The sequence below is a fragment of the Chinchilla lanigera genome, unplaced genomic scaffold, assembly GCF_000276665.1.
Source record: "Chinchilla lanigera isolate Chin_1 unplaced genomic scaffold, ChiLan1.0 scaffold00034, whole genome shotgun sequence".
Lineage (NCBI taxonomy): Eukaryota > Metazoa > Chordata > Mammalia > Rodentia > Chinchillidae > Chinchilla > Chinchilla lanigera.
In genome coordinates this window covers 13,832,140-13,898,705 of record NW_004955435.1, presented here as the reverse complement: position 1 = coordinate 13,898,705, position 66,566 = coordinate 13,832,140, and the positions used below count along the sequence as shown (strand labels likewise).

At 38.9% G+C, this 66,566-nt stretch overlaps 3 protein-coding genes across 9 annotated transcripts in view; 2 read left to right on the top strand and 1 right to left on the bottom strand.

The window, feature by feature from the left end:
* The window catches only part of Lamtor5 (late endosomal/lysosomal adaptor, MAPK and MTOR activator 5), a 4,423-nt gene extending 2,037 nt beyond the window's left edge, over window positions 1-2,386 (top strand). The window contains exons 3-4 of the mRNA XM_013516568.1: window positions 1,219-1,336; window positions 2,066-2,386. Of these exons, the coding sequence (XP_013372022.1) occupies window positions 1,219-1,336; window positions 2,066-2,126 (179 nt within the window). The 3' untranslated portion in view covers window positions 2,127-2,386. The remainder of the gene's footprint in view (window positions 1-1,218; window positions 1,337-2,065) is intronic.
* Window positions 2,387-6,018: 3,632 nt separating this feature from the next.
* Window positions 6,019-32,750, top strand: Slc16a4 (solute carrier family 16, member 4). 7 transcript variants are annotated; one of them, XM_005388919.2, is made up of 9 exons: window positions 6,019-6,218; window positions 6,903-7,019; window positions 13,043-13,175; window positions 13,973-14,116; window positions 14,281-14,442; window positions 16,234-16,746; window positions 19,344-19,555; window positions 20,575-20,668; window positions 20,865-21,194. In XM_005388919.2, exons 2-9 carry the CDS (start codon window positions 6,933-6,935, stop codon window positions 20,951-20,953), a joined length of 1,434 nt encoding a protein of 477 aa, XP_005388976.1. In that variant the 5' UTR covers window positions 6,019-6,218; window positions 6,903-6,932; the 3' UTR covers window positions 20,954-21,194. The 7 variants fall into 7 exon arrangements, with proteins under 7 accessions (XP_005388976.1, XP_013371970.1, XP_013371967.1 ...); XM_013516513.1 differs by lacking the exon at window positions 20,865-21,194 and adding an exon at window positions 31,230-32,748 and having other exon boundaries at window positions 6,022-6,218; window positions 6,875-7,019; XM_005388918.2 differs by lacking the exon at window positions 20,865-21,194 and adding an exon at window positions 31,230-32,747 and having other exon boundaries at window positions 6,022-6,218.
* Window positions 32,751-44,066: 11,316 nt separating this feature from the next.
* On the bottom strand, window positions 44,067-52,409 carry Rbm15 (RNA binding motif protein 15). Its single transcript, XM_005388923.2, has 2 exons — window positions 48,885-52,409; window positions 44,067-44,964 (listed from the first exon to the last, which is right to left on the bottom strand). Exons 1-2 carry the CDS (start codon window positions 51,742-51,744, stop codon window positions 44,942-44,944), a joined length of 2,883 nt encoding a protein of 960 aa, XP_005388980.1. The 5' UTR covers window positions 51,745-52,409; the 3' UTR covers window positions 44,067-44,941.
* Window positions 52,410-66,566: the final 14,157 nt, after the last annotated feature.

Genomic DNA, 66,566 nt, shown 5'->3' with positions numbered 1-66,566 from the left:
ACATGCTAGTAAATGGCTGAGCATAATTTGTATCTGAAAATGAAATGCGTGTAAACCACACTACTATAAAACACTCCAGGCAAAACTCAGATCATAATGTTTGATAAACGGTATGAATACAGATGAGGAAGTCCAGGAAGGTAAGTAAAGCATTCCCTCCAAGTCAGAACTAGTAATTTCAGAAAGTTTTACTCCTACTGTCTGAGTTTTTAAAGTCTGAATTGTTGCTGGATGGTAATCTGTAGCTCAGTTGTTTTACATACAGGTCAGCCACTTACAGAAAAAGGGGTTAATTTTTTTAAGCCTTTGCCAGGCTCACTAGTGGAAAGACTAAAATTCAAGGAGATCTAGAACTGAGTAAGTTTCTTAAGAAACTGTGTCTGGCCGGTGAATGTTTTATATAACAACAGTGAATCTATACACTTGGCCATAGTGAAATGTCTTATTTAACTTACTTTTAGGCACAGTTCAGCTTTTTGTTGTCTTTATTTACAGAATCTACTATAAACTTATGAAAGTATTTTGTATGTGGGGCCCAAAATTTAGTTATAACTTATAGATTAAAACAAACATTAATAAAAAGACATTTCTGTTAACATTTGAAAACAGCCAGGCTAGGGCTGGGGATTTAGCTCAGCAGCACAGCACCTGCCTGGTAAGCATGAGGTCGTGAGTTCAGTTCCCAGTACCGGAAAAAAAAAAAAAAAGAAAACAGCCAAGCTGCTGCTTGTAGCAGAAATAATTGTTTACAGAATACTCACATATGCTGTCAAGGTACTATTATAGTTGAACTCCTAAGTATACTTTATACTCTTTGAGGTGGAGCTCTGTAAAAGGAAATCAGATTTCCCTTAAGTATTTAATTATGGTCACCAAGTCTCTTGCCCTTATTGACTACTTTTTGTCAATATCACCTCTAAGTTTCTTAGCTTCAGTAAGATTTCTATAAAATGAATTTGTGACTTTCAGATTGACTTGAATGATAGCTTCCTTATAATACTTGAAAAGATGTTCAGGGATGGTGACGGGAATGACTTGGAAAATTGTCATCTATGACTTTATTAAGAACTGTTGCCTGGCTTTCTCATTGATGTAACCAGCTCAGTATCAGGGAAGAGAGACCATGAGCCAACTACCTTTTGGTGAATAATTCAATGGGAGATACTTCTGTAGCTCTGTATTTATTTGGGGGTAATCAAGTGATTTCATCTTTTTCAGGCCGTGGGACTCTATCAGATGAGCATGCTGGGGTGATATCTGTTCTGGCTCAACAAGCAGCTAAACTGACCTCTGACCCCACTGATATTCCTGTGGTGTGTTTAGAATCAGATAATGGGTACGTAAGTAGATGTCAGATCCCTCCCTTTAACTTTTGTTCAGAAAAATCCCTGAAACTTGACTGGGGTCTGTCCTGTACTCATGACTAATTCCTTTGTCAAGTACTTTGGCAGAGATTCTTCATCCTTTGGATCACAGAAGCAGATGGGTTTACCTCTAAAGCTAAACTGTGCTTTCAGGATACAGTGACATATAATGAAGAATAATAGTTGTCATGAACTATCAGTCTACTAAGAAAAAGAACAGTGATAAATAGCACAAAAGACTAGTCAAAGAATAGAAACTTCTGAAATAATAGAAATAATGATACTCAAAGTGAGGGTCTTCAGAACAATACTAAGTAGAAAGGTCAGACTATAAAACTATGTACAGTATGATTACAGTTTTATAAGAAGAGAAAATATATATAGTATAGATAGAGATTAAAAAAAAAAAGAACCAGGAAATAGCATGTGCCAGGACCTGGGTTGGATCACCCACACTGCAAAAGAAAAAAAAAAGAACCAGGGAAAAGTGTTTGTGAATAGTAGGATTAAGGATTACTTTCATTGTTATATTTTATAATTGTACTTACCAGTATTTTCCAAGTATTTCATCATGCTCATATATTGCTTTTATACATAGAAATATATTAATCGTGGTTTAAGCTGGACATCTTTTAATGTTAATTGAAGTCCCACTGGTTATGGTTAACATTTTACTGAGTATTTTTCTCTTTGCCTTTCAGGAACATTATGATCCAGAAACATGATAGCATCACGGTGGCAGTACACAAAATGGCCTCTTAACGTCACCTGTCAGTTCTTCAGCACCCCTTCATTAAGACTCAGTCCTGTCTGTTAATTATCCTATAAAACTATTACAGTTCCATTGGTTAGGCCCATCATCTGATGTGCACTGGGCATTTTTCTGTTTATTTTAGAGTAAGTTGTTTTTTAACCAGCCTATCAGGATATTAGTAGGAAAGGATCATGTTTTGAGGCAGCAGATCCAGGTTACTTTGTATATAGAATTTTACATTCAATAAATCTGCGTAGAGGAAAGCTTATGTCTTTTCTGGATTCTTTATAAACTTCAAATGCTTTTTCTTCCCAGTTATCAAACTATAATTTTTTTCAAAGACATACTTATTCCAAGCTATTTCTCTTTCAGAAGCTTCCTGAAATGCCTGTAGTGTCACAGAAGGGTCCATGGATATTTAAATCAAACGTATTCTTCTACCTCTGTAATAGCTAATATCACTATTTATTATATGCCAGAAAATTACTGTATCATACAGTCAGTACTTTTATTTGCCATATATCATGTATGTAAAACTAAGGCTAACAGTCATTATTTGGACTCAGGACTCCACTTCAGGGCCTGTACTCTTAACATTTAAACCATCAAAGAAATAAGCATGTTTAGCTAGAAAAAAATCTCTTCAGCATTTGAAAATACAGGTCAACATTGCTTTCTGTTCAGCCTTCTGGTTTCAACAACCAAAGGGTATACAGGTGGGCACGAAGGACCTCAGTCTGTTAAATTTGAATACGGTACTTGTTGCACATTAGTAATTTAACATTTCACAATATAAAATTGCTTCAAGTTCAGCCTGGGCTACATAGCAAAACCCTGCCTCAAACCAAACAACAATAATTAAGAGCTTACAGTTCTTTTTGTCTGACTGACTCTGAGATGGCACAATGGTCAGACTCAACTATCCTTGCTGATTTGCGCTTTTTTTAGTCTCTATATGGAATGTGAGGCACTTCCTTATAGTAACTCAATTTTATATCCTCACCCCCTGCTACCAGTTGGTTTTGGCTCTGACCAATACAGTCCCCAAGAACCCAGACAAATATATAGTCCCTTAGGTTTGATGAGTCACTTGGACTCAAAAGGACTAGTGTTTCCTTATACTCATGTAGAGCATCAACAAAGGAGAAGGTAGATTGGGCCAAGTCAAGAAGAAATAAGGCCCAGCCTTGCACGTTCCTCTCAGTGGAGCCACACTGCACTACATTCCCCCAGCAATGAATTGTAACAAAGCACTTTCTGCCTTCAACTTCAAGAAGGAAAGCAACGGTTCTGTGCAAACTATAGTGGTTGCACACATTTAGGCACGGTGACCCACTCATTTAGGGAATGATGGGGATTCTCCTAAGTTCTCAGATGCCAGCCAGAGGCCAACCTTGCAAACAGGTTTCAAAGGATAGGAGTCAACCTAGCTACACAAGGACTGAATGAGAAGAGGGAAGGGTTCCGCCAAAAAAAAAATCGTACACACTAGTATTGTATTAACATAACTCTCAAAAGTTACTCATTTAACTTTCCTGAGGCTAATAGTGGTAACTTAGGAGAGCTTTAGGGCCAAGAGTTAGAAGGTGAGAGAAGCTGAGGGAATTATTTATCTTTATAGGCCTTTTAAGCTTTATTAATTCAATTGGGTCCAGATGTCAAAATGTTAACTAATATCCCCAAAATGGTTTCCCAATTTTTTGCTCTTGCTATTAGGCCTCATCTGATTAACAAGAATAATTTTTAATGAAGTGCCAGCAGCACTGCTGTAAATATGGAGTCACCTTACAATGTACTGGTTTTTTTTCCCGTACCAGGAATTGAACTCACAACCTTGCACTTGCCAGGCAGGCTCTGCCGCTGAGCTAAACCCTCAGCCCTACAATGTACTGTTAATCCTTGAAATAACTTTGCAAAATAGAATTAGCCATATTTTACAGTTTCAGAAAGACTCAAGGTAACTTAAAAAGGGTCTGGAGGCTTAAAAATTGCATAGTTGCAATTCTAACCAAATCTGCAGTTTGCACTATACTGTATTAAAGTTTACTGTTAATATGTGGAAGATAATATTTAGAGATTCAGCCCTGAGGATTTTGCAGCCCTCTTAAGCCTTGCATGATTTTCTGTTCTTGCATGATTTTCTGATCCTGAGCTCAGATCTATCAGTATATAAAGGCTATTCAAATGTCATATTTTTGTTTGTTCATTTACGTTTTTTGTTGTTTGAGACAGGATCTTGCTATGTAGTTCAGGCTGGCCTTGAATTCATTTTGTAGCAGCCAAGCCTGGACTTGTACTCACTATGATCCTGTCTCAGCCTCCTGAGTTCCTGGGATTATAGGCATGCACCACCACATCCAGCTTCACGTGATTAGGGTCTCACACAGCCCTACTTTTAAAAGGAGCAACAAGCCAGGGGTAGAGTTTAAGGCCAGCCTGGGCTATCTAGTGGATTTAAGGACAGCCTGGACTACATAGCAAGACCCTGACTTAAAAATAAGCAAAGCACATGGGGCTGGGGATTTAGCTCAGTGGCACAGCGCCTGCCTGGCAAGTGCAAGGTCATGAGTTCGATTCCCAGTACCGGAGAAAAACAAAAACAAATTAAAAAAGCTAAAAAAAAAAAACCAAAAAAACAAAGCACAATATGTATGCCACCAAAAAATTACAAAGGTCCCATAGATCTTTAATTTAAAAATGTGTAACTAACAAAAGGCTGCCTCAGAAGCCATGGGGGTGCATATCTGTAATTCCAGCATTCCAGAGGCTGAGACAGGAGGATCACAGTTTAAGGCCTGCCTGGGCACATAGTAAAGTTCAAGGCCAACTTGAGCTGCATAGCAAGACCCTGTCTCAAAAACTCAAAAGCCAAACAATCTCAAAGAGCTGTCTGAAAAACATCCCTTTTCTTCGAGTTTTGCCTTCTGCCCAATGTTTATTTGATCCCTAACACCAGCACTACCTAACTGCATAACCTTCTCCTGCTTACCTTTACAGAGCATCCTCCTAAATGACTAAACTGTCCTTCTGTAAGCACTTTAATCAAAAAATATTTGACTAAGATTACAGAGTTTGGCTTTAAGAGGCTGAGAAACCCTTGCTTTGCGCTCTCCCCCCATTTTTAAAAGTTTCTTTCATAAACTTGTGGAGATTTTCCAGATAAAATAAGAAAAACACACTTTGGTGTAAAATACACACTGGTTTAAGATCTAGAATGTCAGTGTGGGGAGATGAAAGACATTCATGTTGACTTTTTATTTTTGTTTATTTTTTTGGTATGCGGAGGGTGGGGCAAAAGAAGGAAATGAGAATACAGAAGTTGAATTATCCCGGTAGTTTTCTAAGAGACTCAACCTTAAATCATTTCCAAAAGCAGTAAGAAAAAAGTTCTATCGAAAGTTACTGATAAATACACGCATCTCTTGTGGGAGGTGTTTGAAATTAAGGTAAGGAGGCATCAAAAAAGCAATTAAAATAAAGCTGGAAGCTCCACATTAGTAACCAAAATCTTCAGTCGATGAAAAAAAGCACACAAACAGGCTTAACTTATGGAAAACGGCGGCGTGGGGGTGCGGGCGCATAGTGGATCAGACCTAGGGCGAAACACAAGGAAGGCAGAGCGCTATCGCGGAGGTACGCCCCCGGTTCGCTCCATTACCTGCGTGGCCTCGAAAATATATATTTCTTCTACAAATAAGCCTGTCTTGAGAATCTCTTGAGGAACATGAGACACGTGTACTGGAATTCTGGGTCCCATCCCCCAGCCTTGAGCACACTCACCGAAAGGACTTTCCCCTTGGTTTACTCAACAATTACTTTTGACCCTACAGTGAAAAAGTCTACCTTTTAGTAAGAGTGGGTGGGGGCGGGCCTGAAGTGCTCTCAAGTTTCAGCCTTCCTCTTCCCCTCCGGAAAGTCAAGTCCGCAGCAGGAGCGCCTAAACTGGCTCCTGCCTCGGCTGTACAGGGCTCACTCGTCTTCAAGCGGCAGAGGAATGAAACGCCCTAGAAAAGAACATTCTAACAAATAATATCACTTATTTTTGCCTCTAAATTGCCTTGACGGTACGTGAGAATCCTTTGCTGAAAGCCACATCAAAGGTAAGGTAGAAAAGGGAGGGCGTGTTGGGTTTGTTTTTTCCGAGGTCTGGCACGATCCCCATCCCTGCTTCCAGCCTGCTCTGAGGACAGCCATTGCACGCTGGCTGATACTTCCCTTTCCAGAAAAAAACAGCCTGACTTCAAGCTGACAGTGGGAAATAGTAGTGCTGCACCCCTTTCTCAGAAATTTAATTTTCATATATATGTATTAGATTTATCCTCATTACAGCACATTCTATTACATAGTTGATATACTGGTTTCCCCAAATGTCCTTCCCATCTTTTCTAATCAGAGTCTACTTAAGGGACAGGTATTGCCATGTTATTGTCTATTTAGTTCCTTAGAACAGCTACAAGTTAGCAAGTCCTTTGTAAAGGGCTAAACTCAAGGCTTTCCTTATTTCTCTACACTCCAGAGCTGGCCCAGACATAGCTTTCCCTAGAGCTGGCCTGCAGCTCTGGGGATTTGAGAAGGAAAGAATCCTAAATAGTGGTGTGGCCATTGCGCAAACGTCCCTGCAGTTAACTAAGTCTTCAGGTGCTTCAGGGGGATGTCACTATAATTAGCCGGGTGGGGGACAAGTTGTAGTATAAGTGGGTTTATATGACAAGAGAAAATGGAGGTTTAAAAGTTCAGATCAGTTTCTTGACAACAGATTCAACTATGCCTTGGATCCATCACAGGGATCTTCCGTGGTTAAAACAGGAAACATCATGCAGAAGAGAGTAGGCAAGGCCCAAACTTATAATCAAGCCCTGGATGGAGGATGGGGATGGATGATTGTGCTTCACTTTTTCCTGGTAAGTATTTCCCCTTCCAACTCCCTGGGCTCTAGAGAAAGGCTCAGAGCAGCCTAGCAACGTCACTTAGGAAACCCTTAGTATTTGAGTGAGCAGGGGCCAGGAACCACCCATGACTGCTGAAGTCAAAGGCCCATGTTGAGCCCAGGAGAAAGCTGAAATGTCCCCTTGATTGAAAACAAAAATGTTCCAATGCACTACTCTTCTTCAAACCTTACTATCTCTTAAATCTGGTGAATGCTCTTACCCCACTTTATTGCTACATATTCAGTATCTCTGCTCTGCTGCATGGCAATTTACAATTTAAAAACAGTCATCCTTTTAACCATCTACTTGACAGTGCTAAAAAGTGTCCAACTCAGATACACTTTCTTACAAGTCACAGCTGCCCCTTTACTGACATGCTGTGGGCAGTTTCCCTCTCAGGCTAGACTCTTAGAGATCCTCCTGTCTCAGCCTCTGAGTACTGGGATTACAGGCATGTGTTTCCATGCCCAACTTGCAACTGTCTTTTAAGTTAACTTCATTCTTCTTTTAAGTTTCCCTCATCCTTCTGGACCCTCTTGGGGTTGATGTGTGAGACAGTGGTGACATGTATCATTCGCATGCCTATTCTAGAATACTGGTGGATCCTATCACTGCTGTGTCCCCAACCAACCAGGCACCAAGTGGTACTAGCTCCACAGCTTTTAAGCATTCCAGATGTGCTCTTTTAACTTTGAGATGCACTCAGGAAAACAGCCTTTTCCTTCTGACGCTCTTCCTCAGTCAGCCCGCAGTGAGTAGCCTACAGTGGTAAGATCACAGGTCCTGATGATACTGCTATAGTACAGCTCTATAAACTCAAAGGTGGGAAAATAGTCTCTTCTTCCCTAGAGACAGAAGGGGAAGGTAGGGGAGAAGTCCCAGCCAGGATTTATGTAATAGAGCGCTACTCACTAAACATCAGCTTCATTACCAATGAATGTAGAACCCTCCCCTCCCTCCACCACCACCACTGCCACTGCCCTAAGCAATGTTACTAGGAGGGAAATAATGACGCCTTAAGTCTAAGGGCCCTTCCTCCCTGGGCCACCTCCCAAATCATGCTTTGCAGAGGTGAAGTTATTAGCAAGGGTCTCTAGTTCTCCTATCTCCCTAGGAATCACTCTTTCCTCTCTGTGAATAAGAAGTTATTGATCAATTTAGTTGCTGATAAGGAAAACTCTCTAGTGATCAGATTAATAAATAATGTCCCATTTTCAGAGTGTGATGTCTTTTATTAAAGCATACAAAAAAATCAAGATCTTAACAGTGAACTCAGGGCAACTGCTTGCAGTGGTAATGTTTCTTAGAGGACTATGCTTTTATTTCTGTGTAAGTCATGAATATTTTTTCCAATACCTCAACTTCTAAAAAAAGTGAGAAATAACCAGAGGTGCTTTGGGAGCTTCCTACTTGAGAAGGTAGGGTTACCTTTCTAACTTACCCCACTTTATAGCTACACTTTATTGCTGCATATTAAAATAACTTTTCTGAGTTCAGTCTCATTAGACTGAATGTTCCTTAAGGCAAAGACCACATCTGCATTGCCTACCAGTGCACCCTCACCCCTCCCAGCCCTAATGTCAGCCTGGAACATAGGCACTCAGTAACTGCTTGTTAGTGGATGGAGAAATGATAGGCACATTTATGAATAAATAAGGACAAGTCAAGGGCCTTGTAAGACATGCTAAGAACATGTAAGACATCTTGAGACGCTGAGGTGTCAGTAAGAGAAACTAAGCAGGGGAGTGACAGGATCCGATATGCATTTCAGAAACAGTTCTGGCTGCTGGGTAGATAATGGATTAGTGAGCGTTATGTCTTGAAGCAGGGACCTCCATTGGAAGGATGCTGTAGTAATCCAGGTGAGACAACAATAAGGCCTTTAACTAAGGCAGTAACAACAGTAGAAAGAAAGTTGAGATCTGAACATATCGAAGAGACAGACCTATAAGACATACAGACAAATTAGTTATCAGGGAAAAGGAGTGCTGGGGGTTTTGGATTGACCAACTTGGTGGATGACAAGTACTATTTACTGATTTGGAAGACACAGGAAGAGGAGAAGAAAATCTAAAGATGGCTTGGATGGTTTAATTATGGACAATGAGTCTGAGGGCTTTGTAACTAAGCATGTTTGGCATACGGTTTGTGTACATCTGGAGCATAGCATCTGCACACTACCAGCATAAATGGCAGTTTGAACTTCAGGGCAAGGTGGGTAACAGCACCACTGATATTGGAGGCAGAAGAGGGACCAGAATGCAGCTTTGAGAAAAATCAGTGTAGGAAATGAGTGGAACAGCCCACAGAGGATACTGAGAATCAGAGAAGTGGCAACCCAGAAATTTTCAGGAGAAAATGATTTCCAGATGCTGCTAGAGGTCAAGTATAAAAAACTGAAAGCAATCTACTCACAGAGCAACAAAGAAGTCTCTATAGCCTTGATGAGAGCTGTTATACCACAGTGGTAGGGACTGAAGTTAGTGGATTTCAACTTTCAGTGCAGTGGTAGGATTTAAGGTGGAAATATTTCATCTTCTTTTAAAAAGCTGGTCTGTGAAAGTCAGGATAAGCTAGGACAATACTAGAGAGGGACACAGGGTAGGCAAAAGCATTCTATTATTAAATAAAAGTAACTCTGATAATGATACTGTTCTGATTTCAAAATGGGCCACTGACACTGATCTAGTCTCCTCACTCATGTTAATCAGAATGACCGGGTGAGGGAGCTCTTTCCTTGAGAGTATGGGAGAAGGTCTGCTTAAGGTGTTCCTGCTGGGTTCAACCCAGTTAACTGCTATTAAAGATAATAATGAAATGAGGGGACTAGAGAATTTCTAGGGTTTTCGTTTTATTTGAGAGGGGGCCATTTATAGCGTCTTATGTGGACTCTAGTGACAGGACTGAAACCCACCAAGCATGGTCCGAGGCATGGAATTAAGCAGATAATACAAGTTTCTGTAGTCTGCTTAGTTAGCCAAGGAAAAACACAGACGTTAGGAGAAAACTTTAGTGTCTTTAGGTCAACATAGAAACAAAGTGAGAAGATTTCAAGATTTTAAGGGCAGGGAGTAGAGCAGATGTGAGGGCTTTGCCCCTGGCCTTCCTGATACACAGTGTAAGACAGACTCAGTTATTACACAGGTAACATCCATTCATTGCTGCTATACCCAGACACCAAAGATAGATCAAAGAAATGATTCTAAGCTGGAAAACCAGTAGCTAGCCAAATTTAGGTGGCTCAGAACATAGACATCAGCATCTTATGGATACCAGTACACAACCCATGTCTACAGAAAAACAAGGAAGTTTATTTTACACAATGACACCCTACTTTAGTCTTGTTTGCTCTGGGGAAAACACAATCACCACTTTATTTTAAAGTGAGAGACAAGTCTAGGTTATTTGAGATTTGTATATACTTTCTAGCTTGATTTCCTGGTAGCTCTTACAGGAAAATTAGTCATCAATTACCTGAATGAGGGGGCTTGATAAAGTATCTTTTTCATTTCTGAATATATAGCCCTGGTGCCTATAACAATGTTCTTTCTAAATAAAGAACATTTCCCTGGGCGTGGTAGCACGCGCCTGTAATCCCAGCACTCAGGAGGCTGAGGCAGGAGAACTGTTGCGAGTTTGAGGCCAGCCTGGGCTACAAAGGGAGCTCAAGGCCAGCCTGAACTGCATAGTGAGACCCTGTCTCAAAAAGACAATCAATCAATCAATCAATCAATCAAATAAAGTTTTGTACTATTTATCAAATCAGATAAAAACAGAATGAGAAAAAAAAAACATCTAGGAGACTTCCTTTCTCCCTACCTCAACTTTTACAACCTATGAACATCACCACTGATTCTTAGCTCCTTGCCTCCAGTTAAGAAATACTACTAGTCTGAAATAAGTCTAGTGATGGTGATGAAAGAGGGGTAAGGCCTTGTTGATTAGAAAACAGGGGCTGAAGAAAGGAAGTATCTAAGAGGAAGTAAGTCTCTGACTATGGTGCATAGATAGTGCCAACTCCCCCACCAAAAAAACCCTGAAAACAGAAGATACAGAATAAGAGAAAGATGAGTTCAAGTTTGGACAAGTTGATCAGGGTTAGAAAGATGAGGCAGACAGTTATGCGTTCAAGCTCTTGGGAAAGAACAAAACCACGAGATAATAAAATCATATTTAATTAGTTAAGTGGCAAGCATTAAATACTTTCCCAGAAATTTCTAGATCTACATGTACCTATGTGCTAGTTAACATTTTCATTAGCCTCACTTCACAGAACAGGAAGCTGAACCTCTATGAAGTAGTTTGCTCAAAGTATCCAAAGTCACACTCTAGTGGTAAGCTGTGCCAGGCTGCAAAGCAAGCTAAGTCTGGCTGACAGCAGATCTATATTTGAGAGAGCGCCATCGTGAGTATGTGGGAGGTAGTTAAAACCTTAGGAGTAAAATGTCCACAAAGGGTGTACAGCATTAAGTGAAATGAGGGACATACAAATATATATAATAGTTACACTACTAATTTCTATTATTTCATTGAAAAGAAAGGTCTGTGCTTATATTGTTTGATCAGTTTTTCATACCTAGATCTTATAATCTGGGTAACTACTTTGAAGGTAACAATACACAATGTATTAACCATTGTTACTCTACTGTTTTGAAATTTTGTATCATTGTTTTTGTTTTTTCTCTTTAAAATTAAAAAAAAATAGAAATGAGTACAGAACCACAGGGGAAAATATTGAGGCAGGGTGTGGTGGTGCATGCCTGTAATCCTAGCATTCAGAAGGCTGAGGCAGAAGGATCTTTTCGAGTTCAAGGCCAGCCTGGGCTACATAAGTGAGTTCAAGGCCAGCCTGAACTGCATAGTGAGACCCTGTCTGCAAGACAAAAGAAAGAAAGAAAGAAAGAAAGAAAGAAAGAAAGAAAGAAAGAAAGAAAGAAAGAAAGAAAGAAAAAGAAAAGAAAATATTGGGTGGACAGACCAGGGGAAATCAGTAAAAGGCAACACAGGGTCTTGTGGTACTTAACAATGCCTAGCCATTCTCTGTTAAAAGCGGAGAAGTTGGCCTGGAAAAGCCAAGGCTAGTAAAAGAAAGAAAAGGGGGGCCTCTGGAGACAGTGAACACATGTTGGCCTCCACACATTTAGAGTGAGTACAGACCCTGGCTAGGTTTCCCTCTGAGTCCTGACCTCCCTTATCTCTCCCATCCCCTGTCAAATAAAAGAGGATTAGCCACGCTGATTAGGATCCCAAGAAGCAGAAGTTAAGACTACACACAATGAAAACTGAGCTCAAAAGGAGCAGTCCTTCGAATGCAAAGGAATGCAAGAGGCAGGCAACAAGGGTTAAGCAGGACAAAGAAGAGGGGAAAGGATGAGGCAAAGGACCCAAGTGACCAAACATCCGGTTAACCCTTGCTGTCATGACAGAATTAAGCATTCTCTTACGTTCTCAAGAGTATCCTAATTTGGATGATAAATTGCATGGTCACTCTACTCAGATATCAAATGAAGGAGGATACTCAGCTGAAGAGCAGAGTAAAAGCTAGTCTAAGAACTGACAAGAATAATTTCTCCTAAGACAAAGGCTTTGTCCCACATAGGTAACTGTTAAGAGCTGACCTTAACAAATGCTACAGTAACAGGCCAGTGGAGTCATGGGCTGTTACAAGGCAATCCATCCACTTACAATTCTCAGCCCATCTTAAACAGTATTTTTCTCTCTAAACTTCCAACTGTCTGTTCTCTCATACAACGCTTAGTACTGACACACCTATTCTAAAGCATCAAAATGGGGATTAAATGAATAGCTTTCATGTAATATGCTTAGCCACTCCAAAAAGAATGGCCCACCACCATTTCACCAAATGGGAAACCATCAATAAAACTAACTGGTAAATACTAGTGAGCTGGAACGTAAGAACCTCTAGCAGCTGTAACCTCTTCTGGACTAGGTTTGCTCAGCACCTGACCTGGACTCTTCATTCTGCTTTGATTTAGGTAAATGTGTTTGTAATGGGGATGACCAAGACTTTTGCAATTTTTTTTGTGGTCTTTCAAGAAGAGTTTGAAGGTACCTCAGAGCAAATTAGTTGGATTGGATCCATCATGTCATCACTTCGTTTTTCTGCAGGTATAAAATTGGCAAACTTGCTGTCCATGGAGAAGGTCCACAAAGGGCATTGGTAATACTTAGGTTCATTTATGAATATGCACTGATACATAATGCCATGAAAGTAAGGAATTATAACGCTTATTTTCTATTTGACTTGGTATCTAAATTGGGAAAATAAGGGGATTCAAGCAAAGAAAGTTGAAATACTTAGCTACTTAATGTCATGATTCAATTTTTTTTTTTTGGAAGCAGGGTCTCACTATATAGTTAGGGCTGGCCTTGAGTTTAAGGTGATCCTCCCACCTCAGCTTGGGCTCTGAGCGCTGGGGTTACAGGTGTGTACCACCATCCTCAGCTCATAGTTTCTTGTCTGGTAATGCCTTACTCCAAGTCCAGCAAGCCAGGCCATCTACCTGGAAGTCAGACCATTAAAACTTCTAATCGAATCACATTCAAAACAGAACCAATTTTTCTTCTTCTAGTTTTAGTTAACACTATAATATGGTAGAGATTAGTGATCTGGCTTTGTACTTGTCAAAGTACAATCTCATTTTTCAGATGTTCTATAATGTATTTTCAATATTTCCCTCCAAACCATCTTATGACCTATGATTTTTTTTAACTCTAAAAAGCAAAATATTGTGGATCTAGTAATATGAAGAAACCCAGTAAAAACACCTGTTTTTGAAGGATATACACAGAGTAGTCACAGTGAAGTCTTCTTCTTTTCCTTCATTCATTTAAATCACACATCAGAGGTTGAAGGATGGGAGAGCACATCTACCTTGCAGTTGCCTTTCTTTCTTCGCCCTAAGGTCCCCTGGCTGCTATTATTTGCGAAACGCTTGGAGAGAAAGCTACCTCCATTCTTGGGACGACACTTGTTGCCGGTGGCTATCTGATCAGCAGCTGGGCCACAAGCATTCCCTTTCTTTGCGTGACTATGGGGTTTTTACCTGGTAAGTACACTATAGATAGATGACTATAAAAGATGGAACGGGACTTTTCCTTCAATTGCCCGTGGGTCCAAAGGCCCAGTTACATTAGCTCAAACCCAGAATACCTCATCTGGTACCACACCATCTAATGTAAAAATAATCCCAAACTATTGTCTTTCTTTTAGGTTTGGGGTCTGCATTCTTGTACCAAGTAGCTGCTGTGGTAACTACCAAATACTTCAAAAAACGACTGGCTCTTGCTACTGCTATTGCCCGTTCTGGGATGGGACTGACATTTTTATTGGCCCCCTTTACAAAATTCCTGATAGATCTTTATGACTGGTCAGGTGAGTCAATCTAAATTTCTAAACTACCAGCTCTTCAGGATTTAACATTCAGCTCTTTCCCTTTAATGATTGGAAGCGAAGATTTTAAGAGCAATCAATTTCAAAAGGTATTACCATGACAGGAGAAAAACAACAAAAAACCCTTAAAAGATACTGCCTGTCAGAGAAGAAATGAGCATGTTATCTAAAGTAAACATGCTCTTTTTCCTTGGAGAATGCATCACAAGAGATCCTCAAGGACATACAGGATTTGCCAGCTACATGAGGAACTCGGAATTCATCAGAGTGTCTAAGGAGATAGACACCACGCTGCTTATATAAACATCCTTGTTGTGATAATAGCCCCAGGAGAAACAAGCCCCTCCCCCTTCTCACCAAGAAATTCACTTTTTTTCCCAAACCGGGAATCAAACTCCAGACTTTATGCTTGCCAGGCAGGCGCTGTGCCACTAAGCTGTACCTCCTACTTTAAGAAATTCACTTTTAATATTTTTTGGCTTTTATTGAGACAGGGTCTCGCTATGTAGTCTAGAACTATGTAACCCATGTTGGCCTCAAACTGGCGGGATCCTCCTGCTTCAGTCTCCCAAAAGCATGGATTAGAGGTGTGCACCACCATTCCTGGCTCACTTTTCATATTTTAAAAAAAACCCTGCATTTTAAAAAATTCCTCTTCCACAAAAAATAGATGAAACCAAAAAAACTTAGGTGAAAAGGATTCTATTAATCTTTAAATTTTTTTTTTTTTCCAGTACCGGGAATCGAACTCATGACCTTGAACCTGCTGGGCAAGCGCTATGCCACTAAGCTAAATCCCCAGCCCTTAATCTTTAAATCTTATCAACTATAAATTTTCACAAATGAAACTCACTCATGCCATAATTTTCTTTGTATCTGAAAATAACCCAAGTTTAAATAATCTTTAAATTACTGGGGCCAGGCATGGAGGCACACACCTGTAATCCCAGCACTTGGGAGGCTAAGGCAGGAGGATTGTTATGAGTTCCAGACTAGCCTGGGCTACAAAGTGAGCTCAAGGCCAGCCTGAACTGCATAACGAGACCCTGTCTCAAAAAGACAATAAATAAGTAAATAACTGGAAAAGATATGCTGCATATAAATGTATGTATGTGTTGTCATATGCCTACTTCTATCTACATTGCAACTCTGTAGTCTTTCCTAAATAAAATCTATTCAGTAGTCTCATGCTGAATGGGACAAACAAAGATGGACAGCAGAACCTAACATTTATTCTTTGTAAACATATACACAAGTAATAGCTTTGGTAAGGATGTGCTGAAATCAAGCCATTCCTCGGCTTTAAAGGCAAGACTAGCATCTGTATTCCTTCAAATAAACAGTTTAAAATGTCATAGTAGGAAAGATGATCAGGTAAGGTGGTTTCTAAATAACTCATGTCATTTAACTGCACATAAATCTAAATTTAAAATTCCTACTTAAAACACTACAGTTTTCTACCATTTAAAATACCTGCTCCTCAAAAAATATCTATTTTATTTATTCCCTTTAGCAAAAATAAACACCTCTCCTTCCTTCCAACTTTTGGTGCAGCTTTGTGGTTTTCTGCCTTCAAAGGACATGAACATGGCAGCGTTACACAGCTGACAAGTCAACAGGCTTAAATTAAATGCTTTCATTTTAAATGGGAGGCAAAATAGTGTTTTCAAGAATTACTGCACCATGTAGTAAGGCCTCTTCTGAGACTATGAGTGTAAAGTATAGTGAATGGAAAGGTTTTTTTTAATTTTGCAATTTTTCTCTCCTACTTAGGTGCCCTTATATTATTTGGAGCTATTGCATTGAATTTGGTGCCTTCTAGTATGCTCTTAAGACCTATTCATATCAAAAGCGAGACCAATTCTGACATTAAAGTTAGCAGTTTGTCTGCAAGTGGTCCAGAGGCACTGTGTGGGACAGAAACATCACACTGTAATGAGACACAAGAGTTTTTCATCAAGGACAGTGTTATGCAGAGAGCTGAACAACCTGATAAAACTTTTACAGTTTCACAAAATCAAAGTGAAGAGTTCAGCAATGGGCCTAACAGGAACAGACTGTTACGAATGAGTAATGAAGAAAACTGCAAGCAAAAGGCTGTTTCATGGAGCTACAAACAAAAACTCTTTGACATTTCTCTCTTGAAGAATCCTTTCTTCTGCATATTTACCTGGTCTTTTCTCCTCAGTCAGTTGGCATATTTTATCCCTACTTTTCACCTCGTTGCCAGAGCCAAAACACTGGGGATTGACATCATGGATGCCTCCTATCTTGTTTCTGTGGCTGGTAAGAAACGTACAACATCCTACCCAGAAGGAAAATGAATTTAGTTTTATAAAAGTTTACTACATGTTATTTAGAAGTTGAAGAGAAGCAACAGGTGCTGTGGGAGGGCCAGGAAAGGCAAGGTTTTGGATAGTAGGTGGAACACGGGGGTTTCTCTACACAGATCTATGAATCTTTGCACACCAATTCCACTAGGTAAGGGACCCTCACTCAGATCTTACTCATTTTCATGTACTTGACACAGTAGACATCAATATTTGTTGATATTGAATTTTAAAAAGCAGGTGCTCAGTGGCAGCAGCTACTCCAAGAAAAAAAAAAAAAAAACCCAGGTATAAAGGACTAGTACTAGTGCTTGACTTCCCAGGTTCAGGTTGCTATTTTTCCTAGCTATGTGAACTTGGGCAAGTTTCTTGCTTTGTCTGTCCCTCAGTGTGCTAATATGTGATATACACATAACAGTACCTATCCTCATAAGGGTCATGATGAAAAACGTAATACATATAGTTTAGTACAGTGCCTTGGCCTACAGGACACATTCAATAATATTAATTAGTATTTGCAGTTAAGGGTATTTCCCTTTAAAATAACAGTAAAACATAAATATGACTCGACTAATTATATTAGCTAACACTTAAAATAACTCAAAATGTAAATTAAAAATGAAAACCATTTTAGTTGAGTATATTCATAAAAATGATTAAAGACAGAATGCCTGATCAAGAAGCTTAAGATTCTTTCAGAGGACAAGATGGGAAGACTAAAAGAATGAAGAGAGCTTGCCCAGCATGGTGGCATGCATCTATAATCCCAGCACTCAGAGGCTCAGGCAGGACTGCTGAGTTCAGCACCAGCCTGGGCTACATAGTGAGTTCAAGGCCAGTCTAAACTACATAGGGAGACTCTATCAAAAAAAAGAAAGAAAAAAATGAAATGAGATGGAACTGGCTTGCCTTAAATATCCAGAAATTCTCAATAGTTCAACAGTAATTTTTCCCTTAATTTCTTGGACAAGTTAATTTACCAACGCTTTACAAAGCCGAATGTACCTAGTTTCAAATGTTCCAATTAAAAAGATGCTCTGTTGTGAGCTAAATACACCTTTTTCCCTTTTAACAACAAAGACCCACTAGTTCAGTCAAATAATGCTTATGTATCTTAAGAGAAAGATACCTGGCCAAATACTGTTTTTTTTGTTGTTGTTTGTTTTTTTTTACTGCAATGTCGGAAACAATTTAGAACAGATTAAGACTGCACAATGGGGCCAAAAATCCATACATTCCTAATATACTATATATCCTAGGAAGTAACTATAAAGGTAAAAATGGTACTATCCTTTTTCCATTCTTTCTTTTAATGCAACAGTTTATGTTTGCACTATAGGAAGAATGTGAAGTACAAAACTGGAGCTCATGCTATGCCTGGTGAATATCTCTTTCAGTGTTTTAAGTGCTGTTATCAGGTTATAACAGGATAATGGGTTAACAATGACTTTCACACCATACTTTCGCACTCATCGCACCATACCTCGTGTTTCAGTATGATCTCCCATGTCTAGATTTCCTATTTCAAATTACCCATAATGATCTTTGGAAGCCTTAATTCCGTGTCATAAGCAGTTAAGAGTTCCACTGGGCATGGTGGGGCACGCCTGTGATGCCACTACTCCGCAGGTTGAGGCAACAGGAAACATGACTGCCAAGAGTTCCAGGCCAGCTTGGACTACCGTGTGTGCATGGCCAGCCTGACCTACAAAGTGACACCCTGTCTCAAAAAGCAAACCAGAAAGTTTTTTTTAACGTTAAGACTTTTATTACTTTTCAGTCTTCTACCATTTGACTTCTTGGGGACACTGCCCTAACTCTACTAGTCCTTTAGAAATTTCACTTCCTCACCTGCAGGACATCTAAAAGGACAGCAAGGCCTCCCAAGCCTAGGGAACCTTGTAATCAGGAATTCCCAGTCAAGTGTTATTAGCTTTCCACACACACACACACACACACACACACACACACACACACACACAGGCAACTTGGTAAGTTTCCCATTCAATTTTGGAGAAACCTTGCCTTTTTGATATTTTACTCACTGTGCCTGTAAGTAAATGATGTTTTTTAGTAAAGGTGCCATTTTGGTAGATAAATGAAAACTTTTTCCCCTCTCATATCTTGGCTTCAGAATGGAGTTGTAGTACCTGGGGAAAGATGCCTATGCATCTTAAAGGGTAAAAGAAGAATAACATAGTAATAGGGGGGAGCTTACCAAATTACAGACAAAGTGGTAGGAAATTATCAACGGTTGTTGTTTTACATATTGTTATCTACAAGATAGTTTCTCAGGAAAACAAATAGACAAATAATAGTGAGTTGCAGACAAAAGTGGTAGATTATCAATAGTTGTTGTACTATACTTTGGTATCTTCAAAGTGGCTTCTAAAGAAAATAAATAAAGCTATACATGAGTGACCAACTGAATAATTATTGACTATTCTCAATGGTTGTTGTAGGAAACACATAATAATAAACATCATTCCCACTTTTTTAAAGGGGCTAGGAAAATGGAATTAATTTCCTGAGACTTTTTCTATATTGTTTCAGGTATCGTTGAGACAGTCAGCCAGCTTATTTCCGGATGGGTTGCTGATCAAAACTGGATCAGGAAATATCAGTACCACAAGTCTTACCTCATCCTCTGTGGTATCACTAACTTGCTTGCTCCTTTAGCCACCACGTTTTCACTACTTATGACCTATACCATCTTCTTTGCTGTTTTTGCTGGTGGTTACCTGGCACTGATACTTCCTGTACTGGTAAGTAGACAATCATTAATACTGTTGAATCATTTAGTGTTAGTAACAATCTCCCCAAAAGAGAATACATATTTTATATTACTTTTATAATTTTACAAAAATATACCAAGCAGAAATTCTACAGCTAGTTGTAGTCTACCCAATTATTCATCTTACCTTAAGGGAAAGGATGAGAGGGGCCAATCACATGGGACAGAAAGGAATTAAATCATAAGAGGGATCAGCAGGATTTCATTGTGCCCATCAGTCTCCTAAAACATTGGGCTTGTGCTTACTCTCTCCTTCAGCTCCAGGAGTCTTTGGCTCCAAGGCACAATCTTGAAAAACCAATAAACCAGTGTAGCTTTTCCTTGTTGAGATTACTAAGCGCTGACCCTGTGTATTTTAATAGGGACATTAATGTTTGTTTTTAATCTCCTCCACTTTTATCCTAAATTGGCTTAAAATCCTAGGCAAATAGAACTGGAATATTTATGAAAACACTTCTGTGTTCTTGGAATCCCTTAAGCTCTTAAAACTGAGTCCTCAATGTGCTAGAACAAAATCCCTTGGAAAATTTCTAGCCTGTTACTGACCAGGATGCTGTAGGATGCTTGGGCAAAACTCCAGCTTCCTGAAGCCAAAACCAATCCTTTATGCTGAGTTCTTACAAACCCATGGCTGGTAATCAGCCAGAGGTATCACTGTCAGCTCAGATTATAAAGTATTATTTCCTAATAGAGGTCACTGAAATTCAGGGGGGAAAAGAACTCATGAACCACATAAAAGATTTTTAAAACTAAAAACAAAAGCCAGCACTCTTCCACTAATAATGGATAATGTGAAAACTGGCTGCCTAGCCAAGTTATTGTTCCCTATTTGATCTCTGCTCTTCCATAACGCTGGGAGCAAAAGGCTATCCAAATTACCTCTGAAGTAATCAGTCTGAGATGATATAAACAGTATTTGTCATTTGTAGTCATAGACCTTCATAGAACTTCATCCTTAATATGGCTAACACTGAATTCTAATCCCTACAGGTAGATCTGTCTAAGAATTCTAGAGTACACACGTTTTTGGGACTGGCTGGTTTCTTTGCTGGGATGGCTGTGCTTTCTGGACCTCCTATAGCAGGTAACAACTGAGCCACGTTCTGAGCAAATTTCAACAGTAATAAAACACTGATCCAGGATTAATGTAACATATAATGATGTACCAGGTTAAAAAGTTTGGTATCTTTAGCTTCCCTGTGTGCTCTTCATCACCAATACAGGAAAATCTATGGTTTAATTCAACAGATGTCCCCTAACAAGACTGTTACATTCTCTAGGGAATCTGAGAAACAGGACTGACGTATGTCTACTTATCTGGAAGGATAATCCACTTTCATCAGTCTCAAAGAACCATATGATGCTTTAAAAAAAGAACCACCACTAGTGTATTTTATCCAAACAGGAGTCACTTTCCTGAGCTTGAAGGCCACCAGCCTAACACTTCTGTTCTCTGATGTGCCAGAGCTGTCCAGGGCCACCCACGACCATTTCTTTTCAGAGGGAGGGAGAACTTTCATGTTCTGTCTATAAGTAGACCACTTTGCCTAAAGGATTCTCTAGAGAAGTTATTGGGGTCCACTAATAAACATTATATGCAAGTATATACAGTAACTGTGTAATTCTGATTTTTTAACTTGAAGATTGAAGTGAGTTTTGGATTCACCTTTCATCTAACTGGTTATTTTTTGCTTGCTAAACATTTAATGTAAGACTACTAAAAACTTGACTACTCATACAAATATGTCAGACCAGGCTTAGATGTTAATTTCTTATGAACCAAAGGTTCTCAATACATATGAATGTACGAATCAGTGCAACATCTGCAATCATCCACAAAAAGGAATTTAGCCTAAAATTCACTTTTGCTGTTTTCAGTTCTGGCATGAGACGAAAAAGGGGTCTGATCTTGCCCTACTATCTTTTTTCAAAAATTAAATTTTATCATGATGTTAAGTTTGTACCTTTTGAGACTTAGCTTTCTTTTTTTGTTTGTTTGTTTGTATTTTTGGTCTTGGGAATCTAATTCATGACCTCGTGCTTGCTGGGCAGGCCACTGTGCCACTGAGCTAAATCCCCGGCCCTTTTGAGACTTAGAAAAGGCAAATACTGAAAAAGAATATAAACTTAGGATATAAAGACATACTACCAGGAAGAAAATAATACGATTTGAGGTTCAGTTTAAGTGTATTCTAAGGGGAAAAGTTACACAGATATACAACTCACTGCCTTATTTGCATTTATGTGAACACTCCCTTCCCCATGTTGTCTCTCAGCCTACATTTTGCACCTAAACAATAGGCTAGAATTTTAATGTCAAGCCCAGAATTGTTATATAGTGATTGGCAAAGGGAGGGTACATACCAGAATTGCCTTTAAGAGTTACTCTATGACTAATACCTGGGATCGGGGTCAGTAAAATACCAAAAACTCTAATAGTTCAGCAGTTTGCCCATATTTTTTAAACCTTGATCTTTGTGTGTGTGTGTGTACGTGTGTGTGTGTGTGGTACTGGGATATCTTAACTTTATTGGTTGTTCCAATGGTGCCTCAGAACTGTGAATACCCATTAAGCCAACAGTATAGTGACATAACAAATACCAGGGCACAAAATATCTTATTCAAAGGCAAATAACAAAATTACAGTATGTCTGATGTTATACATGTCGTTATACACGTTAAAATGTTAAGAGTTCATTATATGAGAAGATAAGGCAAGTTTTGTGAGGACCACTACTTCAAAACTAACAGCTAGACGTGTCTATATGGATCTTAAAACCAATTTGTTGGGCCATAATCTTTTTATTTTTTTTTAAATGGATGGACTACAACAGAAATTAGAAAGCACAGGATGTATTTTTAAAAAAACACAGCATACCACTTTATTGTGCAACTTTTATTCCATGCATATACATTCCTACATAATATAAAATGTTTTATTGTCAGTCAGAAAAAATGTTTATAAGTCTTTTATTATCCAAAGTCTAGAACACCTTACAACTATGTGTGAGGATTAAAAGAGCTCATGATTAATATTTATATCTACTTTCTGAGAATATTAATTAGGCAATCACAAATGCTGTAAATTCTACAAAAATGTCAAATATTGCTAAAGGCTTATGTATAGATTTTTTTAGTCAGGGGTTGCTCATAGTATGATTCTCTTACATTTCCCAATTTATCCCAGGATCTCTCACTATGCTTCTTTTTATTTTTTATTTTTTTTGTTTTTTTTGGTTTGTTTCTGGTACCGGGAATCAAACTCATGACCTTGTGCTTGCCAGGCAGGTGCTGTGCTGCTGAGCTAAATCCCCAGTCCCATTTTTAAATTTAATTTTATTTTTTTTTTGGTTTTTTTGGCTTTCACTATAATGTGAAGTCCCTAAGCATCTTGTTGAAGGCAAACATTTTAGGAGCCTTGTAGTCATTCTGTGAATAAAAGAGGACTTTACAAATGAGGACTTTACAGATTTTTCAGGTTTGTCCTTAACTTCTGACACTAGCAACAACTACCAAAGAAACATTAAAAATGTCAATTTACAGATTAACTCATTTCTCAAGAGGTGTGGGCAATTATATACTGTGTTTATCTTCAACTAAATCGAAGGCTTATTGGCGATAAAATACTGAATTCCCAATTCAACTTAATCTTCACAGCTGCATGAGATTTTACTTACCCAGATCTGTTATTACCAAATTGCAAATGCTGAAATTCCGATAAAAGATTACAGGCATTTTAAATTAGGAATCTGACAAACAGTAAATCCTCAGTCAAAACACTAGTTAAGAATGGTAACACTGATTACATGAATAGTATTTTTCTCCTTCCTGTATGGAAATAAAAAAAAAAAAGTTAGTTCTATACATTTTTTTAAGACTCCAAGAGAAAAAAAAAAGCATAGGAATCACAGCTCCCCGAAACTGCAGCACCAGGGATTGAGTCCAGTGTTCACACTGAGCTACATCCCGTCTTATTTTTTTATATTTTGAGACAGGTGTCACTAAGTTGCTAAATTGAACAGGCTGAATTTGTGATCCTCCTGCCTCAGCCTCTGAGAGTACTAGGATTATGGGTAGGCGGTGACATGAGTAACCTTTTTTTGGTCTTTTTTGTTGTAAGACAAACAAGGTCTCCCTAAGTTGTCCACCCTGGCTTCAGACTTGTGATCCCCCTGCCTCAGCCTTCTGGGTACTTACTTTTTATTTTTAAAAATGATAAAAGTAGAGCATATGAGCAAAAAAAATTATACATCTTGCTCAATTGTGAATGTGACAAGAAACACAGTACAACAAATTTGTTACTCACATCTTTGATGAAACTGACAGGATTGAACAGATGAAAGTAAACACTCACCTTTCCTACACATACTTTTCCGTTAAGGCACCACCCTTGCCCACTCCAACCCATAGTCCCTCTGATCCCTTTCTAGTGTTTAGTAACAAATTCAATTTTAGCTAGTGATACGGCCAGAATTAAACTAGGTCAGTTTTAGGGCTGTTTAGGTTCCCTGACAAAACATGGTCAGCAGGCCTAAGTCTAGGACAAATGTCATGGCTCACCTAAACTGAACTGCTGTTGTTTTCCTGGCAGAAAGTATTCAAAACTATACACTAACATCAGGCATGGTCATGTATACCTGTAATCACAGCACTCAGGAGGCTGAGGCAGGAGAATATCCACGAGTTCGAGGCCAGCCTGGACTACAAAGTGAGTTCAAGGCCAGCTTCAACTGCATAGCGAGACCCTGTCTCAAAAAGAAAAAAAAAAAAAGCCTGTACACTAAGATTAAATACCTTGAAAAGCGGTGGAAGAATAAAGTAAACCTGCAGAAAATTTATCAAGATTATATTGTGTTGAGATAATTCAGCCAGTAACTATTAGTTAGTCCTCTAATTGTGTGACACACTGTGCCATGGGCTACAGTCAGAGCTTCAAGAAATAAAACAATGTCTATCCAAACAGAAAAACAGTGCCTTGGACAGAAAAGTTTATGATCATAATCTCTAACATACAAGTGAGATGTAAACTACTTATATGAAATCCTAATCAGGCACCCAAGATATCTGACATCTTAGCTCAAATGTTCAAACCTCAGCTTCACTTAAAAATAAAACCAAGGGCCACATTAATTACCTATAAAATAAAGCCAAATGCATTTTCCCTTCCCTATTCCCAACTAACAAATGTGTGTGTGTGTATATATATTGCCATAAATGTATTTATTTAAATCAATCACAAATCTTTTAAAATCTTAATTATTTGATTATAACTCCACATCATTCAGTAATTACCAACTAACTTATTAGCACAGCATTTTACAAGATGCTACATAAGACAGAGAAAAGAAAAAAAGTTACCCTCTTGAAGTCCATCCAGGGTTCTCTGGGTTGTGGCATGGTACACACTCTGACAAACAATGAGTGGGCATCAAACTTAGGACAAAGGTCTACAACTTCAAAAACTAAGAACTACTAGAATCAGCATTCTTTTCTTAACTGAAAATTTCATTTAGCCACAATAATGTGTTTATCCAATTTCTTACCTTTAATTGAAGACACTGTGAGCTGTAGGATGACAAAAACAACCTTAAAATATGTACAATTTTAATCAAACGTATTTCATAAAAGTGATTCCCGCCTCAACAAACTCTAGAAATTAAACTACTTCTAAATTTGAATAGATTTGGGTCAGCTGCACTCCAGAATAGGTTAAAGTTTACTAGTTTTTAAATAAGTACGTATCTCTTCTGCTGTTACCTGCCAATCTCATATCTCATCAGACATGACATGCAGTAAAACTGGTAATTTTGTACTATTTTTGCTAGGAAAAGAATGGATAAAATGGAAATTCATCTATCTAAGCTTGTTTGTGTCCCTTTAACACAGATAAACTATCGTTCATGTTATTCTGTATCTCTATTCCATCCTCATTTCAAATACAATCAATCTGGTCCTTGCTCTATGCTTTACCAAACATGACCGCTACAGTTTTATCATACTGGCTTATCAATTAAGAATTTCTCTATGTCCTAAAATTTTATGTGAAGAAACAACTCAACCTTTTGAGATATATATATGAGGGAGGTGTGAATGGAAGACAAGTGAGAAGGCACAGAAAGTTCTTTGTCCTCTATAAATTCTGAAGAAGATACTCTGGTTTCTCTTTAGATCGTATAAATCTTTCTCCTTTTTTATAAATCCTGAAGAATACGATAGACAGGGAAGAGACAAAAGAAAATATGTAAACCATTTACTCATCTGGTGACTCTTCCCCGCTACAAAGACCCCACAGAATTTCACTCACTCTGGTTGAGAATTCCTAGGATTGATGAAACCTACAAAAAATATCAAAAATAAATTTAAAATAGCTCCCTACTGTGGCTTAAAAAAGGGAAGCACGAGTCCCCCCCAAATAAAACACGCTTTACAAAGCTAGGAAACTTTCCAAATGTTAATAAAGACTACAGCCTTTTCAATAAAACTTATAGCCATAATCACTACTTAAAACACTCCTAGTAAATCTTCCTACAGCTTTCCATTGTGGGCCTTTAGTGAGTTCCTATCTTAAAAGACCTTGAGGTTTAAATTTGCTAACCCATGTTTCCCAAGATTGTTCCTATCATGGTTCATATAGAAAATATTTATACAACACATCTAAAGTAAAAGGACAAGGTTATTCACCAACCAGTGGTTTCACTGACCCTGGGACAAAAGATCACTGTCTAGGCACACGCTGGAAGTTTGCCACTAGGCTATAGCCCAACAGCTGGAAGCTCTCACTGAAACTGGCCAATCACAGAATTCTCAACCATTTATTTAAATCATCAAGGAACTTTGGGGTTAAACACCTTGTAAGTATATTTCAAATTTTAACAAGATGACTAATAGTAAACTTACAATAGTAAACCTAATAAAAAGAATTCATGGTTCAGGTCAGTGCTGGGAGTGGTGGCGCACACCTGTAATCCCAGCATTCGAGATGCTAAGGCAGGAGGATCGTTGCAAGTTTGAGGCCCTCCTGAACTACAAAGTGAGCTCAAGGCCAGCCTAAACTGCATAGTGAGAAATGATCTCAAACAAAACAAGACAGTTCAGGTCAATAACTAAGTTCTTGGTGGTACGAATACTTCTTAAACAAGATGTTAAATACCTTTTTATATATGTATGGCTTAATTCATAAGATAATGTAGAATGACTTAAAATGCTGACATTTTAAAAAATGAATTTAGAATCATGTACTTCCATCAAACTTAAAAGCTTTTTTTGTTGATTCCATGAAATCTGGTTTGTAAAATTGTTTATTTCAATTTTTTTTCCGGTACCGGGAATCAAACTCACGACCTCATGCTTGCCAGGGAGGCGCTGTGCAACTGGGCTAAATCCCAGCCCCTGTAAAACTGTTTAAAGAAGCTCAACCCAGCTGGGCATGGTAGCATACACCCCTAAGTCTGGCCTGTGGGAGGCTGTGGGAGAAGGCTCGCAAGTTCAAGCACCTGTCTCAAAAACAACAACAAAAACTAAAAAAAGGCTCAACCCAATCAATTGGTTTTTTTGTGGTTGTTGTTGTTTTTTTCTTTTTGAGACAGGGTTTTGCTATGCAGTTCAGGCTGGCCTTGAGCTCACTTTGTAGCCCAGGCTGGTCTGGAACTCACAACAATCCTCCTGCCTCAGCTTCCTGAGGGCTGGGGATTAGAGGCGTGTGCAATCACCACGCCCAGCTCAATCAATTGTTTTAAATGATCACAGGAAACAGTGTTAGAAATTCCTTCTCAAAACAAGGATGACAAACTGCCTGGCAAGCTCAAGGTCATGAGTTTGATTCCCGGTACTGGAAAACAAACAAACAAACAAACAAAAAGGGTAACAACTATACCTATGAAAGAAATAATTTGGACTAATAATTTAACATGCATCTCAGACAAATCTGATGCTGTAGTAGTCTGGAGACACTGAGGAAATGCTTATAGAGGCCTTTGCTTTAATCTGCCTCTCTTCAGAATGCTGTCTACACATAGTAATACCTAGCACAGAGTAAACATTCAAGTGCACGTTATCCTAGATTGTGGCTAGCACATAATCTCGTCATTCTCAGACATTCATGATGCTTCCACTGTAACTACAACGGAATCCAGTCTGAATGTCAACATGTGTGATTCCATTTAAAAGTCTAAGAAACAGAGTTTCTAATTTCTTTCGAAAATATTTCCTTAAAAACATTCAACTGTCTAGGGCTGGAAGTCCATTCATATATAGCCGTTTCAGACTGTTCAAAAAAAAAAAAACAAAACAGTACAAAGATATAATAAAATCAGAACAAATATATAATCATTTTTTTACTTTTGGGGTAGACAAAGACTAGTCCAACTTAATAGAGCAGATATTTGAAGACCAATGAAGCTCAAATTTTAACTTACCTATGAAACACTGAAATCTAAGCTTATTAGTAAAGCTAATACAACTATAGTATGTCTTAAAATGGTTGAGACCAAAAGTCTTTCGAGTTTCACATTTTGGAGGGAGGCCTTGTTATATCTGCATATATATAATATCTTGGAGATGGGAGAGACCTAAGTCTAAACATGAAATTCATTTACATTTTATGTACACCTTCTATATAGCTTGAAGATAATTTTATATAATACTTTTAGTAATTTTGTGTATGTAATAGAAATTTCATGACGTAGAATTTTCTACTCATAGCATCATGTGAGTGTTCGAAAAATTTCAGACTTTGGATTAAGTGTGCTTAACCTGTATTTCCATAAGACTATCAATAACATGATATAATTCTGCATTGTACATTTCATCTCATATTTGCTATTGTAAATAGCATTGTAAAACTAGATACCCAATAGCACATTATTTTCCTACTCAATGACAAGTGGATCTTAATTAGAAGTTTAAAAATACTAATACCTCAATTACCAAGTATGAATGGGAGAAACAAGATTTAAAACAAACTGTTTCATTCAATTATACATGAAAAATGAAAATAGCTATGAAATATGCTCTGATTTCCCATTGTACAAAGAATATCTATTAAATATGTATTTCTGTTTGTTTTGAGACCAGTCTTCTCTAAATGGTCTAGTTCAAGTGGCCTTGAATTCTGAATCTTTCTGCCCCAGCCTGCCAAGTGCCTGCCAAGTGCCTGCCAAGGATTACAGGCATATGCCATGATGCCCAGTTTTTTTTTTGTTTTTTTGGTTTTTCTCCGGTACCGGGAACCGAACTCACGACCTTGAGCTTGCCAGGCAGGCGCTTTTGCCGCTGAGCTAAATCCCCAGCCCCCATGATGCCCAGTTTAAAGTTAATGTTTCAAAAACAACTCTTTTTTTGTGTGTTTTGTTTTTTTTTTCTGGTGCCAGGAATCGAACTCACGACCTCGCGCTTGCCAGGTAGGCGCTGTGCCGCTGAGCTAAATCCCCAGCCCCCAACACTCTCTTTTTAAGATTGTGTATGTGTGTGTACGTGATGAAAAGGTTGTAAGTTTCTCTTCAACTATTTTTGGCTTTGTCCTCCTGACATTTCTCATGCCCCTACCTTAAAATTCACAGTAAATCTGCTGTGCTCATGGGACTACGCCAAGAATGTTCCCTTTCTCACTCGCCTTTCTTGAAATTGCTGGGTGAGTTCAGAATGGTCCCATTTCTTAGCAAGTCATAGGTCAGTCACAATCAACATAACACAAAAACTTGTCCTAGCTGGTTTCACTCTGCTCTCTTGCTTACTTTCAAGAAGCACTTAATGGAGGCTACTGATCAAACAGGAATCAATAAACAAAAAGCAACTCAGTTCAGTTTAAGAGGCCATAAAGCATTCCATTCATGTATTTATTACCTTAAGAACAGGAAACATAAAGCTATTTATTGAAACAACAAAAAAGAGGCTGGGAGTGTACCTCAGTGGTAGAATATGCACTTAGTATGTGTGAGACTTTGGATTCAATCCCCATCACATATACAATAACAACAAAAATGAAACATCCCAAACCACAAATAAATGTTTTTAAAAGTTGAAAGTCTGTACCAGAACCAAACAAGAAAAACAAAGCCAGGAAAGACATATACAATTATACCAGAAAGAGATGGGTGGAGAAAATAAACTATGTATCTAATGAATCATTATGATCTAAGGAAAATAAAAAGGCATAAAATAAGTACCACAAAGGCAGGTATTTCCATCTATCTGTTTACAGGTATGTCCTTAGAACCTAGGAATGTGCTGGCCTGCAACAATAATCCCCCTCCCCCCAGTACTGGGAGATGAACCCAGGACCTTACACTGAATTACACAGCCTCAGTCGTTTTTATTTTTTGAGACAAGATCTCACTAAATTGCCTAGGCTGGCCTTGAACCTGCAATCCTCCTGCGTAAGCCTCCCATGTAGTTGATATTACAGAAGTGCACTGCCAGGTCCAGCTACTAAAATTTTTTTAACAGGTAACCAGATATAATATCCATGTAATACTTTAAAAATGGCGCTTCTCAAAGTGAGATAAGTGGACTACCAAAGGTCCCTGGAAACCTTTTAAGGGATTACAGGAGGCCAAAACTATAATACTAAGGCACTTTTACAATGCTGACTTTTACAGCAACGTTTAAGTGCTGGGGCCTTGGCAAATATTTCTGGCCATTATACACAGTTTGAAAGAAACCGAAAAAGCTGCCAGAGGTGGGCATGGTGGCACACACCTATAATTCCAGCACTCTGGGAGACTGAGGAAGGAAGATCACAAGTTCAAGCCCAGCCTAAACAATTTAGTGACACTGTCTTAAAATAAAAATAAAACAAGGGCCAGGAATGTACCTCAGTGCAAATGCCTTAGGCTGAACCCCTACTGTGTATGTATAGGGGGGGTTCACATAAGTTCTTGTACCATTAGCCAAAAGATTTTTGAGGCTTCTTTAATTCCTCCTTTAAGAAAACATTTAGCTGGGAATGTAGCTCAGTGATAGAATACTTGCTTATCACTGGAGAGGCCCTATGTTCAATCCTCAGTACTGCCAAAACAATGAAAAAGTGCTTAGATTTCAGGAAGAACTTGTTTAACCCACTTCATCAAACCATTTCTTCCCATATTATCTCATGACCCCTGAGTATTCTCTTCAAAGCCCTCAACACTTATGTATTTTATATGGTTAATACTTATCTCCCCATTAAACTAAGCTCCATAAGGCAGGGACCATGTCTGTTTTGGCCTAATATTATCATAACACAACATATTGCCAGGAACACAGTAAGTACTCATATGTTTGTTTAGTAAAGGAGAAAGGGCAATTGGACCTCTTTTTTTTTTTCCTTTGGCAACAGTAGTAAAATTCAGGATTATTTTCTTTGTAAGAATTGCAGTTTTCAAATAAGATTCACTGTAAAATGAAAAAGTATGTGTTCCCAATTTTCTCTAACATCCATTATAAGATGAAATGAATTCTGAGTCCACAATAATTTTTTTTACAACTGTCTTAGATGAAACTATTCCATTTCATCAAGAAAAAGGCAGGTAACATACTTGACTAAGTTTCTAGTGGGTCACAATACAGATTAATAAATACAGGAGGCCCCTTCTTTTAAGGCAGTTAGTGGTTGAGAATTATTAATGGAAAGATTTGCTTCACTAATAGAAATCCTTCCTTCCTTCCAGGCTGGTTATATGATTATACAGAGACATACACCGGCTCTTTCTACTTCTCTGGAACATGCTATCTCCTCTCTTCACTTTCCTTTTTCTTTGTACCACTGGCTGAGAGATCGAACAGTGAACAGTTTCCAGAAGAAAAGAGGACTACAGTCAAGTAAAAGCTTAACAAAAGAAAATCTAAATAAGTTTTGGGAAACAAAAGCTTGGAAGAAGATCCCTTGTTTATAAAATGAGAAGGTAAACCAGATAGTTTTTCTGTTTCACCTTATTTTGGCCTTCTGAAGAATATCCATCCTAGTAAGAATAAGAGCAAATTAGTTAAAGCAACTACCTTATATATTAAGTAAAAAGAAAAGTATACGAAATTAATCCAAACTCTCAACTGTACCTAGATAATTTAATCACTAAATTGAAAAAATTTTTTAACTTACAGAAGTATTAAATATAGCCACTAGTTGACTAGAACTTTGGAATCTTAATGAATACCCAAAATTTGCTTAGTGATTGGAATGGTATACACCTCCCCAAAAGTTCATCTTTGTTTACTGATAAGAACTAATTTTCTCTGTATCATTTTGTTTCTAAATTTCTATGATGAACATGTACTGCTATGTAATAAAAAATAAAAAATTATTTTAAAAAACCCTTAACATCGTAATTGTACTCCTAAACAATATCACTGCTGTTCCATCTAAACACCATTACTTATTCACTACATTTGAGTATTGAAAATATTTATGTTAAATATCTAGAGGTCTCTTAAGAACTACAAGTTTCGGGGCCAGGGATATAGCACAGTGGCACAGCACTTGCCTGGTAAGCACAAGGTCATGAGTTCCATTCCCAGTACCACAAAAAGAACTATAAATTTTCTATAATAGTTGAATAGGTGGTTTTAATGGGAAGTATATTTAAATTAAAAGATGTTTATTATATATCAGATAATTGTGTTAACTAATTAATAATGTCACTTAGAATAAGCAGGAACAAAAAAAAAAAGAATAAGCAGGAACATATAAATAGCCCTCCATTATTTAGGTGATCTCTATGAGTAAAAAAAAAAAAAAAAACACTTTCTCTAACACCAATCTCCCTTAAAACCTCCTTCAGAATGCTTCTTAAACTATTATCATCATCATTCCATCTTTCAGCCTTTGAACATCTATTGATTCCCTATTGAGAAAATCCTAGCCTGAAAGCTTCATTTCAGCTCAAAGATGCCATACCTTCCTTCTATGTATCCTTTGTCCAAGCATTGCCAACTGCTGCAATCCCACTGACTTGCCTTTTTCTATCAGACACACCCTTATTTAATCATTTACAATCTGACTCAAAGGTTCACTCCTTTGGAAAACTTTCCCCAGGATCTGGAACCCTATCTAACCTATCTAACTTTTAAACAGAGGACTCCATGATCTCCTATCAATTTTGTCCATTAGACCAACAAGGTGGTATTTTATTCATTTTTGTATTCTCCAAGGCTTTAAGCTTTGAAACCAAATTAAGCTGGGCTAGGGCTGGGGATTTAGCTCAGTGACACAGCACCTGCCTGGCAAGTGCAAGGTTGTGAGTTCAATTCCCGGTACCAGAAACAAAACAAACAAAACAAAACAAAAAAAAAAAAAAAAAAAATTAAGCTGGGCTGAAATCTATTATCTCAAAGACAGTAGGTAGTCTTATTCAAGTGTAAATGTCTAATATGTTTTTCACATTTTACTTCTAAAATAATATGAATAAAAAACAAAAATACTACACCTCATAAAAACAGCAAAAATAGTTGATAAACCTTAGCTCTGCCACTCATTACAGTAGGATCTCATAAAAGTTGCTCAGCTTCTTTGGTCACCACTTTCCTCCTCTGTAAAATGAGGATATTATTACCAAACTACTCCACAGATGTATCGTGGAGTACATGTTTGTATCAAGCAAATACAAAAATACATGAAAATATGCTTGCACCAAGCAAAACATCCTTCATGCAGAGTAGAATATCTACTACTTTTTTTTTCTTCTGTTTTCTACCTCAGAAAGGAAGATAGATCAATGTTTTACTAAGAACTACTCTCATTAATTCCACCTTATCTTAGATATAGTTATTAACTTAATCTTCACAATAAACCTCAGAAAGACACTGTGATGTCCATTTTACAAATGAATAAACTGAAGGCCAAAGAAATATCCAGTAAATGGTGTCACAATTCAAATACAGTCTGACATGAAACTCTAAACTTTCCCCTTTACATTACTCTGGCTTCTTAACAGCAACAACAAATTAAGAAACTAATTTAATTCAAAGCAGTTATCTTATAATGAATGTTTAACTCAAATTTGCTTATAATTTTCATGTCTAGATTGCAATGAAAAGGATAATACAAAGTACCTAACAACCAAGCCCTCCATAAAAACTACAAATCATATCTGCTATGGTATAACAACAATGTCCTTGCTAAATAATCTACTTTCTAAGGTCTTCTAACACTCACTGAACCTGATCAAAGAAGCTACTGCCCAACTACAGGCTACTTGTAATTCTTTAACAAAGAGTTAGTTGTAACGTTTATAAATTGTAAGCTTTGAAATTTAAAAAAATGTCTAGCAAAGCTATGACGATTTGAACATAAAAGTCAGCCTATTTTCCTGTAAGATACTTATCAATTTTATTTAAAATTGGTTACAGTATGATTTCTTGCTGCTCTAACAAAATGCCACACCATCATAAAATTTTCTATATATGTTGAAAAGAAATTATCTGATATTAAAACTCTACTTAATACTTTCAAATTTTTAGAGTTCTTTCCCATCTATAACCTTATTACAATGTCAATTCTGTGAGGAAGTTTGGACAAGTACTGTGATTATTATTTTATACATAAGGAACAAAAACAGTTTAATATTAAGTTATCTGCCTAAGGTTACAAAGCTCTTTCTTATCAAAGCCAATTCTAAAACCTAATTACTGAGTTGGGGGTGGAGCTTAGTAGTAAAGCCACATGGAGGCCCTTTGTTCTAATCCTAGCACACACAAAAAAACACGAAAAATTAAATCTCATTATTGATGCTGATTAGATCATGCTCCCTGGCTCGTCTTCTATAATGATTCCCTTATTGTAAATTTACTCAAAGCAACAGTTAGATGTACTTGGACTGAAATAATTTTGTAACATTTTTCAAATATTCTAGACATATAAATATAAGTGATATGTTGCAAAAAATAGGTTGCTGAGTACATAAACTTACCTAAACTATAAAATCACCCTTTCTACATGAGAAAAACCCCATAGATTAATATTTTAATCTTTTAAGAGACAGAATGTAAAAACTTCAATAGTGTTTTCTCTGAAGATCTCAATATAAAATCAAAGTCCAGTACTTTTAAAAACGAAGTCTCTCCTGAGCCAGAACCATCTTATAAGGCTTTAGGTCTACGTAACTGACTCATACTCATTTGCCAATAATATCTATCCAGTTGTCTCACATTATCACCAAATGTCTTAACACATACATAAATGAAAAATAAAGTGTTTAGAATCAGCTTCTAAAATCAGTATAAAATTCTTCCTATTTTATTTCTATGAGCAAAAAAATGGCATTACCCAGGATCACTTGAACAAACTAGACAAGTCGTTTTAAAAAAAAAACCTATTCCCTAGTACATTCCAACAGAAGCTAGTACACTGAAATCTTTAACCCAAAATGATCAATAACAATCTTTTCAGGGATGCAGAGAATGAACTAAAATTAGGGTGACCAACTACCTGGTTCTAGCCAGTAATGAAGGAGCTCCTGAGATCTAGGACTTTGGGTTTTAAAACCCAGACAAGTTGTCTACTCTTAAGGAGCAGAGAACATGTCTGGATACTTGATAGCAGATAGCACAAAAGAAAAACAAAATAAAAACAAACAAAAAGCCTCATAAATTCTTTTTTGTTTGTTTGTTTTTTTAAACCTCATACAAGCCCTGGCTAGCATAATAGAAACTACAAGGAAGAGGCGCAGAATATTTTTAATAAGAACCTACTTCAAACATTAACTAAGGTTTATGAAGTAAAATTTTAAAAAATGAGTTGAATTTTCCCACTGACAAACTTTCAACTTTTACTTCTTCTGCTACTTTACAAGTAATATTAGAGAGGAAATAAAGCCAAGATGTCCCACTGTTTGGTCTGTGTCAACCAACTAATGTTCTTTTAGGAGGGAGAAGAGAATTCTAGCCTGTTAAGAACATTATACCAGGACCAAGATAAGAGATAAGTGGCTTTTAAACAGCTAGAACTCAAATGTCTTTCTTCTAGTATCTCAAAGCCAGTAAGAGTTTAATGTGAGTTGCTGACATACACCAACCTGTAAATCAGAGGAGTTTGCTTACCACCCTTAATTTCAAGCCTAAATGCTACTACAGCACAGCTCTCCAAAGCCATAGCAATAGGATGACTCACCAAGTGGCAGATGTCTTAGGGTCTACAAATAATGGGTATATCTGCCTGGGTGACAACAAATGTAAGTACCCCAAGAGGCAAACTCGTCCTGCTTGCTGAGAGGGAGGAGAGGCTAAAAAAAAAAACTGATCATAATATAACAACTATTGGTGAATTCCTACCATCTTGTGTAGTGAAACTCGATATTGTCTCTAATTTTTTAAAAATTATTATTTTCTTATTCTCTTTAATGGTTTGATCAATCTTCCATTCTTACATCTGGTAATCTGAGCAACTTCGCTGAAGATAACAATATGTAATAATAACAACCACGATTAATCCCTATCATTTGGTTTGAAACTCCGTATCATTTTTAATGTCCTTGCTTTGTTTTGTTTGTATTTTGCTATTGTTTAACTATTCTCTTTAAAATAAAAATAAGCCTGATCATTAGTATAGTACCTATTTTATAATGGAAACAATCACCGCTACAAACTTCTAATCCATTCAGACTTTTAAAACATCCTCTGCATATATTTTATTTTCCAATTTTCACTTACCAGAAATGTACAGTAGAATAAGATCTAAGATAAAAATCAATTTTATGAACCCCAAATTAAAAATAACTGAAAATGAGAACTGTATTGAGTTCATTTGAAGTCAGAGTCACAAGAAAAATAAATCCATATTTAAACCCTATTATATTTAATGACTTGCTATCAGTTTCCACTCCAGCGAAAATTAGCAGTTCATATTTGAGCTCTAGTTCACTGATGTATATCCATATGTGGAAACTGACACCATGCCACAGTTAGTAAGATATGGGTTTAGAAATATGGAATTAAGAGAAACTTACCCTTTCCCTTTGTGCAGCTCTGACCTCCAACCCAGTTTCTATAGAAACAGGAGGACAAGTGCCAGTGCCAGAAGTCTGCCAATTAGAACTCATCTTTTAGTTGCGGAATAATAAAGCCAGATCCCAAAGTCGGCTATAGGTTTTTGATTGTCAGTAGTTCCTAAAAAGAAACCCAGGAGGAAAAAAGATATTTAACCAATTACTATATTTAGAAATGCTCCCTTTAAACTTGGCTATTAAAAAAATAGAGGGAGAATCAGTACCGTATCTTAAAAAATTACTAGTGCTTAAATGCTCAATAAATAGAACAAAAGGTATCTTTGAAGGTTCAAAATACTTTTAAACCACTACATTAAATGTATCATATAAAGTAATTCCCACTACCAGATCTTAAAAGTTCAAATGAATACATTCCTCTTATGGAATGAATTTTCAGTAAGATTTTAACATCACAGAGGGTAAATTTCACAAATGAAAAATAAATGATAGTTAACTTCTCCCTAAAATCTCTTAATGAAGAAGAAATCTACGAATTATAAATGAATCCATAAAACATTTCCCAGAGATGCTGACATTGTTATCCTTGATCAAAAAGCCCTGCAAATCATACATACAAATCAAAAATTTGGGGAGGTGAAAATAATCGGGCGGCAATATTTCACTGGATATCAACATCTGGATGCTTGGCAAATACATTTCAGAATCTTTTGTCACATAAAATTGTACATTAAAAATATTCCTGTATCCAAAAAAAAATCCCTGTATCTAAATTGACACATGCAATTTAGACTGTTCTCTGAACAATGATACTGAAATCTTTATTTTGTCACTGTGTATTTTAATATGAATTGAATTCTTCATATTGCTATATGAGGAAAATTGATTTATGAAGTTAGTATCATAGTACAATTAAAAAATAAAGGCAAATAGAATCATTCTTCGTTCCTCCCCATATCCATCCTCCCAAAGAAAGTTTTAGGCCAGAGACATAGTTCAATGGTAGAGTACTTGACCCTCATGCACAAGGCCCTGGATCCCATCCACAGAACCATAAAAAAGGAAAAAAAATTCTAAACTTATCTCTACCAAATTTTCTAAGTTTTGGAGGCACCTATCAACAAACAGTACCTCAAATATTTCTATACTTATATTCTACCTCACAATGTGAAATAAAACAGAATGGGAAGGAAAGAAAAAAAAATATATACACATAACAAAATAATTAAGGACCAACCAAAGCCACGCATGATAGTGCATGCCTAGAATCCCACCACTCTGAGAGGCTGAGGCAAGAGGATCACAAGTTCAAACCCAACTCGCCAACTTAGTGATTTAGCAAGACCCTGTCTCACAACAAAAAAATTTAAAAGGGCTGGGAATATAGTTCAGTGTGAAGGCCCTAGGTTCAGTTCTCACTAACACACACACACACACACACACACACACACACACACACACACACACGCCAATCAACTAGGAGCAGCAAGAAGAGTAACGCCTCCTTGTCTTGGTGACAGACACTGGTAATTTTCTGGTCACCTAAGGTTCACTACCTTTAGAACTTTCCGGCTTCTGTTTTTATTGAAAATGTTTTTTTAAAATACATCACAGTAAAAGTCACTAATGGACAAATCTGAGAATCACACGCAAGAGGAAGACCCTAATTATCAATTTATCACATAGAATACTTACACTTATATACCTAAAGGTGTTTCTCGATCTTTAACGTGTTTGAGTAACCTGGGGATCTGCCTCACTCAGCAGGTTAACGGGGACCTGTAGTTTCAAATTCTAACATGCTTCTGAGTGATACTAACACTGTTGTTGGTCTGGGGACTAGGCCTCTGGTAGCAAGGATTCTAGAAGACTACACTGTACTGAGCCCAAATTATATGCTGGAAGTTTTTGGTTTTCATTTTCGAACAATCTTTAAAAGATGGTGGTGCATGCCTGGAGGTTGAGACAGGAGACTGCCTCAAGTTCAAGGCCATCATGGGCTACATAATGAGACCCTGTCTCAAACAAACAAGCAAACAAACAAACATACGTCTCTAGACAGTGAACCCTGGCTGCACAGTAGAATCACTTGGGAAACTTAAAAGAAAAAAAACACACTTTTAAAGTCAGAGTTACAAGAAAAATAAATCCATATTTAAACCCTATTATATTTAATGACTTGATGTCTGTTTCCACTCCAGCGAAAAATAGCAGTTCATATTTGAGCTCTAGTTCACTGATGTATATCCATATGTGGAAACTGACACCATGTCACAGTTAGTAAGATAATGGGTTTAGAAATACGGAATTATTGAGCAATATTGAGGCTTTGTAAAGTCTAACTTCTCCTAAATCAATTTAAATCAATCTCTGAGAAAAATACTCAGGTACTAATATTAAAGTTCCTAAGGTGATTCTAATGTGTAGCCAATTATAAGTCCTAAGGAAAAAAAATCCTTATCATTTAAAAAACATTAAATCAGAACTCAGTGGCACAGTGTGTGCTCTGCATGCACAAGGCCCTGGGTTCGATCCCCAGAACCACCCCAAAAGGATAAAAGAACACTACTGATCTCTGAAAAGGAATATATTCAAGGCCTTATAAGGAATCTGAATACTAAGAATTAATTTTCCTCCATATTGAAGTAAATTTATATTAACTCCCCTGAAACAAGCAGTCAATTCCTGGAGGGAATAGGAGTTGCTGTGGAGTGAACCCAGGACCTCTTGCATGCTAAGGATGTGCTGTACCACAAAGCTATACACCTAGTTCCAGGTAGTCAAATCTTGAGTAAATCCTAACACTACCCTTTTAATATCTCCCATGGCTTCCACTGCATTCAATATTTAGAATACAACCCAAACCTTTTGCTCCAGACCATAAGGCTCTAACTTTATAATTTACCACCTCACTTCTTCTACCAGAATATAAGCTACAAGAGAAAAGAGAAATTTATGTTTTCTTTACCAATACACTCATAATATAGAATAATGCCTAGTATATAAGAGCTACCTAAATAACTGACGAATTAGCTATACATATAGAATATAACAAAGTATAGATAATTAAAAAGCAGAATTCTTTCAATGATATACAAGGCAAAGATATACTCTACTTATGCAGGTTGAGTATCCCTTACCTGAAATACTTGAGATCAGAAGTATTTAGGATTTTGGAGGTTTTTAGGTTTGGAATGTTTGTGTAGACTTTACTGGTTCAGCATTCCTAAGCTGAAAATCTGAAATGCTCTTAAATTTGAAACTCGAGTGTCAGTATGATCAATAGATTTCAGATATTGGAGTACTTTGGATTTCAAATTAGGGATGCTCAACTTTTTTCTCAGGCCTATGAGTAATCTAGTTTAGTAGTATAGATAACAGCTCATTAATAGAAACAACTTTGATGTGTACACACATGCTCAATCCCAGTATGGCTTTCAATTTTAATTTAAAATAGATAGGTTAGGGCTGGGGATTTAGCTCAGCAGCACAGCGCCTGCCTGGCAAGTGCAAGGTCGTCAGTTTGATTCCCGGTACAGGAAAAAAACCAAAAAATAAAATAAAATAAGTCACATTATTTTTAGATTAACATCTGAAAACTCAAGGATACTTCAATCAGTTCCTAGCTGTGTATTCTTTAGCCATGTCACAAAACTGTTCTGGTGTACCTTTAGCATTTCATAAACAGCAGTTCTTCTTTGCAATATTGAGGCAAAATTAAATAATTACACGATTCTAAAACTGTTACTTAAGTGACAATTTTAAGTGATAAATTCATGGCATTTTGTTCCCTTCTTCCTGCCTGCTATAAAAGCTTTATTTTCTGGAAGCTCTTCTCCTCAGTTTCTGAGACAGAACACTACTCTTGCACTCCTACCTAGACTTTTACAGCACCATAGTCTCTTCTCATCCTCTAGTACTTACTCCAGTACGTTTACACCTCCATACTTTACACTACGGGCCCACTGACCACAGAAGGTACCATCAGAATTACCTGAGGAGCTTATAAAAGAACAAAGACTCCTGGGCCATGCTAATTCTAACAAATCTTGAAACAGCAAAGAGCCTTGAGTTTTGCAAATGTTGATTTACTGTAGTCTAAAATCCCCTGGCCATCTTCTCAAGTTTGTAGCTTTAATCCTATCCCTAGCCTCCAGAATAAAGGTCATTAGGCACAACAGTACAATGACCAACAGAGCTCTAGCTGAGACAAATCCTGGCTATCACAATAGTTGTCAGGTTATGGAATACAGTGAGACTTAAATGAAACAATGTGTATACAGTATTTGACAGAGTACTTGGCATGAAGTGGGTATTCAATAAATAACTGCTATCAGTCTGTCTCAGTTGATCATCTATCCACACTTCCACCCTCTTCAACCTGACTTCCCCTCTAAGATTTCCTGTTTTTGTCGACCCAGTAATCTTAGCAGTTTTCCAGGCTTCAGCCCACAGCTTATTTTCCCAAAGCATCAACCAACAAGCTGCTGTACTTTTACTCATGTTTGTCTGCCTGACATTTCAACCCCAACCTCCCTCCACCATTTCATGTCCTTTTCTAACAAATTCTTTTTTAAAAAATTTCTTGACATCCCAGCTTTAAATAATTTTCACGTAACCATATCACCTGCAAAAATACGTTAGCAATTAATTTGATATTGACTTGTGACTTCCTTCCTAAAGCTGTCTTAAACTGTATTTAGTATCCATTTATACCTACTTTCCCCAATTACAGTATAAGTTACTAATAGCTCCAGAGACTATCTGATCTTTTATTTCCTATTTCCAGCACTTCAGCTCCTAACATATAGCCATTATTCAAATGACCGCACAGAAACCTTAGTTGGAACTGAGTATTACATTCTTTTCAGTTGAAGCAAGTTAAGTAATTTTACATCAAGGTCAAAACTTCCTGGCTGCTAAAACCAAGCTTAAGGTTTGAATAAACTGTTACCCTATTAAGTTCATCTGCTAAGAACTTAAAACTAGATCGAAGTTATCAAGTGAAAAGATCTTTTAAACAGGAGAGCTCAGACAGTAACCTGGAGTGACAGATGAAAATGGCAGGCAGAGAGACCATAACCAGATATAATACTACTAAAAGAAAAAATGATATACAAACCATAAGCACTACATTTGTTGCCTCAGGTAAAGAACCTATAAACAATGAAGTGGCACTTTATAAAATCTGGGTTGTTCACTCAAGTCAGGGTAATCCTTATTTTCAATTTTAATACCATAGCCAAGCTTTCAAAATGAGCCCAAGTCAGTTCAGCAGTGTTCTAAAACTTCCTTTACAGAAAACTAAATTTATATCAGATGAAAGACACTACAAAACCACACAAATACTTCAAAGGGCAGTTTCCAATTTATAAAATCAAGAACTCTGGATATAACACTCAACCTAGTTTTTCCTTCACAGTGTAGCTGGGAATAAATAATTTCCCAAATATTGTAATTTCAAAACATTGTCATGTTAGCTAGGCATGGTGGTGCATGCCTATAATCCCAGCACTCAGGAGGCTGAGGCAGGAGGATCCCTGCGAGTTCAAGACCAGCCTGGGCTACAAAGTGAGCTCAAGACCAGCCTGAACTGCACAGCGAGACCCTGTCTAAAAAAAGACAAAAAAAAAAAAAAAAAACAAAAAACAAAAAACATTGTCCTGCAGTATACCTTCCAATTTTGTATATGGTTCTACAGACAAATAAATGCCATTTGAAACACATTTGCTTCGTTCTTGGGAGATAAAGCATGAGATCTTAGGGAAATACCAAACATTCAGAAATATATAGAAAGTACAACATAATCTCTTAAACCTCCATGATGACTTAAAATAACTGCTTACTAATTGGAAAAACTACTTAGTGGATTTACACATTCAAAACTGCTATTACCAGATTAAATGTTTTAAAGAAATATAAGGGGAGCTCCTTTAGCAAAGCCTTTGATGGAACCACCTCGTAATTTTTTTAAAATACCTAAAAATGACACACTGAGACCATTAAAATTTCTAATGTCCATTTTACCCCTTTTACTCTCTAAAAGTCTGGGTATGTGAGATGTCCAGTTCAATTCGAGGAGCTCAATCAAACTCATGGGAAAAAAAAGTTTGTACAGATCAGCTACTATAGTTACCAGATTGTAAGTCTTTTGGATGACTATTCAAAATTTTTTTGTCTCATTTCATACAAAGTAAGAAAATCTAAGCTGTATTACATACCATGAAAGTTAAACTGTGATAAGCTGTCAAAGCCCCACACTTGATGAATGTGGGAGGCTCAGAAGGCTGGTAGGACTAAGCAGGGAATAAAAATGCTAAGAGCAGACAAAAGTCACACTTTTTTCAAACTGTCCATTCATTTATCTAAAGTTGCACTTTCCTAATTTTACGACTGGTCTCTTTATAAGGAAAAAACATTTTGGCTAGAATCTATCATTCCCAATCAGAAAAGAGTGGCATACTCTTTTTGTTGTCACATACTATAATACTTAACTTTCAAATTTAGAAATGTTTATAAATGAACATACTGATAGCAGTAAGTCCTCTGGTACCACAAAATCACAACAAAAGGCAAAGGCTAGGATTAATGAAAAATATCAAACATTTTAAAGGACATCACAGCCCTCGTTCCAAAATTCATAACCAAAATTTTAAAATTTTCACTCCCACATTAAAAGACTTTTTCAAATACTAAAAATAAGGAACAAAAACATGAAGTATAATAAAAGTTCTGGCCTAGAATTTTGTAAATATGATACCTCAGTGACAGAAGGAAGCTAGCAATGGCAGCAGAATGCCTAGACTTCCAACCAGAGAAACACACTTGAAACATTAAAAGCCCTCAACCTATTAATTATAATGCATTTTTGATCTCTAAAAACCCTCTTACCTGTTTACAAGTTTATACAGCTGTTTGCCACTGGAACACCACCTTGCAGAGTATAACCGTGGCATCCTTGGTTGATAATCACCTGTTGCCTAGCAATCATCAATCCCGCATGGAGACGGACAGCACTAGGGCTCTTCCATCCGAGGTTACAATTCAAAACAAGCCCAACAAGCCTGCATTTCAAGGTGGTCTTCGTCTGCAACTAGTTTAGTTTAAAACTGGCAAACAACAACCATGGTGTCTGAAGCCAATGGTGCAGCATTGCTGGCTTCCTCTTGAACTCCAGCGTTGTCACTGTGCACCGAAGTCTCCTGCTGCAAACAGGGGAGTTGTTCTCCTGTACTGGGAACAGGCTTCCAAAGCTCAAGAGCCCCTGTACAGGATAATGCAGGAACTAAAGGCAAATACTTTCTCCTCCTTAAGGATGCCTCCATTTTTTTTCCTCACAATCTGTACTACCAACCGAAGTGACCGGGCCTGAGTGTGCGTTCGTACCTATTAAACCGTCACGGTGCATGCACATCCAAGGCATGTGGAACCACAGGTCAAATAAGGCACAGATACCAAGTAACGGTTCTAATTACAAATGCTAGCTCTCAGGAACTCTTCATCCATTCAGAACTAAACCCATCACTGCATAACTCTGGTAAGAAGCCCCTGGAGACGAAGGAGCTCCTCAAGTGTGTCAGGAAAGGCTTTATTAACATCATCATTAACATTTAAAAAGCAAACGGAGTATTTCTCCTTCTTTTGGCAATTTGGTGCAAGTGTTAAAAGTGCAAGATAAAGCAATTTCAAACTTTTCTTCAAATTAAAAATGAAACTAAGGCCAAACGTGATGGGTGAACAAAATAAATCAAAACTTAAATTCAGCAACTCCAGCTCTTCAAACCAGCAAAGCCCCCGACTCGTGCACTGTGGTGAGGCTTAGGGTGCTTGCCCCGGCTTCTTGTGTGCCAGCCAACAGCACCATTTCCTCATCACGTTGAGGACCGAGAAGCAAAGGATCCCCTTCACTGCAAACAAAGGGGGCCACGGTAACACTAGTGATCCTTCAGAATTGACACACAGTGATAGTCAAAATGAAATTGATGGTCTCCTCCCTGCTTCTTGCTCAAGACATACAAGATCTGAGCAGCAGCAAGTACCCCCTCGGCTGCAAACAAAGGGGTCAAGGTTTGCCGTCAATTCACTTCCAGGCAGAAAAACATTTTCCTCAAAAGAAACAATTTATTTAGAATAAAACAAAAGCAGCTCAACTGTGAGCGCACGTTTGAGTGACAGCTACTTTTAAGCTGTGTGAGCCATAAAAAGGGTTTTTCTTTACTTTTCCAGAAATCTTGTGTACACAGCACAAAGCAAAGAGGTCATTTTTTTTCCACTTAAAACACCGGCATTGGCATCACAATAGCAGATACACAACGTTAAGCTGCCATTTTAGTAAAATGCACAAATACTAAACAGATTAGCTTTCTTCCATCAGAGGCCCATGTAAACTCCACATAAGCTACAACTTCTCTTCAAAAAGGTCCATTAGAGCTTTGAATTCCATATCTTCATCCGCTGTTCACCAGTTTTGCTTGCGGGGGGGAAAAAAAGGTTATTCAGTACAAATGTTTACAATATTAAAAATATATATATATATATATATTTCCCCTATGCATTATAGATGAACATAATATTAACAAGACCTTTCTGGATAGTCCACCTTGACTTCAAAAAGCACCAATAATACCCACTGGCACAAACCTTGAAATGAATTTACTGTATGGATAGACAACTAACAGGTGGAACAATAGGTTTTTTTTTTTTTTTAGCGACTGCAATTGATTATAGGGCTGAAAATATCTTTCATCCTTATACAACTGAGTAAAACATGGCAAAAATTTTCAGAAAAAAAGCAAGTTTACAATCAACCAATATCTTAAATATAACTTAAAAAGTGAAAATATAAAAAGGTGGAGTTTAAACTTTTACCCCCTCTACTTTCATTCTGTAATTTTTATGGAGTAATAGACTACTACTCCATTACTGTAGAAAAGGGTCAAGATACAAAGTCATTTAAAAATCCACCTTCATCTACGTTACCAAAGACAGCAGCTGTTATTTTCTGTTAAGAAAACACTCATACAATTGCTAAGCAGTAAAAGAACACTTTAGGACTCTCACTTTTCAACTGTTTAAATCGCACACATTAACACTTCGTTAACATTTCACTGTAGTTACCTGAAATCACTTTCCCCTGTAAGGGACATCGCTATAACCAGAATGTTAACAGGGTCAGTTCCACTTCTCTTCTTGTTCTCATACCTAACTCCCATCTCAAAATCACTGTGGCATTGACTGAAAAGTCCAGAAATTCTCTCCAAAAGGTCATTAAGGTCTTAACAGGATTTCATAATTTTATTACCACAGAGATTTTGGTGAATGGTTCCTATATGGAGCCAGACTAAACAGTTCAAATTGTGCCTGCAAAGTGAGCAATTTCACTGTCTTAAGATTAAAAGTGGAATTAAATTTTCAAAAAAAAATTACTATAATCAGTGAACACTTGCTCATAAAATAGTTTTTAAATAAATCTAGAAATGACTGACTCTGAAGAACATCTTTTAACTGCTATATATCAAATGATCTGACTCAAGAAGGGAATATATTACCTTCAAAACTTGACAAAAGCTTATGCCAGCCAAAGACATTTTTAAGATGTAATCCCTAAAGGAAAACTCTCTCAGTGCAGTCATCCTAAACCAGAAATTTAAGTTTCCATTTGAAAAAGTCCTTTACAGGAATCTCAATTACAATTAACAAAATATTACCAAAACAACTAAATAGAATTATTTGCTAGGAGCTGTGTGCTTAATTTTCCATAAACTTTGAAGCCGTGGTCTCAAAGTCTTAATTACATTATTTTTACCAGTAATACTTAATAATTTAATGAAACACTGAAGAAATTTTCTTTCCCTTCATTTTAAGTGAATTCCTAAAAAAATCAGTTACACTAAAGTAATTCAAGAAAAAAGATTTGGATGCTACAAAAATATCTAGTGTTGATATTAGGCAATTCTGAGTATTAGGAACCAGTTTTAGACTTTTGCTTTCATTCAAATTCTGAAGGTTTAAGTAGATAATTTACAAATATTTTGAACCTGAACCCAGAATGGGCAACACAAATAAGAGATTCACCTAAACAATGGTACTCTGTAGGTAAGTACCCAATTAAACATCATTAGTTTTTTATAATACACACATTTAGAAATGGTATCAAGCCACTGTTTCAAAAACATTGAAGCACAAAATTGCCCAGGTCTAACAAAAGCAGTAATGTCAGATAAGGATTCAAACAAACATGGAGCAAAAACCACAGTGCTCATCAATAAACTATCATACCAACTAAAGTTCAAAACAAAAAAGAAAAAAGGGGAAAAACCACACACATTTTGGTTTATAGTAAAATTAGATGCCACAGACTTCACTCTCTAAAAGAATAAAATCATTTGTCTATCTTATCAAAAGATATTCAAAAGTTAATGGTTACTGAAATATTTAAACTGGAAAAATGTATCTAGCTACAGCTGTACTTTGACCCCATGGATGCAGACTCCATACTTGTATTAGTTTCTAAATGCTTTCTACTCTATACCAACCACTGCTTTTGGGAAACAAAAGGCACCCAAAGTCTTAGTTGCAGGCATACTGAGGGGCTTTGTGCTCATAGCCTAGTACTCTCTTTCTCTTAAAATGGCTAGTTTTTCCAGTTTAAAAATGAAAAACACAAAAAGAATCTCCAAATTAAAAAAAAAATGTATAAATGCATAATGGAAACCTAAAAGGATGACACAGTAGTGATGAGGTTTTCATGCTAACATGCACAAGACACCTGTCATAATGAAAATAAAAATTACATGACATTTCCCTGGGTTATTATTGGTGCTATTTCAAAACTATCAGCTTTGATAACAGAAAGAAAAGTTACTGAGCTCTGCCAGGCTTTGAATAAGTCACTTTCACAGAAAAAAACTGACCACAATCCAGAAGGTTCCAAAATTCCTAATCATACCTAATATGAAGGGCCTAAAGTCCTCACCACTTAAATCAAGGGAGAAAAATATACTTACTAGTGACCTGAGGAATCAGGGGTGGTGGCAGAGGAGTAGGTAAAAACAAAAACAAAAATAAAACAAAAACCATCCATTAATGTAAAATAGTGTAAGTCCTTGCTAAGAACCAAAAGTCTATCATTCTTAGCTCTGCGAACAACAACAAAAAAACTAAAAAAATCTCAAAAATTAAAAAACAAAGCAAAACAAAAAAACTGTGGGTGGGCTAAATTATTTTATAATAATTACAGATTTCTGGGCAAACAATAAAAAGGATTTTACTACACTGACATTTCAAATCTCAAAGGCTGGAAAACAGTGAAAATATTAAGTATGAAACTTCAAAAATATTCAAAACATTTCCAATAATGTAATGTCACCACTGCTGTTTAAATACGAAAATAAAAATACCAGCAAGTTTTTTTTTTTAAAAAAAAGTGTACCAAAGGCATTTTCTACTGACTTTAAAAAAAAAAATTCTTCAATCCAGATATGGCTGATTAATGCCCACTGAAACAAAAGCCTGAAGCCAACTTTTCTATTATTGAAATCAGAAATCTGAATGGATACAAAAAACTCATCTTTGATAAAGAATATTAAAATTTTAAAATATGCACAATTAAAATTGAACTGTACCTGCTACGCCTCTGACAGTAAAACACCACCACACACCTATAACTGACTAAAAATTCTGATTTTATAAGCACCTACTCACTTTCTTGCATACTAGTCTAAGCATAAGACATAAAAGGCTGGTAACACAGTCCTCAATTTTTACCAGTTACAGCTACAAACCAAAAGTGCACATACGGGATACAAAACTCAAGAGCTAATGATAAAAATGCATGTAAAGCCAACTCTCCTGGAATAAGCTATATTTTAAGAGAAATATTCAAATACCTGATTAAAATAATTATGCTGCTAAACAATTTAACTGCCTGTATTTCTGAGATTTCCTTACCAAATTTCAACCACAAAAGTAATGTTTTGGATAAACATTATTTATCTATACACCAATGAAGTCACATTAATACCTCTTTATATAGTCAGAAGACTTTTTTGTTCAAATTCTGATTTTTCAAACTTTTGGTTTTGTAACTTTGAGGATTTTTTAAGCTCAGGATTAAAAAAGAAAAAAAAAAAAAACAAAACAAAGGAAAAGTTATCCATAATAGGAACTCTTAAAGCAAATCCACTTTCCTGCTACCTTAAAGACTTCTCTTTCATTTAACTGCTAACCTGTTCTAATTTCTGTTTTAAAGAGGTTTATAAAAATATTTTTAAAAAGGCTACAACTAAACAAAAAGAAAATCTCATCTGATGCTGTATCCCATTACATATCACAAAACAGAAACCGTATCAAAGTAGTAAATACAAGTTACACATGGACTTTAGGACGCACCACGGACAATGATCATGACCAGGTAATCTTCTTCAGATTTGGCCAGTGCCTTGGCAGGGGAATCCAGGAACTGCTGGGAGAACTCACAAGGCGGGAAGGCATGAAGGACCCCGGTGTTTTCCTTGTCTTTGTTGCCCCCAACAGGGAGGCTGATCACCCCAGCTGCCTGCTTTTGCTTTAAATAGGACACAAGGTTCCTAAGTGGCCTCTGAGTAGAGGTGGCAGTGTCCGATGTGGCTGAGGAAGAGGAGGATCTGCTGTCAGAACTTCCAGGTACAGCCAGAAGAATGGCATAACCATTGGGCCCTGCCACTTTGATGCGTCGAGTTACTTCATCCAATTTGGGCTGGTCCAAACGAAGACGCTGTGTGATCTTGAGCTGGGCTACCTTGCCTCCAGTTGAACCCTCCACGAGAAGACTGCTAGCCACTTGGAGGTCACCCTGCAACAGATGCATGTTGGAAGGAAAGTTGCTGTTCTTCAGCAGAAGCATGCCCTGCCAGGCCAAACAGAGCTTGGGAGAGGCTGCTGCAGCAGGGGCTGATCCCCCATCCTGTTTCTGGGAAGGGGACTTCAGCTTCAATGAAGCAGTGCTGGCACTGGGGACACTCCCATCAGACCGGTCTTCTTTTTTCAGAGGGCTTTTTCCCTCAGTGGGAGCAGCTGTCCGGTGCTTCCTATCCCGTTCAGCTGATGCAGAGTTTTTCCGGTCTCGCTTGTCACCCTGGCTCTTCTCCAAACTACCTCGCCTGTCTCTGATTGGAGAGGGCCTTTCCAAGAGAAGACGGGAAGATCGATCATTGTCACTATTGTAACGATCCCGGCTACTGCTCAGTTCTGGACTACGGTCAGGAGAAGGTGCACAGTGACGTTTCCGTGGCCGGTCACTCTCCGGGGACCTATCCAGATGCCGTATGCCACTCTCCTCAGGCAACCGCCGCTTCCTGGGCTGGTCTCTGCTGCTGGGCAGATCTCGATCGCCTCTATCCCGGTCCAAGGACCAGCCATCTCGCCTTCTATCCAAGCTATCCAGTGACTCATAAGCAGTCACAGCAGTAGCAGCAGTCCGAGTGCTACGCTCTCGGACTGGGGGCAGGGGTGGCACCCAGTCAGAATCAGAATAAAGGTCCCTGTCACGATCTCTGTATAATGGAGGTGGTGTTCTATCCCGAGCACCCCTCAAAGGATCAGGTGCCCGATGTCCAAAAGCATCTGTCACCAGTTCATAATGAGTCAAGGGCAGAGGCTGCAGATACTGCTGCTGGTAACGATGCTCCGTGTCTGCAAAGTCTACTCTAAGACGACGATCTGGGCCACCAAGTGGGAATCCCCGCATATGGGTCCAGGCAGCATGAGCTGCATCCAAGCTTTCATACTGGATATATGCCCAGCTATCACCTTTCCTGTAGTCTATCGTGCGTATGGTGCCAAATCGGTCAAATTCTCGTGCCAGGGCAGCAAGAGGCACCCAGGGTCCCAGGCCACCGACCCAAAGGCGGGTGGTAGGTGTAGCTTTACCATAACCAATTTTGATAGGATTCCGAATTATAATCTTGCCAGACATTGCTAGTTTGGCCCGGTGAGACATGTCTAGGTTCTCAAATTTGAGAAAGCCATAGGTACTGGTCTGGCCACGAGAAGGCCTCTTGATGTCTACTTCTGTAATGACTCCAAAGCGATCAAAAGCCCTTCTTAGATCATTCTCGGTCACAGTAATGTCTAGGTTGCCCAAGAAAAGCGTCCGGTTAGCCCGCTGATCATCCTCAGGTGAAATCTCATCCACTTCTCGGAAAGGAGCGGCACTCGCTCCAGCTCCCACCCTTGGCTCAAGACTATATGCTGGGCGCACTCTCTCATAGAACGGGTAATCGCGTTCTCGCTCCAGCTCTCGGGGCAATGGTGGCGGAGGTGGAGGGGGCAGGCGGCCGAGAGCCAACTGCTGCAACCGGTAGTCTCTGTATCCCAAAGCAGCACCGCCAGGGGACAGTGATCTCTGGCCTCCACCGCCTCCAGGGGGGTGCCGGTGACCACCTACAGAGGCTCCGACCACGCTGGAGGACGGAGGATAAGTATCTTTGTCTAAAGGGGAGCGGCTGCGGCGCCGGCTCACATACACAGCTTCTATCTTCAGGGGCCGGTCATAGAGCACCAGGCGGCCTCTAGCATGCTTGGCCGCCCGCGCGTCCTCTGGCCGCCGGAAGTTCACAAAGGCTACCCGTTCATCCCCGCTGCCAGAACCTGAGAGATGACTGATTTTGACACTTACATCACCGAAGCGTTTGAACTCGTGAAACAATCCGTCCTCCACCGCTTCGTCACTCAGCTGGGACCCCAACTCGCTTATCTTCAGAGTCTTGTACTCCCCGCCGTCCCCGCCAGGAGCGGAGGAGGCGGCCCCCGAAGACCGTGACTCCCCGCCTCCACCCCGGGAGCTGCTGCGCGACTCGCCCCCGCCCGAGGAATTTTTGGTGCTTGGGGAGCTGTAACTATGCAAGCGGCTACTGGAGCTGCCCCCGCCAGTGTCATACTCGCGGCTGCCACCTCGGCTGCTGGACTTGTCCAGGTGAAGGCTCCGCCGCGACCCGCCGCCGCTGTCCGTCTTCCCGCTACTGCTCCCATTGCTGCCACCAGAGCCCCCTAACTTCTTGCTCCGCTCCCCGCGAGAAGTCGAGTCCTCACCACCACGGGAGCGTTTGGGCTTGACTGGCGAGCGCTCTTTTCCTTTCATTGTCGCGGGTCGTCGGAGGTCGTCTCCGCGGAGCTGACTAACCCGCTGCCCCGCGCTCGTTTCACACAGCGGAACCGCACGCCGCCATCTTGGACTCCGCCGCGGCAAGGGATCCCGCCCCGCAGACCTCATTGGTCAATTAGCTCGCTCTTCCACAGTCTCATTGGGAAAAGTATTTGTCTGTCTTTACATCTCCCCGCGCTCGAGGAAGGCGCCCGCCCAGCCACTTTTATTGGGTGCCCAACGCCCGAATCAGAGCACCTTATTGGTTATATTTGTTGTCTATCTTAACGGTTCCTCGCGCCAGGCTGTAGCTCCGCCCCTCGCACTTTATGGCCACCTGACCCGAAGTCCGGAGGCGTTGATTGGACAAAAAGTCTACCCTGTAACGGTACTTCTTGCACGGTGAAGGCAACGATCCCACCTCCTCATCCCTTTCATTGGTTTGTGACCCAGTCCTTTAATCCAATATTTGGGAAGTTAGGTCATCCGTCCGGGCGTTTTTTTCTTGAGAGTGCAGCTCATACCGACCTTACGAGAGACGGAGAGCTTTCGCGCGCGCGCTCTCCCCCTCTCTTGACCCCTTTCTTCCAACTTCTACGGCGGCTGAAAGAAGTTTAAATCTGATTGGAGATTGACAATGAAGCTGATAGGCTGAAATAACTGTCCATCGCGTGCTTAAAGGGGTAGGCACACATTGAGTGAAGGTGAAAGCCTAGAACGCGCGCTTGTTGTGCGACGTCACTTAAAGTGTCGCGAGATGGTGACAGTGAGGCAGGCCCGCCTCCCCGCGCTTTCGGCGTTCTCTCAAATATGTGTTCTGTCCTGTGGCGTGCTTAGTTGTGCTGGGGCCCTGGGATCTTGAAACTTCCGGGCTCGTCCACCTTCCTGCCGGTGGCGCGAGAAGGATGGGTTAGGCCCTCTTGCTGTCGCGGCCCTAGATTCCCTTGGGAGCTGTCTCCGGGCGTCCCTCCAACACCATTTTAGTCCGTCTGGCCCCCGGGAGCAGCCTGGAAAAGCCCCACCCCCGAGCACAGGAAGACGCCGCCCGCGGTCTCCGAGGCCGGCAGGGCAGACGGGGGCGGGAGCTCGGGGTTCACAGCCCCGGGTGACGGGGACGCCCGGGGTGGTGCTGAGACCGCAGGCCTCGAGAGCTAGGAAGCGCTGGGCGCAGAGGGTTGCTGCGGGTTCCCGCTCAAGTCCCAGGGTAACCGAGAGGGTGAGCGACGCCTCTACCCGCGGCCCACGGCGAAGCCTCACTGAAAGGCACCGCGGACTGGTCTGGGCGTCCTCTTTTATGTTGCGAATCTGTGCAGATTTTGTATTCTGTAAAATTACATCGAATGCAATACAGATAAATTCGCTTTTATTATGTGATGCTTCTCCCCTGCATTAATGCTAGCGCTCTGGGAAGCAGGGTAACGAGGATTGCAGGTTCGGGCTCAGCCTGGGAAACAACGACTTAGGGACACCCTGTCTCAAAAAAAATTTTTTTTTAAGGGCTAGGGTTGAGGCTCCTTGAGAAGGGTTCAACTCCCTGTCCACCTCCTTTCCCTCCCAGGCTACTAAAATAAAACATAAATCTTAGCATAATGTGTTCGATATGGTACAGTTGTGTTTTAAAAATTGTGTGGATCATGTAAATGTATATACACATATGCTTTTTATATTTTCATAGAAATTTTACTTGACCGCTGGGAAATGGCTGGTTATTAGAACACACAGAAGGAAATCTTTTACCCTCCACGTGCTGTTACTCCTTGAATTAAAAAAAAAAGCAATTATTTCTTAGCTTTCATAACTATTTTCATGGAATTTTTTTAAATACAGAAGTACAGTACTATAAAGAACTCCCATGTACTAAACACCCAGTTTCAACAATTATCAGATCATGTCAGTCTTATTTCAATCTGCATTCCTCTTCCCACTCTCTCTTGCTGTTATTTTGTTCCAGGCTTATCTGATCTGTTTCCTGCCTCAGGCATGGAATCTGCCATTCCTCCAAGGAGTTCTGGTTTCCTTTTTGTGGGAAATGGTATTGAAAGATAAAAATCTGGACCTTAGGAGATAAAACACAATTGTAAAACTATAAAGAGAAAGCTTTACAGAAGGGTTCTAATCTTTTTCAAGGTTATATAAATACATACTACACAAAAAGATACTGAAGTTAAGCCTTTGTCTGATTACCTTATTCAATCTATAGCCAGTCCAGATAAACTAGACTGCAAAGTGACTACTTTTGGCTTAAACTGACCTGTAAAGGTGACTCACTGATCAAAGGAAAAAGTAAGGACCAGGGAGTATAGTCTCCCAAACCTCATGACAGAGGTTTGAGGGAGCATAAAAGTTGAGAAAGAGAATTCAGGGAGCTGAACAGGCACTACCTGAGGCATGCCAGGCTTCATGGCTTGACACTTGGGAGTAGCTTGGGAGTAGCTTGACACTTGGGAGAAGCTACTGTCTAGCAAGAAGCAGTAAGAAGTCTTGCCTAAGGGAACTGGTAGCCTCCCTGGAGCCAAAAGGACTGATAAATTTAATATGGTAGACAGGGAAGGTCTTACCAGGAACAAAATTAAATGTAGCCTGTGATATGTGTGCATGTCCATGGTAGAACACAATAATGACATAAAATGTTGTACCTATCTAGCTAAAATAAGTGATTTACTTGTTTTCATTTCCTTTCCGTACTTTCTTTGTGTTTCTTGTGTTCATGAAGCTGCTTTAGCAGCTTTAGCAGCCTGTCTTCATGTGCTCTGGAGAGGCCTGAGAGGATAACAGTGACCCGTGGCTTAGAGCAGTCGTGGCAAACCTTTTAGAGCTTTTAGTGATAACAAACAGCTGGTTGTGGCATGCGTGCCGTAGATTTGCTGCCATTTAGAGGATCAGGTGAACATTCTTTTGGTGGTGTGAAGTTCTTGAGGTGCAATCCAAGTTTTCTTCTTGTCTCCTTGTGATCAACAGCCAGATTTGTGAGGATAGCTGACCTGGATGAGAATCTATCAAGGGTTATGAAAAGAGATAAACTATCAAAAGATTCCCTGAACAGCATACTGTATATTGCTCAGTCTCTCCTTTTGTGCCCTACCAAAAAAAAAAAAAGAAAAAAATAATAATAATGTTGAGGAAAAGCTGTCACAGTCCATTTTGGCATCCGTGTTGCTCCCTTGGAGCTGTACAACTTGAAAGCCTGAGGACACAGCCCAGGAGTCACTACTAGCTTTGTCTATAAAGTACTTTTCCTATCTCATTTAAAATCAGTTACTGATTTAAAAGAAACAGTTGTGCACATAGATGAAAGTTACACGACTTTTAAAATATCAGTATGTTTTCAATCACAATCCACCCTCATTCTAAATTTTATTGTTGGTGTATCCTCCGTCCACACAGACAATTATGACTGCAGTGTGAAATTTATCTTGGGAGCTGGGAGCCATTTGATTTTCGGGCAGATGCAGAAAGGCTAAAGCTGGGAGTTGAACATTTTTACCACTCATAATAACAAAATTTTCTGTTTTATCTCCCTCATAAAGTGAGCCATCTCTTGACAGTGAGGTTTGTTTTGTTTGGCTTGCAGGAAAAGTGTGTATCTTACTCATGGGCATATATTGAATTCCTAAAATAGCACACCATCACTTAGGAGCTCAATTTGCAAAATAAATAAATATATAAATAGGTAGATATGGTGGCACACACCTGTAATCCCAGCACTCAGGATATTGTCAGTCTGGGCTACATAGTGAGTTCAAGACCAGCCTGAACTATATAGTAAGACCCTGTCTCCAATTAATAATAATCATGGGCCCAATTTGCATTATAGAATGACTTAGTTGTGGTTTATAGGGTTTTAAAAAGCAGCTTTATTGATGAATGTAACTTATATACCATAAAATTCACCCATTTAAAGTGTACAATTTAGTGGTTTTTACTATACTTACAGAGCTGTACATGTGGTTCTTCCATTAATATTGTTATAGAAAGCATTGTGTTATAATTTCATGACTAAGCTCTAATGTAATTAACTTTCATTTATTTAGACATCTTATGATTAAGAGCACAGACTCAGACTCTAGAACCAACTATCCTGAATTAAATCCCACCTCTGCTGTGGGCCTCGGAAGAGTTACTATTAACCTCTCTGGACTTTGTTTTTCTCATTTATAAAATGAGATTAATCATAGAATTTCCTCACTGAGAGGAGTAAATGGGTTAAGATATTTGAAGACCTTAGAAACAGTGCCTGAAACATGGTAGGCACTCTACAAATATTTGCTATTACTAATATGTTTCCTCCTTATACCTAGACATCTAGAATCGGATTAGTCGTAATCCTTAGTTCATAGCACACTATCATCAATGGTTCATCCATAAACCTTTAATATTTCTCATTACCAAGAACAGTACAATCTAGCACTCAAAGAAATAGAAAAGTGCCCCTTTTCTTTACTATCCATTGCTGACTCTCACAGACATTCTAATCTAGTATTTAGGGAACCCTGCTTCTTTTTTTTGTTTGTTTGTTTTTCTTCCAGTACCAGGAATCGAACTCACGACCTTGCGCTTGCCAGGCAGGCGCTTTGCCACTGAGCTAAATCCCCAGCCCCCCCTGCTTCTTTTTTTAAAAAAAGAACTTTATAGAAGAGAAACCACAGTTGTCAAATTGTTTTTGAAAGTGATGTTTAGCAATTTATTGCCTCACCAACATATATGAGGTCTTATTGATCCATGTCACTGGCATTTCTTAACTTTTTTTTAAACCAAAACTATATTTACCTTTGATTTCAGTTTTGTTTACCTGATTACTAGTAAAATTATTTATCTCTTCATTTTGTACAGGTCATATACATAATTCTTCATCTATAAAATACCTATTTGTGTCTTTTGTTCCTTTATTGAGTTGTATCTTATATGTATAGGGTTTTCATATATTCTTGTTTCTGATCTTTTGTAGGACATATGTGTGGCAGATATCATCCTTTTGTGGCTTATCTTTTCACTTAATTTAAACTGATATTTAATAAATAGAAGTTTATAATTTAAATAAAGTGGATTTTATCCACCTTTTATAGTTAGTGCTTTTTTATATCTTTTTTTGTTTTATGAGATAGTCTTACTGTGTAGTCCATGCTCGTCTTGAACTTATTATGTAACCTGGGCTGGACTTGAACTTCTGGTGATCCTCTTACTTTAGCCTCTGGAGTTCTGGGATTACAGGCATGTGCCACTACAGCTGGCTTAATACTTTTTATTTCTTAAAAATCTTCATCACTTCCTCCAATCATGTCACCAGTATTTGCATATGTTAAAGTTTAATTCTTTCTTATATGTTTTATAATTGATTCTTCACATTATATAAACAGCTGTCTCTCATTGGGGTTTCATTAAATCTATGAATTAATTTAGAAAGAAGTGACTTTGAAATTAAGTTTTTCAGTGAACAAGGATAACTTTTCATTTAATTAGGTCTTATTGAATTTCCTTTAACAAAATGTTTATTGTATATGTACTCATACATGTTTTTTGTTATGGTTTGTTACTGTTGTTAGTGATGACATTTCTTTAAAGTTATGCTTTCTATTTGTTGTCAGTGACTTGAAAGATAGCCATTTGCTAGCATATGGTATTATTTACTTTAAACGTATAGATCCATTTTCTTTCTTTCTTTTTTTTTTATACTGAAAATTGAATCTAGAGCTTCACAATGAGCTACATCCCTAGCCTTTTTATATCTTTTGAAACAAGGTCTTGCTAAGTTACTAAACTGCCAGCCAGACTCTTCTCAAACTTATGATCTTTCTGTCACAGCCTCCCCTATAGTAGGGATTCCACCATCATGCCAAGTCCCTTTAAGTTTTCTATGTAGGCAACCATAGTCTACAAATAATAAGAATATTTCTTCTTTTTTAATCCTCATTATTTGATTGTCTGATCTTACTGTGCTCTAGAATCTCTGATACAACATTATATAGAAAGAGTGATAGTGAGCACTTCTATATTTTTCCTCATTTTAGAGAGAATGCTTCTAATGTTTTTCCATTTAGGTTTTTTTTTTTCCTGTCTTTTTGAGACAGGGCCTCACTATGCAGTTCAGGCTGGCCTTGAGCTCACTTTGCAGCCCAGGCTGGTCTCGACCTCACAAGGATCCTCCTGCCTCAGCCTCCCAGAGTGCTGGGATTATAGGAACGCACCACCACACCTGGCACTGTTTTTCCATTTAGGATGATGTTTATTACATGTTTTGTTCTCCATTATCCTTACATTTAAGGAAATTCAATTTGTTCCTACTTTACTAGAAAGGCCTTTTATTTTTTCAAAATAGGGTTTCCTTATGTTTCTCAGGCTGGTCTCATACTCACGGATTTAAGTCATCTTCCTGCTTCAGCCTGTCTAGTAACTGGACCTATAGGGAAGTTTTTAATCGTAAATAGATATTTTCAATTTCTTTCCAAGTAAAGGAATAATAATAAAAATAAATTCAGCCTTTACTGAGGACATAGTACATACCTGGCACGCTGCTAGTTTTCCCCACATTAGCTTACTTCCTCCTCACAACCATCTCAGGAGACAGGCAGACTTATAACACCCTCTCTTGTTTTCCATATAGAGAAGCTGAGGCTTAAGGATCCAATATATTTTATAAGTATTTAAGAAGAATTATGTATATCCTGGAGCTTTCCCCGCTCTGTATAAAGCATTTGTCCTCATTGTTACATATTGTGGGGGACACTGCTGGTTTCCTAACCGATATCCACTCTTTCCTTCTTTGTTATGAATAGGCATAATATTTTAACAAGGAAAACTTGATAACAAATGATATGGGCAACTCCATAGATCACTAATGTAATGGGAAAATATATAGTAACTATGTTAGTTTTTACTACTTTAAGGATGGTTCTTTGCTTTTGTTTTTGTAGTATGGGGGTTGAACCCAGGCCTTGGCACTGAACCACGTCCCTAGCCTGTCTGTCATTCATTCTTTCCTTCTTTCTTTCTTTCTTTCTTTCTTTCTTTCTTTCTTTCTTTCTTTCTTTTTTTCTTGTTTTTTGAGACAAGGTCTCACTAGTAGTTCAGGCTGGCTTTAAACTATGTAATCCAGGCTGGCCTCAAACTCGCAGTGATCCTCCTGCCTCATACTCCTGAGTGCTGGGATTACAGGCATGTGCCATCATGCCTGGCAAGAATGGTGCTTTAATCTGGGTAGTTTATTGAGTAACTTTAATCAGTTGATGAATTTAACTTTATTAAAAGAGAATTTTATTTGATTATAGGCAGTTCAGAGGTAGAAATCAGGTATCTTGCAAAAGAGATAGGATGGTCAGTTATTAAAAAAAACTTCTCAAGTCACAGGCAGTAAAAGCTTTTTGTGTGGCTCCTTTTGGCTGTTAGGTAAAATATCCTTGCTATGCCCAGTGTCTGGTGGAGATTCCAATTTAAAGAACTCTAGACAGTGTATTCTATGTATTCTTCCTGATATAGGAGGAAAGGCATGGCAAACCTGGCTGGGGAAATAAGGAGCACATGTTAATTACAAAACCCCAGGACAGCACCAAAGTTTCCCAGGACCCCGCATGTAGAACTTTTCTTGGGCTCCCACAAGATGTGGACAACATAAAAGATGAAATGGCATGAGACTCTTCACTTTGGCCCACTCTATCCTCTAGACCAGGGTGTACTTTTTTTTCTTATATCCTTTCTCTATTTTTGGCCCAAGTTTGCTCTGCAAAGCTAATTTTTCCCTTACCTCTTCACCTCTCACTTTTCAGGTAAACTTTTGGCACCATTTTTGGCTTGTCTCATCCAATTCTTTGTGGCAAGAAGGACCCAGAATATGTTTAATTGGCCTTTTCTTTTCTTTTCTTTTCTCTTTTCTTTTCTTTTCTTTTCTTTTCTTTTCTTTTCTTTTCTTTTCTTTTCTTTTCTTTCTTTCTTTCTTTCTTTCTTTCTTTCTTTCTTTCTTTCTTTCTTTCTTTCTTTCTCTGTGCAATTCAGGCTGGCCTTGAACTCCCTTCATAGCTCAGGCTGGCCTCAAGCTCACAGCAATCTTCCTGCCTCAGCCTCCCCAGTGCTAGGATTACAGGTGTGCACCACCATGCCTGGCTGGCAAGCCATTTCGAAACGAACTGTGCGATAACGTGCCTACCTCACATCTCAAATTTCACTTACCTGTGAAAGCTAGTATGGTTCTAAATTGTTAAAATGTGAGTGTGTCTGTCACAAACTACGGGATTACCAGTGTGTGCCACCACATCTGGCTTTTTGACTGTTCAACAACCCCTCCTCCTTGAAATTCTCTCTGCCTTTGTTTCTGTGATCTGTACTTTCAATTTAATTTCGTTTCAACCAGTATTTATTGGTCATCTGTGATGTGCCAGACACTGGGCTATCATCATTTGTTTATTAAGTCATTCATCAACATTAATCGAGTTCTTGCTGGGTCTTGGGCACTGTGCCAGTTACTGAGAAACAAAAAGGAATAAGTTGTAGCCCCTGACCTGGGAAGCTGCACAGCCTAGTGAAAGAGACAGCTAACCAAATCATGGAGCGATAAGATGATGACAGAAGTGGAACTCAGGCCTTGTGGCCCTCAGAGAAAGAAGCAGTTACTGTCACCGGTCAGTGCAGGCCCTTGTTTTAGTAAAACTGGACAGTAAAACTAAAGCAACAATATGAATTTATAAGCAAAAGCTTGAATTGGAAAGTGAGAGAGAAGATAGGGACAGGACTCCAGCTTGAGTAGTGGCTGGAAGAGCCATACTGTTGAAGAGGACCAGACTGGCCGTGAACAGGAGAAGCAATCAGCTGTTCTAGGAGGTGCTGGGACGGGCCAGGTGATCGTTATCGCAGTCCTCGTTTTGCAACTACGGAGGAATCCTATGACTTGGGGGCAGTCGCATTCCCATGAGTTGATTGTTTTTGTGGAGGTTTCAGTCATGTGAAGCTCTGCTTCCAGAAACCCAGGTGACTACCAGTTCAGAACAAGGGCTGGAGACTTTTAGGCTTCAGTCTAAAGGAAAAAGGCCTGGAATTGGACCTTGTAAAAGCTAGTATTCAGATATACCTGTGAATCTTGAAAATTAGTTATTCTTGGTGTCATGCATCTTCGAAGGGGATCAGATAGGCTAGGTAAATTTAGGGCCAATACACTTTGGTTTGCCAACTTGGAGATAGACACTCCCTAAATGATAAACATGCCTATATGCAGAGGAGAGGAGAATTTGACCCAGCATTTTATAAAATGAAGGTCAAGCTTTTTTCTACTTTCAGTTATTGTCTTACTTTAATGATTGCTCAGACAAAATACCTGGCACCCAAAATTAAAGGAGAAAAGGTTTATTTTGGCTTATAGTTTGTACAGGATTCAGTTCATAGTGGCAGGGTGGCATGGCAGAGGGGCAGCACAGAGGAGAAATAATCCACAGCAAGCAGGCAGGTGGGGCACATTAGCACTCTTTCTGTCCCTTGTATTTTATACAATCTACCCACCCTTGGGTAGGTGTAGTACTCACAACCATAATCCTAGCCAGAACTACACCACACCAATCAGTGGACTGATTTAGTAATCACACACTCTTGATCCCAGCACCACACACTCTAGATCCAGCCACCTCTGAAAAGTGCCCCCTATAACTGCATGAGGCTTTGGGGACATCAAGACACAAGCCATAACAGTTATTTTGAGGCATTAAGGGGTCTGAATGAAGAGTCATGGATTTTAGTAAAAACTTTTTAAAGTCATTGATTGTCTCAGAAGAAAACACAAGTCATGCTTTTAATGAATAACAGATTAAGGGCCCAGGAGTTTGTTCTTTGTCCCTATAGTGTCCTTATAGTCTCCATGTCATTACTTCTCTAGAAGGGATGGGATACATTGCGGAGCACTGTACCTGGCACATGCTAAATCTTCAATGAATATTTATCAAAGGAACAAAAGACTTCCTGAACAGGGAGAATAGCACAGATTGGATCTTCAGGAGACCTTGCTGCCTAAAGTAGTGTGATTCAGCAGAGTAGGGCAGAATATTAGTCTTTGTGAGCATGGAAGAGGGTAGTGATATTTATCTCCTATTGTTACTATTTAACTTACAAATTTTATGTACATGCATATTTAAAACCACATTATATAAAATATTAATTTATAGATCGTTTTATACATTAATGTATCAAGAATGAAAATTAAATTATTTTTGTAATACAGATGATAGAAATTAAAGCTCAAACAAAAGAAGCTGGCAGATAAATACAGGTGCTACAGAAGTTCTGCAGTGAAGCCATTGTCCTCTTGAGAGTGGTGGTAAGATTTTTTTGTGTGTTTAACAAAAAAAATGTGGGACCGGGGATATAGCTCAGCGGCATAAGCACCTGCCTGGCAAGTTCAAGGTCCTGAGTTCAATTCCAGTTATCGAAAAAAAAAAAATGTTGTAAAGGAATGAATCCTGTAGGTCAAGGTTTGGCAACCAGCATCAGAATCAAAGTCAAGATCACATGAGGGAGCCGGGCATGGTGGCGCACGCTTGTAATTCCAGCACTCAGGAGGCCGAAGCAGGAGGATCGTTGTGAGTTCGAGACCAGCCTGGGCTACATAGTGAGCTCAAGGCCAGCCTGAACTGCCTAGTGAGACCCTGTCTCAAAAAAAAAAAAAAAAAAAAAATCGCGTTGGAATCTTGTTTTAAGAAGTAAGTTTTGGGGCCCAATCTGCATTAGGCTTCTCCAGAGAAAATAACCAATATGTCACATACATATGTATATGATTTACTCTGCAGCTTATAACATCATGCTGTCATGGAGGCTGTAAGATCCCAACACCTGCAGTCTTCAAGCTTGAGACCCAGGAAAGTCAGTGTTGTAAGGTCCACTCTGTAAACTGGCAGGCTTATAACGCAGGAAGCATGGTCTTTTAGTTTGAGTCTTAAAGCAGGAAAAGCCCTGTATTCAGTGCCAGCAGGTAGGTAAGAGGATTTCCCTCTTACTCAACCTTTTTGTTCTGTTTGGGTCTTTAACTGGTTAGATAAGGACCACCCACTTTGAGGAGCATAATCTGCTGTACTAATCTATAGATTCAAATGTTAGTCTTACCCAGAAATACTCTCATGGCACCTGTTAGCCCTCCATACTGGGGACTGAACCCATAGCCTTCACACTGAGCTATATCCTGAGCCTCTTATTTATTATTTACTGTGAGATAAGGTCTTGAAAAGATGCCCAGGCTGAGCCCAATCTTGCTAGTTCTCCTGTGTCAGCCTCCCAGAGTACTGAGATTACAAGTGTCTCTCTGTATTCCCAGCTCAAAATAATGTTTGATCAAACATCTGGGCACTGATTGGCTTAGTCAAGTTGACACATAAAATTAATCACCACATAATATATGTGGCACTTGGAGTGATGGAAGGTTTTCAAAAAAGGAACAATTTGATCATATTAGCTTAAGAATGAACTCTGGGGCTAGAAATGTAATTCAGTGGTGGAGCACCCACCTTCCATACATGAGGGACTGGTTTTGATACCCAGCACCGAAACAAAATAAACAAAGAATGATCCTTGGCAGCTAAGTGGTAGGTAGATGGAAGATGGTGATAGGGTAGGTAAAGGGTGATAGGGTAGGTGATAGGGTAAGGTAAAGGACAGTAGGGTAGAAGAGAACAAAACTGAAGGATGGAGGTTATGATGCAGGTCACCATAATGATTTGCTATTTTTTTCTCTGCTCATGACCCTGGTCTCCTTACTGTTGCTATATAACAAATTACCCCAGTGTTTATTGCTTAAAACAGCTGTGGAGCAGGAGTTTCAAAGGGCTCTGGTGGATAGTTCACAACTGAATTCCTTGTGCTCTTGCAGTCAGATGTTGGCCAAGGCCACTGGGAATGCAGCTCAGTGATAGTGTTTGTCCAGCATGCTCAAGGTCCTGTATTTGATCTCTAGCTCTGCACAAAAGCAAATAAACCAAAAAATTAAGAACTGAACTGAAGCTTTAGTCATCTTGTCTGGGCTGAATGTCTAAGATGGTCCACTCACATAGTTGTCAGCTGATCTCAGCTGTCACCTCCTACAAATGGTCTCCCTAGTAGCTATTCCAAGGGTAGTGTGATTCCTTACACAGCTTCTGGCTTCATTCCAAGAGAACCAGGCTGGAGTTGCATAGTCTCTTATGAACTAGTTTCAGAAGTCACACAACATCCTTTCTACTGCATTGTTTGGTGGAAAAAGTCACAAGCCTGTCTAAATCCAGCTAGATTGCACTGCTTGATGAGAGCACAGCCATCTTACAATATAGAAGAGCATGTGGGATGGGAGGTATTGTTGTGCCATCTTTAGAAAATATGTGACACAGACCCCAAAACAACCTTTATCACCTTGACACAACTGCGTGCAGGACAGTTGTCCTGCTTGGATATCTTTTTGCCAGCTTTCAAATCTAAAATAGAATTTATCACAACAATTCTCCCTCCCAGTAATATTATTATTCTGGTAAAGTGATAACTTGAAAAAAGCAGACAAAAGCCTTATCTTTAAGTTTTCTCTTTCTGAAAATAATATGCTACCAATCTCTGTCTTTTCTTCTTTTTTAATTTTTGGCTTATGGATTCTCTTCATCCGCTGCCATTACCTTGGTCTTTCTCCTCCTCACCTCTTCACCTCCTAGCTGATCTTCTTACCTCTTCCTCCTCCTTGCTTTACCCATTTTACATATCCCAATCTGACTAGTCTTTGCCAGCTCCACTCTCCACTCTCCTACTTCTGTGTCATAGTCACTTTCTGATTCTGGTTGCTGAGCCACAATATCTGACACCAGAAACTTAAGCGAAGAGAGGTTTATTGTGACTCACATTTCAGCCATAGTTGGCTAGCAACAAGGCAGCATGCATGGCAGAGGGATATGGAGGAGAAGAGCTGCTCATGGCATGGTAGACAGGAAGCAGAGAGTGAAGGGAGGAGCCAGGGAGAGAGAAAAACACAGGTGACACCCCCAGTGACCCTCTTCTGACCAGGCCCCACCTCCTAACAGCAAGTCAGCTATAAACCCTGTAATCCAATCATGTTTCAAAAGTCCCACCTAAGAGCCCATGAGGCTTTAAGGGGACAACTAGATATAAAGAGTAGCACCATGGAGAGGGCCCCTAAGGGAAGTCTGTTTCTCTAACTTTCTGGTATCAGGTTCCATGGAAGGTAAACTCGGAGGCACAGTTTAGCGCACAGGGTATTTCTTAAGGAATGACTCTGAGGTAGATAACTGTGGAGAGGAAGAGAAGGAACTGGAAATGGGAACACGAATAGTAGGGTTGCCTCCGCCAACACCATAGGCACTCTGGAGTTAGAATGTCCCTTTGGAGTTGTCCCAGGTTGGGCTGAGACAGCTGTGCATTTATGTTTCTGCCCTGATCAGTCCTGAGCTCGGCCAGTATGAGAAAGAGCATGTGTGGTACACTGCAGCTCTGCAGCTGAGAGTGGGCACCCTGACCACTCACAGCACTCCCAGAGCTGGGGCCACAAGTCCTCCCTTCCTTCCCTTGGATTATTTAATGGACACCATGTTGCCCCACTCCTGCCACCTAAGCTATACACCTGTGGAGGAAGAGAATAGAGCTGATCTCCCTGATGGTCAGCACAGGGAGACATGCATACATATGTAATGCAGAGATTAATGTTTATTTCTGTTACCATAGCAGAAGGCATGGTTTAGGAAAGCTCTACCTCATTTTCTTTCTAAGAGAGAAGAGGGTCAAATCTCTTACTGGCTGCCCAAGGCTTACTGCGCTGGGGCCAGGGCTGGAGCTCAGTTTGGAAGCTGTTTCTGCTCACTTCAGCTGCACCTGAGGTTCTAACCCTCTTTTCCCTCACAAAGCCTAACCAGAATCTTTCTTAGTTCCACAGGGTACTGTGTATATTTCACAAATTACTGGGTGTAGGATATTGCCCAAACATCAAGTGTGATTATGGTGAACAATTATTTTTACTTGGAGGGGCAGGCTGCCAGCCACTGTGAAGGGGAGGAATGATGAATGATAGTGTGTTCTCTTGGAACTGTAGGGGAAGACAGTCTTCTCCTGCCCTCTGAGGGTCAGGACCCTGGATGTAGTTCTCATACACCAGGGCACCCCTAGGCGGGATCCCCCACAGGCACTTCTTTCTCTTTACAGATGCGTTCCTGTTTAGGGGAGAGGAAAAGGCATCCCCAACTACACTGCCACAAACTACCACAGAGGCAGCTTTGGTGGGTGGGTTGGGCTCTGAAGACCACGTATGGGGAGCTCTCCTCCCTGGGCCCCAGGGAGTTTGTGGGTTAAATTCACTTGTATTTGTGTGACCCTGTAGTATCTGAAATTTAACAATACCTTGGAAGTAAAGCACTTTGGAGCTCCCTAAATGGAAAATTTTACGTGGTTTTTATATTTAGAGTTCTGTTTCTCCCTCTGGGCAAATTTTATAAATAACAATTGGGAATGCTGAACAGAATTCAATTTTCATATTGATTCTGTTTCCCTTTTCATGTAAAAAACACTTAAGAAATTTTATATTGTATGACCTTCCTCGCTGAAGGTTTATAGAATTAGACAATAATAGAAATAGTGTATAGCAAAGGAAGAAAAGAAGGAAAGAAAGATATAGAAGAAAAGGGAATAACATAAATGATGATTTATAGAAAGAAATGAAAGTCAATGAAACAGACAGTCACACACACCGTGGTGCTGGGGATTGGACCCAGGACCTCACAAATGCTAGGCAAATGCCCTATCACTGAGTCACAGGCCTAGCCCTCTGCATTACATCTTGAGATAAATACAGATTCGTCTCAGATCCTAGCCTCTTGTTAGTAACCTCTTGTAGTTAACATCAGTTGAACCTTTGCTATGTATTTGGAATGGTCCGAAGGTGCTTCATAAGCATTATCTCACTTACGTTTCACTTTAACCCTGGAAGTAGATACTATTATTGGTCCATTTTATAGAGTAGAAATGGAACC

Excerpts from the sequence above, each read along its gene's own strand:
- Slc16a4 (XM_013516513.1), top strand. The coding sequence starts at position 6,933 with ATGCAGAAGAGAGTAGGCAAGGCCCAAACTTATAATCAAGCCCTGGAT. Across the intron at positions 7,020-13,042 it reads TTGTGCTTCACTTTTTCCTG|GTAAATGTGTTTGTAATGGG; the intron begins GTAAGTATTTCC and ends GCTTTGATTTAG. Across the intron at positions 14,443-16,233 it reads AGATCTTTATGACTGGTCAG|GTGCCCTTATATTATTTGGA; the intron begins GTGAGTCAATCT and ends TCTCCTACTTAG.
- Rbm15 (XM_005388923.2), bottom strand. The coding sequence starts at position 51,744 with ATGAGGTCTGCGGGGCGGGATCCCTTGCCGCGGCGGAGTCCAAGATGG. Across the intron at positions 44,965-48,884 it reads GGTCATGATCATTGTCCGTG|CAAAACTGGTGAACAGCGGA; the intron begins GTGCGTCCTAAA and ends CCCCCCCGCAAG.